This window comes from Nyctereutes procyonoides, unplaced genomic scaffold, assembly GCF_905146905.1.
Source record: "Nyctereutes procyonoides isolate TBG_1078 unplaced genomic scaffold, NYPRO_anot_genome, whole genome shotgun sequence".
NCBI classification, from domain to species: domain Eukaryota; kingdom Metazoa; phylum Chordata; class Mammalia; order Carnivora; family Canidae; genus Nyctereutes; species Nyctereutes procyonoides.
The window spans coordinates 74732776-74800683 of record NW_026575146.1 but is presented as its reverse complement, the minus strand read 5'-3'; the positions used below and the strand labels follow the sequence as shown (position 1 = coordinate 74800683).

The 67908-nt window shown below is 54.5% G+C and overlaps 3 protein-coding genes across 17 annotated transcripts; 2 read left to right on the top strand and 1 right to left on the bottom strand.

The window, feature by feature from the left end:
* Positions 1-697: 697 nt before the first annotated feature.
* On the top strand, positions 698-10808 carry C5AR2 (complement C5a receptor 2). Of its 2 annotated transcripts, none has more exons than XM_055309564.1 (2): positions 698-1283; positions 6937-10808. In XM_055309564.1, the coding sequence occupies exons 1-2, from the start codon at positions 1260-1262 to the stop codon at positions 7963-7965; spliced, it is 1053 nt and encodes a 350-aa protein (XP_055165539.1). In that variant the 5' UTR covers positions 698-1259; the 3' UTR covers positions 7966-10808. The 2 variants fall into 2 exon arrangements, with proteins under 2 accessions (XP_055165539.1, XP_055165541.1); XM_055309566.1 differs by lacking the exon at positions 698-1283 and adding an exon at positions 4207-4366.
* Positions 10809-15369: 4561 nt separating this feature from the next.
* On the top strand, positions 15370-43591 carry DHX34 (DExH-box helicase 34). 7 transcript variants are annotated; one of them, XM_055311270.1, is made up of 17 exons: positions 15370-15439; positions 20206-21153; positions 23258-23569; positions 25405-25659; positions 28543-28645; positions 29751-29968; positions 32456-32630; positions 34552-34745; positions 35388-35489; positions 36524-36748; positions 36967-37140; positions 37459-37576; positions 38594-38700; positions 40927-41211; positions 42194-42370; positions 42613-42751; positions 43347-43591. In XM_055311270.1, exons 2-17 carry the CDS (start codon positions 20452-20454, stop codon positions 43478-43480), a joined length of 3420 nt encoding a protein of 1139 aa, XP_055167245.1. In that variant the 5' UTR covers positions 15370-15439; positions 20206-20451; the 3' UTR covers positions 43481-43591. The 7 variants fall into 7 exon arrangements, 6 of the variants coding, with proteins under 6 accessions (XP_055167245.1, XP_055167247.1, XP_055167248.1 ...); XM_055311272.1 differs by lacking the exon at positions 15370-15439 and adding an exon at positions 15504-16212; XR_008662578.1 differs by lacking the exon at positions 15370-15439 and adding an exon at positions 16241-17822 and having other exon boundaries at positions 42599-42751; positions 43347-43481.
* An 8119-nt stretch (positions 43592-51710) lies between these two features.
* On the bottom strand, positions 51711-63602 carry MEIS3 (Meis homeobox 3). Of its 8 annotated transcripts, none has more exons than XM_055311940.1 (13): positions 63274-63602; positions 61179-61732; positions 60835-60994; positions 60683-60733; positions 59609-59659; positions 59278-59427; positions 56303-56414; positions 55968-56116; positions 55154-55230; positions 54872-54930; positions 54681-54759; positions 54001-54063; positions 51711-52129 (listed from the first exon to the last, which is right to left on the bottom strand). In XM_055311940.1, the coding sequence occupies exons 2-13, from the start codon at positions 61397-61399 to the stop codon at positions 52045-52047; spliced, it is 1257 nt and encodes a 418-aa protein (XP_055167915.1). In that variant the 5' UTR covers positions 61400-61732; positions 63274-63602; the 3' UTR covers positions 51711-52044. The 8 variants fall into 8 exon arrangements, with proteins under 8 accessions (XP_055167915.1, XP_055167916.1, XP_055167919.1 ...); XM_055311941.1 differs by having other exon boundaries at positions 61179-61360; XM_055311944.1 differs by having other exon boundaries at positions 54681-54764; positions 61179-61360; positions 63274-63600.
* Positions 63603-67908: the final 4306 nt, after the last annotated feature.

Sequence of the window (67908 nt, the reverse complement as noted above, 5' to 3'; positions counted from 1 at the left end):
CCCAGGCCCCCAGGGTGGGGCTGGGAGACGTCACAGATCACGCAGTTCCAGTCTGTTGACTCAGAACAACTTCCTCTAACAACACGATTTGATTCCCTAAACAACATCAAAAGAAATGTATAACTACAGCTCCCTCAGCCCCAAAGGCCGCACAGAGAGAGAAGTATACGGGCCAAACAACTGCTGAATAAGAGTTCTGAAAAGGGAGAACCACTTCCTCTTGCTCAGCCTGTGTTCTGAAAATGTAAATTTTGACACCTTTCATTAGATTCTTTCCATTGTCTTCAATCTACCGTGTAGGTGGCCACTTCCAGTGGGCCCAGGTAGCGGCCGCTGCTGTTGGAGGTGCTTTCAATCTCTTCACCCGCGTCCAGTTCATGGCAAAAAAAAAAAAAAAAAGTCCCCTGCACAGATGAGGAAGGAGAGGCCCAGAGAGGCGAGGCCCCGGATCTCATCAACGGTGGGCTTGGCCCGGGCCCCTCGTCATTCTGGCCTCGAGACCACTTTCTCAGCCTCCGTGCCTCTGCTCAGAGGGAGGTTAGGGACACAAGCCATCAACATCTTCCCGTGATGATCAACATCTTCCTGTTTCAGAGACGAGTAAAGCCGGGGAAAGGGCAGGACAGGATTGGTTTCTGTTTTGTCTGGCTCGTGTTGTTTGGTGGCTTTGGCCTTTTTGCAGGGCATGTGGCATTGAGCCGTCTGCTGCAGTCCCTGGCAGGTGGGAGGACTGTTTATCTGCCTTCAAGGCTCTGCGAGGCCAGAGAGAGGAGCTGGCGCACAGCCGGAGGCTGGCAGGAGGGTAGCAGACAGTGGGTGCTCCCTGAGGGTGACCTCGCAGGGCCCCCCCAGGAGAGTGAGTCCCGGCCAAGAGCCTCAGGGTCAAACCGCATGCAGGTCTAGCTTCCAGGAACTGATGGCCTTGAGCAGGGGGTTGGCGACACTGGGTCAACTCTCCACCCCCCTGGAGCGCTCTCCAGCTTCTGCTGCCCAGTAATTTTGGGATGTGTGAGTCATGGGAAGAATACAGGATAAACACACCCTGGAAGGAGGCAGAGGCCACTCCTGTGTTCCCCTGGTTATGAACATTTGCTGGGACCTGTGAGGTGGGCAGTGCTCAGCTGTGTCCCCCGGGAGCCCTGGTAAGGGGGCAGATTTCCAGGAATTCACCTGCTGCCAGGCACGGAGAGGGGAGAGCCTGGGCCTCCTGGGTCCTGGTTCTGAGCCCGGATCGTGTTCCCGCGTGGCATTTGGGCAAGATGAGGATCCTCTTACAAGAGACGGTAAGGATGGAGGGACGGAGGGAGGGAAGGATGGACAGGAGGGGGTCATTTGACCAGCTCGACTAATTATTTTCAGAATCTGGGAATCAGAACTAGAATGTGAGAGGTGGAATCTTATCCTCATGACACTGGAATTCCAGACTCTTGGAATTTACTTGGGAGGCCAAAGGGAAGAGCTTTTTGTCAAAGGATCTGCATATTTGGTGTGCTCAGGTGTAGAGCAAATGACCTCTCTCTCTCTCTCTCTCTCTCTCTTTTAAACATTTTATGTATTTATTCACGAGAGACATACAGAAAGAGGCAGAGACTTAGGCAGAGGGAGAAGCAGGCTCCCTCCAGGGAGCCCCATGCGGGATTTGATCCCAGGACCCTGGGATCACGACCTGAGCCAAAGGCAGATGCCCAACCGCTGAGCCACCCAGGTGCCCCACCAACTCTACTTCTTCTTCTTTTAAAGGTTTTATTTATTTATTCATGAGAGACACAGAGAGAGAGAGAGAGGCAGAAACACAGGCAGAGGGAGAAGCAGGCTCCACGCAGGGAGCCCGACGTGGGACTCGATCCTGGGTCTCCAGGATCAGGCCCTGGGCTGAAGGCGGCGCTAAACCCTGAGCCACCCGTGCTGCCTACCAACTCTGCTTCCGAAGAGAAATCTTTATTTCCATGTATAACACGCACACGTGTCAGAACTGTGTGCACAGGTAATGAGCGCCCGGGTCAAGCAACAGCATGAGCCGGGATGCCTGGGTGGTTTAGTTGGTTAAGCATCAGCCTCCGGTTCAGGTTGTGATCCGGATCCCAGGGTCCTGGGATCGCATCCTGAGTCGGGCTCTCTGCTCAGTGGGGAGCCTGCTTCTCCCTCTCCCCCTGCTTATGCTCTCTCTCTGTCAAACAAAAAAAAAAAAGGATCTTAAAAAAAGGAAACAGCACAAGCCGATGCACCCTCCTGTTCCCCCGCTCACTACCCACCCCCCATAGACTGCTTCTGCTCGGTTTTGAACTTGAGTGAATGATATCACTCAGTCACCTCCCCTGTGTGTCTGCCTCTCTCCCCCCAGTTCTGTGTGTATGAAATCCACCCACATTCATGTGTGTGGTTTGTTCATCTGCTATAGAATATTCCATTGCATGAACATACCACAGTGTGTTTATTCATCCCATCCCCCCGGGGGCGACTATCAGGGTGGTTTCCCATCAAGGGCTGCTATGAACACGTCTTTCCTGGCGCATGTTTTTTGATGAGCATGTGTGTGCTTCTCTGCAAGGAGGGGCGAGGTATCCTATGTCAGGGTTAAGTCGAGTCTGCCCTGTGGTTCCCCAGAGCAGAAGTTCCAAGGAGACTGGCTGATTTGCAAGCACACACATACCAAGAGCCCACACACTGGCGCTTGCGAGCTTAAGGAACCGAAAGAAACCTAAGTGACCCCTTTGCTTCCCTGTGCCTCACTTTCACTCTTTATTCTTTGACTCACCGAATACCAACGAAGCACCTGCTGCGCGCCAGGTGCCGTTCTAGATGCCGGGGACACGGTGATGCCCAAGTAGCCGGCGGTTTGGGAAATGGAGCATAACAATAACACGTCATACGGTTGTCGTAAGGGTTGTGCTTGGTACATGAGAGGTGTTTGATCAATGTCACCCGCTGTCTTAATTGTTATATATAAAATAATAAGAGACACCTGGGTGGCTCAGCGGTTGAGCGCCTGCCTGCCTTTGACTCAGGTCATGATCCCGCAGTCCTCGGACTGAGTCCCACGTCGGGCTCCCTGCAGGGCACCTGCTCCTCCCTCTGCCTGTGTCTCTGCCTCTCTCATGCATAAATAAATAAAATATTTTATAAAATAATGTAATAATAATAATCATGGCAATTATGTTTTATGTGTAGATGTAACTATATGAATGTCATTTTTTGTTTTTTTATGAATATAATCTATTGTACAAGATGATGATAAAATAATAAGGCTATTCGTGATTATCATTAAATGTCTTTTATTTATAGCCCAAGGCTGGTTCGTAAGCACGGCCCATCCAGCCAGCGGGCTGATTCTGAAGCTGTTGTAGGAGAGGGTTGATGCGTGTGCAGATAGGGAAACAGATCGAAAACACATTTGTTACTTGGAAGAGATAAGGGGATGACACAGCGGGTGTTGGATGTTGCATTTCTGTTTGAGATATTAAAAGGGAAATACCACAGACTGGCTGAGCTGCCAACATGCAGAAAATTTCCCGGATTTCGACCAGCAAAAACTGGGCAGTGTGGGGTCTGAGGGCGGGGAGAGAGGGCGCGCACACCAGCAGCTAGCAGGTGGCTGAGGCTCGCTGCGGACCAGGCACCGCGTTGGGCTCTTCACGCCGAGTCACTTACTGAATGTTCGTCACACCCCAAGGTGGGAATATTATCATTCTCATTTTACAGACGAGGAAGCTGAAGAGGTTAAGTGACCTGCCCAAGGCCACACAGCTGATGAAGCTTTGAATTTTTATTTATTTATTTATTTTAAAATTATTTATTTATTTATTCATGAGAGACACAGAGAGAGAGAGAGAGAGAGAGAGGCAGAGGCAGAGGCAGAGGCAGAGGGAGAAGCAGGCTCCGTGCAGGGAGCCCGATGTGGGACTCAATCCCGAGACTCCAGGATCACACCCTGGGCCGAAGGCAGCACCAAACCACTGAGCCACCCGGGCTGCCCAGTCTTTGAATATTTAAAGCCTGCACCCTTTTGATTCTAATGATGAAATAATACAAAAGCAGCATGCCAAACTCCAAACACATGCGCACAGATACACAGACACACACATGCACAGAGTGGCTGGACACACACACATGCATGCACGCACGCACCACAAAGTGGCTGGGCCTCTTAGCAGCTCCTTGGCAGGGCGGAAGGGGCAGAGAGCAGCACGCCGACTTCCCCTCTGCTTTTCCTGTTGCATCAATGCCAGCTAGAGCTCTGGGTAGTGCCAGCCAGCCCAGGAGAGCCAGCAGAGAGCCGCAGCAGAGAGCCTGCCATGACCTGAGCCCTTAATCTCTGCCACGTGCTTTACACCTGTCAACTGCTTGAGGCCTCCCACAAACTGGTGAGGTAGGTTCCTCTCGGTGACTCATTCTTCAGACGAGGAAACCGAGAGCCAACTGAAACTGTGTTACGGAGCCCGGGTCTGCTGAGGGCCACGGGCCGCATGACCTTCTGTCTCTCGAATCTAAGGTTTTGGGGTGAGTATACTCGAGGGCCCGGAGTTCCAGAGTGGGGCTAGCATGGTTCAAAACTCAGCTTGGAAAAAAAACAAAAAAACAAAAAAACAAAACTCAGCTTGGGTACTTGCTTAGCTGAATGATCGTAGGTAAGTACTTCTCATCTGCGGAGTGAGTATGATAATGGTATTAGAACCAGAGGGTTGTTGTAAGGATCAAATGATATGATTTAAAGGTGTTTGGAGCAATGCCAGACACATGACACAAAGTGCTCAATGCATGGTGGCTTCTAATAATAATAATACTATTAATAATATATAATAATAGTAATGTCATTATCATCACTACTGCTATGATAGATCATATCGCTTCGTTGCTCACCACCCTCCTGTGGCCCCGATCTCACATGGAATAAAAGAAAATGTCCTCAAAATGCTCCCTGCGGTCCATGATGTCTTTCTGTTCTTACCTTCCCCTTCTCTGCCTCGCCTACTCCACTCCAGCCACACTGGTGTCCTTGCTGTTCCTTGAACATGATCATCATGTCCCCACCTCAGGGCCTTTGCACTGGCTGTCTCCTCTGCCTGGAGCTCTCTTCTCTCGGGTCCCCACATGGCTCGTCCCTCACCTCCTTTATGACTTTGCTTCAGTGTCACCTCCGCAGAGAGGCCTTCCTTGACCACTCATTTAAAATCCCGTGTGATCCTTTTTTTTTCTGTAGCATTTTTCACCTTCTAAGACACTGTATTTTGCTTATTTATTTCTAATTTGTCTTTTTCCTTATCTGACTCCTCCCGCTAGAGTGTCAGCTCTGAGACAAAAGAGGTTTTGGTTTGTCACGTGCCCTGCTAGGCATGCAGTGCCTGGAAGAGAGAAGGGACTCAGGACCTTTCTTGAATGAATGAATGGATCTCCTGGCCGGGGAATTCAACATTTTATTTTTCCTGTTTTCCAAACACCATAGAGACTTTAAAAAATTGCTCTATTAGGATTCTAGGTATGTTCTGTTTCTCCATCTGGGTGCCTCTTAAACGGCTGCGTTCAGGTTGTGAAACCCAGTGAGCTGGACCTATGTGATGTGCGTACCCTGCTGTCTGTGTGTGTGCTCTAGTTTATGCAAAAAACAAAATAACACAATTTCTCCCGGGGTACATTTTCATTGTACCGAGATACAAAAATACCAGTGAAGAAGAACCAAGACAAGTACTTTTACTTTTGCTGTGAATGCGTATTAACCTTTCCCCCTCTTAATGGATATTTGGATTCCAATGTTTTAAATTCTAGAATTCCAAAAAAATAAAAAAAATAAAATAAATTCTAGAATTCCAGTTTGCTAACGGGCTAGTGTTACATTTCAGTGCTCTAGAATCTCCCTGTCCAATGAAGTAGCCATTAGCCATGTGTAGCTATTTATATTTAAGTAAAATCAGAAGATTTTTAGTCTCAAAAATTAGTCTAAAAATTTAGTCCCACTTCAAATGCTCAGTAGCACCTTTTGGCCTGCAGGTAGTTACAGATTGGATGGTTCAGATCTAGAACATTCCCACCAGGGGCACCTGGGTGGCTCAGTTGGTTGGGTATCTGCCTTTGGCTCAGGTCATGATCTCAGGGTCCTGGAATCGAGCCTTGCCTCGGGCTCCCTGCTTAGTGGGGAGCCTGCTTCTCCCTCTCCTTCTGCAGCTTTCCTCTGCTTGTGCGCGCGCTCTCTCTCTCTCTCCTCTCATAAATAAATAAATAAATAAATAAATAAATAAATAATCTTTTTTTTTTTTTTAAAGAATGTTTCCATCAACACTGAATATTGGATCCCACAGTGCTGCCCTAGAATTCCAAATAATAATTGGCTGAAGTTCGGGGATCCCTGGGTGGCTCAGCGGTTTAGCACCTGCCTTTGGCCCAGGGCGTGATCCTGGAGTCCCAGGATCGAGTCCCACTTCGGGCTCCCTAAATGGAGCCTGCTTCTCCCTCTGCCTGTGTCTCTGCCTCTCTCTCTCTCTCTGTGTCTCTCATGAATAAATAAATAAAATCTTTAAAAATAAATAAATAATTGGCTGCAGTTCTAATGGTATGCTATTTGGAGATTCCAAAAACAAACAAACAAACAAACAAACAAACAAAACGATCACATTCTAACATTGTAATGTTCCAGAATCCCAAGATGCTTTCTAACACTGTCATATTCTAGAATTCCTGGATGCTCACCTAGGGCTACTGTTCTAACCCCCTGGCATCCTAGAATTCCAGTATAGTAGTCTGCTCGGGTTCCAACATCGTGCTATTGGCTAATCCCAAGATGCTACCGAGCTAGTTCTAAGGTTCTAGAATTCCAGTATTAGAATGCACCGGAGCTCTGACACTGTCACAGTCGTTTCCAAGCTGCCGGTGGGGTCCCCACCCCTGAGGATTGCAGGGGCCTGAGGGCTTCCTCGACCAGCTTCCACTGCTTTCTCTCCTGTTCAGGAGCCTGGGGCCTGGATGGAGAACACATCTGTCAGCTACGACTATGGGCACTACGACGAGATCCCGGATCTCCCCGTGGACTGCGTGGACGGCTCCTGCGTCTCCACGGACCCGCTGAGCGCCGCCCCGTTCCTGCTGTATGCTGTGGTCTTCCTGGTGGGCGTGCCCGGCAATGCCACGGTGGCCTGGGTGACCTGGAAAGAGGCCCGCCGGAGGGTGGGTGCCACCTGGTTCCTCCACCTGGCCGTGGCGGATCTGCTGTGCTGTTTGTCTCTGCCGGTGCTGGCGGTGCCCATGGCGCGCGGGGGCCACTGGCCGTACGGGGCACTGGGCTGTCGCACCCTGTCCTCGCTCATCCTGCTGTCCATGTACGCCAGCGTGCTCCTCCTGGCGGCTCTCAGCGCCGACCTCTGCCTGCTGGCGCTCAGGCCGGGCTGGGGCGCTGCGGGGGGCCGGGCGCGCAGGGTGCAGGTCGCCTGCGCCGTGGCCTGGGCCGTGGCTTTGCTGCTCACTGTACCCTCGGTCATGTACCACCGGCTGCACCAGGAGCACTTCCCCCAACTGCTGGAGTGCGTGGTGGACTACGGGGGCTCGGCCGTGGTTGAGAGCACCGTGGCGGCCTCCCGCTTTGTGTGCGGCTTCCTGGGGCCACTGGTGGTCGTGGCCAGCTGCCACGGTGCCCTGCTGTGCCGGGCCGCCCCGCACCGCTGGCCCCTGGGCGTGGCGGTCGTGCTGGGCTTTTTTGTCTGCTGGGCCCCCTACCACCTGCTGGGGCTGGTGATCACTGTGGCGGCCCCGCACTCCAGGCTCCTGGCCCGGGCTCTGCGGGCTGAACCCCTGGTCATCGGCCTTGCTCTGGCTCACAGCTGTCTCAATCCCGTGCTCTTCCTGTATTTCGGGAGGACTCACCTGTGCAAGTCACTGCCAGCCGCCTGCCGCCGGGCCCTGAAAGAGTCACAGAGCAAGGATGAAAGTGTGGTTGGCAAGAAATCCACCAGCCATGACCTAGTCTCAGAGGTGGAGGTGTAGGCCCGAAGGAAACTGGTTTGGGTGCTTCCGCCCTATTTTGTCAAGCTGGCTTCAGGAAAAGCTGGATCCAGGGGGCTGGATGATCTTTCTTTCTTTGTCCATTCAACAGACATTCATTATGCACCTGCTACGTGTGAGGCCTTACTGGGTGAGTAGCAGTGGGGGAGTAGCAGTGACCAAAAGGACACAAATCCTTGTCTCCCGGGGCAGCTGGCATTCTAGTGGAGGAAGACAGAAAAAGAGCAAAGGAAAAGGGAATATGGAGTATGTCAAGTGGTGGTAACCTAAAGGGGACAGAGAGGACTGATTAGGGCAGGGGTATGTGTAAGCTAGGCAAGGCCCATTGGGTAAGGTGATAATTGAGCCAAGGCCTGAAGAAAGGAGGGAGGAATCATTCATAAATCTGGCGGAAAAGCATATACAGGGAGCCGCAAGTACAAAGGTCCTGAGGCACAATATGCTGGGCATATTTCAGGAAGAATGGAGAGGCCAGTGTGGAAGAAGCTGCGGGAGCAGGGGAGAGGGACAGTGGGTGAGACAAAGGGAGAGAGGTAGTGAGGGCCGGATTTGAAAGCCCACCAGGTCAGAGCAAGGGTTTGGAGATCCACGGCAGGGTTCTGAACTGTTAGCAGATAAAATATACAATATCCAATTAAATTTAGTTTCAGATAAACAATGGGAAAAAGGTATTTTTGTTTTGTTTTGTTTTTTAGCGGGAGTATGTCCCATGCAATATTTGAAACTGTAAAAAATTTATTTGTTTGGGGCACCTGACTGGCTCAGTCTGTAGAGCTTGTGACTCTTGATCTCAGGGTTGTGAGTTCGAGCCCCATGCTGGGTATGGAAATTACTTAAAATCTTTGGGGCTCCTGGGTGGCTCAGTTGGTTAAGTGTCTGACTTTGGCTCAGGTTGTGATCTCAGGGTCATGGGATCAGCCCTGCATCAGGCTCTGTGCTCAGCATGGAGTTTGCTTAAGACTCTCTCTGCACCTCCCCAGCACTCACTCTCTCTCTCAAAGTAATAATAAAAATCTTTTAAAAAGTAAAATCCTTAAAAATTTTTTAAAAATAAAAATCATTCATCGTTTATCAAAAATTCAAATTTAAGGGAACAGTCTGTACATTTTTTTTCTAAATTGGGCAACCCTATTTATGTGCACAGAAGTGTCTTGATCTGACTTAGATTTTAATAGGATCCCTCTAGTCACTGGGAGACTAGACCAGGGGGGAGAGAGGAGGGACATGAGGAGCAAGTGCTTTAGCAAAGAGACTACTGCCATGATCCCAGCAAGAAGTGACGGTGACTTGGGTCAGGGTGATAGCAGAGGTGGTGAGAAGGTGACAGGTTATGGATCTATTTCGACAGAAAGGCTATATCCTAGCTCCTTGGCTTGGTATTCGAGGCTTCTCTCTGCCACTGGACACGTTTATGCTCTAGCTGCTCAGACTGATGTAGCAGACAGAGTAATGGCCCCTAATGAGGCCCACATCCTAATCCCCTGGACCTGGGAATATGTGATTTATGTGGCAAAGGGAACTTTGCCATTGTGATTGAGGATCTTGAGGTGGGAAGAGGATCCTAGATTATCCGGGTGGGCCCAAGGCAATTGCGAGGGTCCTTATAAGAGGGAGACGGGAGGATCAGGGTCAGTAGCAGAGATGTGACAGCAGAAGCAGATGTCAGAGTGATGGAAGAAAGGGGTCACTGACTAAGGAATGCAGCCCCAGCAGGGGCTTGCCGACACTTTGATTTTAGGCTTCTGACCTCCAAAACTTGTACAGAATAAATCTGTACTATTTTAAGTCACTGAGTGTGTGATAACTTGTTACAGCAGTCACAGGAGACTAATACAGGAGACTACAGGGACTACTACTCCCATACAGGAGACTAATCCTCTGGGTTGTATTATTTTCATGCCCCTGGGCCTTTGCTCAAGCTGGTCCCACTGCCTGGAATGCCCTCCGGATCTATGCTGTCCATTCTGATAATCACTAGGTGTCTGTGCCTATTCAGATTCAAATGAATGCAAATTAAAAATCGAGTACCTGGAACACCTGGGTGGCTCAATGGTTGAGCAACTGCCTTTAGCTCAGGGCATGATCCCAGGATCCTGGGATCAAGTTCTGCATCAGGGTCCCCGCAGGGAGCCTGCTTCTCTCTCTGCCTGTGTCTCTGTCTCAGTCTCTCTCATGAAAAATAAATAAAATCTAAAACTGAGTTCCCCAGTTGCACCAGTTGCTAGTTGGAAGCTCATTAGCCCCGTGTTAGTTCCTGCCGGGCAGTGCAGATATGGGGCCTTTCCATCACCGCAGAGAGTTTTACTAGACAGGACTGCTCGAGAATCCCACCCGCTCACATCTCTGAAGTCACAGAATCATTACTCCAGCACAGCATCCTACACATAGTTTCTCCTTTAAGTAATTCCTATAGCAACACAGGGAAGGAAGGGGAGATGTCTTATTTTATAAGACGAGGCCCAGGGAAGGGAGGTCATTTTTCCAAGATCACACAGCAAGGAAGTTGTAGAACTGGGATTTGATCTCATGTTCCCTGACTCCAGTGTCCATCCTCTCATCTCTGAAATTTTCCTCCAATGCCTTGCTCAAATGACACTTTCTCCAGGGAATCTTCTCTGATTCATCCCCCTCCGAGGGAGGGAGTAGTCTTCTCCTCTCTGGGTAGAGTTTCTGGAATACAAGTTCCCAGGTAAGCTGTAAATTCCTCAAGGGCAACAGCTGAGTTATTTTTATTTCTTCTCCCATCATCCCAGGCCTTAGAAACACCAAAACTGTCTTTATTTGTCTACACCCTGTTTTCCAGCTACACTGTGAGCTCCCCAGTGATGAGGATCTCTTTCTTGCTATCTTTTTTTCCCCTCTTTTCTAGTATAGGGACACATAGTAGTTCCTCAACAATACATATTTCAGTCCTGTTATTTTATTCAGCATTGACATGCATGAGTTATTAAGACCAATACTCCCTTGTAGAATGAATTATGTCCTGGGACAATTTACAGGGCTTCATGAGCAGTTGGGGAAAATCCTGTCGTTAATCCATTGGGGCCAGGTGCCATTTAGGAGAGCTCTTTTTAAAATATGTTTGTAGGGATCCCTGGGTGGCCCAGCGGTTTGGCGCCTGCCTTTGGCCCAGGGCGCGATCCTGGAGATCAGGGATCGAGTCCCACGTCAGGCTCCCGGTACATGGAGCCTGCTTCTCCCTCTGCCTGTGTCTCTGCCTCTCTCTCTCTCTGTGTGACTATCATTAAAAAAAAAATTAAAATATGTTTGTAAAAGTCTTTTATTTTTTTAAATTTATTTTCACTTATTACTGCAACTACTGTACTTATTTAAAAAAAGAATCACTTTCACATAAGCTTTCAAATGTATTTCTTTTTTTTTTTTTTAAGATTTATTTATTTGGGGGTTCCTGGGTGGCTCAGTTGGTTAAACATCTGCCTTTGGCTCCGGTCATGATCTCAGGGTCCTGGGATCAAGCCCCATGTTGGGATCCCAGCTCACAGGGAAACTGTTTCTTCCTCTCCTCCCTGCTTGTGCTCTTGCTCGCTCTCTCAAAATAAATAAATAAATAAATAAATAAAATCTTAAAAAAAATTTATTTAAGAGAGAGAGTGATGTGAGTGGGGGGAAGGGGCAGAGGGAGAAACCTCAAGCAGACTCCCCCCTGAGCCTGGAGCCCAATGTGGGGCTGGATCCCAGGAACCTCAGATCATGACCTGAGCCAAAATCAAGAGTCAGTTGCTCAACCATTTGAGCCACCCAGGTACCCCTTGAATGTATTTCTGTGCAACTTGGTCATGAAAAATAATCTTGCCTTTTTTTGTTGTTGTTGCCACTTCCCCTTTTCTGTTCTTAATTTTGTTTGTTTTTTGAATGCATTGATTCCCTTGTTTCCAAAGCACCAGGTCTTAATCTTTTTCCAAGAACAAATTTCAAGTTTGCGATTCAATCCTAGTGTTGGCAGTTTGCAACTTACATCCTGACATGGTATTTGTCGTTTACGTCCTTCCATTTTTCGTTAAAAAATAAATTACAGTTCTCTTCTGGAAATTTCAAGCATTGCTTAATCAATTTCTTCCCCTTCTTTTTTTTTTTAAGATTTTATTTATTTATTCATTAGAGACAGACAGACAGAGAGAGGCAGAGACATAGGCAGAGGGAGAAGCGCGCTCCATGCAGGGAGCTCGATGTGGGACTGGATCCCAGGACTCCATGCTCTGGGCCGAAGGCAGACACTCAACTGCTGAGCCACCCAGGCGTCCATCCCCTTCTTCTTCTTTTTTTTTTTTTAAAGCTTTATTTTTTTTTAATTTTTATTTATTTATTTATGATAGTCACAGAGAGAGAGAGAGAGAGAGAGAGAGAGAGGCAGAGACACAGGCAGAGGGAGAAGTAGCCTCCATGCACCGGGAGCCCAACGTGGGATTGGATCCTGGGTCTCCAGGATCGCACCCTGGGCCAAAGGCAGGCACTAAACCGCTGTGCCACCCAGGGATCCCCCTCCCCTTCTTCTTTTGATGACAAAATGCGAATTGGCTTCTCCGTGTTCAGATTGTTTTCTAAAGGCTTGGTAATTGCCTCCAACTTCCCTCTTGACATCCCAACTCAGTGTGCAACACCTCACTCAAACTCGAATATGGTAAAAATGGAACTCTGGATTTTCTCTCAGCCCTTCCACCCTACTTTTCGATCTCAGTTGATGACAACTCCACATTTGAAGGCACGCAGGTCACAAACTCTGAGGTCATCCTTGACGCTTCTCTTTCTCCCACATTCAATGGCCAATCTGTCAGCTGATCCCTCCAGGCTCTACCTTAAAGTATCCACAGAATCTGACCACTTCTCACCATTTTCTCTGCCATCGTCCTGGTCCACAATCTCTCACTTAGGCATCAGCTGTCTCCCTGGTCTGCTTTCCTCATCTTGGTTCCCTACAATCTTGGTTTCCCTGCCCACGAGCCAAAATCTAAGCCAGATCAAGTCTCAGGTCCCTCCTCTGTTCAAACTCCTCCCATGGATGAGAAGCCAACCTCACTCAGATGAGAAGCCAAGCCAAAAATCCTCCCCTAAGTGTGCTTGATCTACGCTCCTTTCCCCACCTCATTTCCAGCTATTTCCCCCTCCCTCCTTCCCTCCACACACACACACACCCTCTTGCTGACCTCACTTGTGAACCTACCGACTTTGTTGCCATGGCACTGTGCACTTGCTATTTCCTCCACCTCCCAGGATTTCCATGGCTTGTTGCTTCACTTATTTCTGCTCAAATACTACTTCCTTGGAGCTATGCTCTCTGACCACGCTACTTAAAATAACATCACTCCTTGCCCCTTTGCTGGTTTTTCTTCATAGAGCATGACACTACTGCTTGACATTCTTTTTATTTTTTATTTCAGCGGAAAAAATATATTTATAAATAAATATATTTAATAATAATAAATCCTTAAAATATATTTTAAGGATTTACTTATTTATTCATGGGAGGCCCAGAGAGAGAGAGAGAGAGAGAGAGAGAGAGAGAGGCAGAGACACACACCGAGGGAGAAGCAGGCTCCCCTTGAGGATCCCGATTCGGGATTCAATTCCAGATCCTGGGATCGTGCCCTGAGCCCAAGGCAGATGCTCAACTGCTGGGCCACCCAGGCGTCCCTCAGTAAAAATATTTAAATGTCTGTTTCTCCTGTTAAAACCCAAGCTCCATGGGAGCAGGGACTTTATCTGTTATGTTTACCGCTGTATTCTCAGTTCCTAGAACTGGCTCTGGAATCAAAAGCTGTAACCTGGGATCCCTGGGTGGCGCAGCGGCTTGGCGCCTGCCTTTGACCCAGGGCGTGATCCTGGAGACCCTGGATCGAATCCCACGTCGGGCTCCCGGTGCATGGAGCCTGCTTCTCCCTCTGCCTGTGTCTCTGCCTCTCTCTCTCTCTCTCTGTGTGACTATCATAAATAAATAAATAAAAATTTAAAAAAAAAAAAAAGTTTAAAAAAAAAAAAAAAGCTGTAACCTTCTCAAAAACAACATTATCTTAAGGATAATGGAGATATTTTAAGGAAAAAGGAGAATGATGGCACGATATACTAAAAATGAAAGCTCTAGGGATCCCTGGGTAGCTCAGTGGTTTGGTGCCTGCCTTTGGCCCAGGGCGCGATCCTGGAGACCTCGGATCGAGTCCCACATTGGGCTCCCGGCATGGAGCCAGCTTCTCCCTCTGCCTGTGTCTCTGTCTCTCTCTCTTTGTGTCTATTGTAAATAAATAAATTTTAAAAAAAAGGATTTAAAAAAAAATAAAAATGAAAGCTCTCACATTTCTTGAGGGTCTACTATGTACACTCGTGAAAAAGCAATTTGTGTATGTACCTTGTGTAATATATTTTTGCTTACTTTCCCCAGTGATCTTGAAACGGGGATATTATCCTGGTGTTATTCTCAGACCCACAATGACTGGGGCACCTGGGACCAGAGGGGACTCTGTTTTCTCATTCATTTAGTCATTCATTCAACAAACATTTACGGACTCTCTGATCCTTGTGGTGGCCGCTGGACAACACAGGGCCTCCAAGAGGAGAATGGCCCCTGCCTTCAAGGGGCTGGGGAGTTGAGTTGAATTATTAGTGAATTGCTAGGGTGAATTATACAATAGAATTATGCATTAGTAATTATGATTATATTGTTTTTTTTTAATTTTTATTTTTTACTTATGATAGTCACAGAGAGAGAGAGGCAGAGACACAGGCAGAGGGAGAAGCAGGCTCCATGCACCGGGAGCCCGACGTGGGATTCGATCCCAGGTCTCCAGGATCGCGCCCTGGGCCAAAGGCAGGCGCCAAACCGCTGCGCCACCCAGGGATCCCGCATTAGTAATTATGAATTAGGGGCACCTGAGTGTCTCAGTGGTTGAGCGTCTGCCTTCGGCTCAGGTCATGATCCCAGGGTCCTGCGATCCAGTACCGTATGGGGCTCCCAGGAGGGAGCCTGCTTCTCCCTTTCCTGTGTCTCTGCCACTCTCTCTCTGTGTCTCTCATGAATAAATCAAATCTTTAAGAAAAAGAATTATGAATTATAGTGAATAAACCATGGGAGCAGTTTAATAGTGTCTGGGCTCCGGTCAGCTTTGTCCTTGGCGTGGGGTGATCTGGGTGCAAGAGAAGATTCATGGGGAGCGCAGAGCTTGCGCGCACCTGGGCGGAGGCGCCTGCAAGTCTCCACTGCAGCGCTACCACCGACCCCTAGAGGGCGCAGCGTCACTCGCGGCTCGGTTCAGAAACAGGCGGAGCCGGAGCGTGCTGTGCGCAGGCGCAGAGTGGGTTGTGGCCGCTCCCAGTTCCGCACTGGCTCCTCTGCCGGCGGCGGGGTGGAGCCTGGCCCTGAGGGTGGCGTGCGCACGCGCAGAACCGGCTTCGGGCGCGTGAGGGACGCTGGGGACCGGAAGTTGGAGCGATCCGGGCGATTTGTGAGGTGAGGGGGGCGGGGCGGCTGCGCGGGGCCGGGGTGGCGGCAGCGGCGGGTGTGTGGTGTCCGACCGGGCTGGGTGGCTGGGGAGCGAGCCGAGGGGTGAGGAGGGAAGTCCCAAGAGGAGGACATGCGTTGGAGGAGACAGGGGGTCCGGGAGAAGCGGACGGAGGTGGAGCCTGAGCGCCCCGAGAGTCCCTGGGCGACACGGAGGCCCCGAGACTGGAAGAAACGGGAGGCACGAAAAGAAGCCTGGGGAGGCTGAGGCAGGACGGAAGCCGCAGACCGGGGAGATGCGGGCGGAGAGCTGATGGGGACCTCCAGGGCGCCTCCCGGGGGCTGCCGGGAAATGTGGTGGCCCCGGGCACCTGGAGGGTTGGGAAGCTAGCGAACGGAAATAGACTGAGGAAGCGGGCGGTTCAGACGCACCAGCGAGACCCACGAGGACCTTCGCGGTTACCAGCCCGAGGGGATGACAGGGTTGCTACCTGGGACACGCCGGCTACTGCAAAAGCCATAGGCTAGCCCAACAGAGAAGATAAATTTATGGAGAAGAAGGAAGTTCGGAAGGAGTGGTTTTGAATGGGAAGTCGACTGGAGAAGAGCAAGAATCCAGGGGGGTGACGGTTTCTCATTGGCTGAGTTGCTGGGATGGTCACTTTCCTGTAGGAGATGCAGCTGCACCTCCTTTCCTGTTGGCACCTGTGATCCATGATTCTCTCCTGTCGGCAGTTCTGTGGGAGCCTGTAATTGACAATTCTTGCAGGGATTGAGCTCAGGTGGTACCGCAGGAGAGCCCCCCCCCCCCCCGCCCCATCCTTCCGGCCTCCCAACTCCGGCTTTGTGAAATTTCTCTTGGTTCATAGAGCCTGATAGATCCAGAGAGACAGAGGCAGTGGAGGAAAGGAGAACCTGGCAAAAGCTGACGGAGGGACTGAGAGAAGGGAAGAGCCCACCGAGGGAAAGAGACTTGGAGAGAAAGCCGGAGGTGGGAAGTGAGTGAGGCGCATGGGAGCCAGGGGATTAGGGCAGACCAATGAAGAGAGCCATCCAGAGTGTGGGGAAATGGGGTGCGATGAAGAGATGGTGCAGCTGGAAAACAGCAAAGAGAACCGAAAAGACCGTGTCGAGTTGAAAAACGGAGAGATAAAGCCAGACCACGGAGAAAAACAGGAATAGGAGCCTGACTCCCTAGATTTGAATTCATTGTCTCACTATGTACTTAACATGTCGTTGGCCCAGTACAATAGGGAGTATAATAGCACCTTTTAAAAAAGATTTATTTATTCATGATAGAGAGAGGCAGAGACACAGGCAGAGGGAGAAGCAGGCTCCATGCAGAGAGCCTGACATGGGACTTGATCCTGGGTCTCCAGGATCACGCCCTGGGCCAAAGGCAGGCACTAAACCACTGAGCCACCCAGGGATCCCAGGTTTATTTGTTTTAGAGGGGGAGGGGCAGAGGGCGAGGGAAAGAGAGCATTTCAAGCGGTGCAGAGCTTGATGACCCTAAGATCATGACCTGAGCTGAAACCTAGAGTCAGATGCTCAACTGGCTGGGCCACTCAGGCTCCCTGGATAGTAGCACCTTCTTAACATGAGGAAAGTGTAGATGTGTGTATGTATGTAGTTGTGCATGTAAATAGACCTGTGATTTAGAATAGTACCTGACACGTGAGGAGCGCTGTTAGCTATTAAAGCATCAGACAACTGGGAGACAAGATATTAGGTGGAGAAATGGAGATGAATAGTCATGATGGAGGGAGAGGCAGTGATGGAGACTGGGAACTGGAGAGACAAAAGTAGAGCGTCAGAAAAAAAACGACTGAACGAGCAAATGAGAGGGCTGACAAGGAATAGAGACGGAGGGTTGGAGAGAATCTCAGACCTGAAGATAAGAGAAACAGGAGAGACGGGACCAGAGTATGAAAGGGAAGAGGGCTGAGCATGGTTAGCTGAAAGACACAGGCTGAGGCATAAAGATGACAGCCAGAGAGGGGAGAGCTCAGGGAGCAGGGACAACCTCTGCAAGCTGCCACCAAGAGACCCAGAAATGGTCAGAGATGCTGTTACAGAGAAATGAGGGGACCCAGGAAGTCTACAAGGTAGCCCAAGAGAAGAGGCCCCCTTGAGAGCCATGATGTGTGGTCAGTTGGGCCGACATGGGTACCTAAGCCGCTGGGAGGTATGCTCTTCATTTCATTCCCAATCCTTTTCTCAGGATCCTGGGCTCAGTATCAACAGTCTTCTAGGGCCTCTTCCTCTTAACTGCCTCCCCTGCAACAGGAGTTCCCTGGGAAGCCACTCTAGCATCACCCAGCCTGTGTTTACCAGAAAGTGATGTGCATAGGCCACTGCTCCCATGAGAAACCGCTCCACCAGCTCACAGGTGCTTCATCAGTGGAAACCCCTTCCTGGCTCTAATAATTCCCAGGGATGGCCTGAGTTCCTCGGAGAGTGCAGAGATCGAATCTCTGAACTCTGTTCCGTGATAGTCCCAAGGGACTGAAGGCAGAGTAGGTGAAAGCATTGCTAATTGTAGATGAAGGTGAATTGTGGCCTTTTTTTTTTTTTTTTTAATCTTTTTTTTTTTTTTTTTTTAATTTAGTTACAATAGTCATACAGAGAGAGAGAGAGAGGCAGAGACACAGGCAGAGGGAGAGAAGCAGGCTCCATGCACCGGGAGCCTGACGTGGGATTCGATCCCGGGTCTCCAGGATCGCGCCCTGGGCCAAAGGCAGGCGCCAAACCGCTGCGCCACCCAGGGATCCCCTTTTTTTTTTTTTTTTAAGATTTATTTATGGGGCACGTGGGTGGCTCAGTCGGTTAAACCCGATTCTTGATTTTGGCTCAGGTTAGATCTCAGGGTCGTGGTATCGAGTGCTGAACCAGCTTCGTGCTCAGCAGGAAGTCTGCTTGAGATTCCCTCTCTGACCTCCTCCACCTCTAGAATGAGAGTGGAGGGGGCAGAGGGAGAGAGAATCCTCAAGCAGACACCCACTGAATGCAGATCCCAACGTGGGGTGTGGCCCTGAGGTCATGAACTGAAACCAAGAGCTGATCACTTAACTGAGCCACCCAGCTGCCCCAAATTGTGGCCTTTTGAGTGTAATTTTCTCCTGGTTCCTTTCACTGATTTCCCCATTTAGCCATCACTAGAAGAAAGGGTGGACTTCTAGTTACTCTTTAGCTCCTCTGTGTCAGGCTAGGCAATAAGCATTGCAATGTTTGAAAGTAGGCATTGTCCCCATTTTATAGACAAAACAACCTCGATGTAGTTAATTTGCAAGTGGCCATGCACCTAATAAATGATGAAGCTGAGGTTTAAAAAAGCCTATTTATCAAGGAGGGCTCTAAATCCTCTTAAGGTCATAAGCTTTAAAAATCTGAATGATGGGCTTCACTCCAAAAAATTGTACGTAGGTGGATAATATTAGTTAGGACTTATGCAGTGGAGAGAAAACCAACTTTGACCAAAAAGACATGATGTGTACCTGAGAAGTGAGGGGTGGAGGGGACAAGCCAAACTTCTTCCTCTCTCTTCCACTTTCCTCCTTTGCAGTTGGTCAGTGACTTCATTGTCCCCGTGCAGGCTCTTCTCTAGGATGAATTTCTAAGAAAGACCATCATGGGGATCCCTGGGTGGCGCAGCGGTTTGGCGCCTGCCTTTGGCCCAGGGGCGCGATCCTGGAGATCCGGGATCGAATCCCACGTCGGGCTCCCGGTGCATGGAGCCTGCTTCTCCCTCTGCCTGTGTCTCTGTTCTCTCTCTCTCTCTCTGTGTGACTATCATAAATAAATAAAAATTAAAAAAAAAAAAAGACCATCATGTTCAAGAGCTACAACAGGCAGCCCCGGGCTTACGTCATCCTTGTGTGACCACAATAGATTAAGAGGGCTTGTGTCTCCTGGCAACCTAGTGTAAATTCCAGACAAAGGCCGTGATTGGATCTCCACAGGTCACGTGTCCACTGCTCGCACCAATCAAAGGTTGCAGGAGGAGTTGGGTACCATGATTGGCCAAGCCTTTGTCGCCTGTCCAATCAGTAGGGGTTCTCTGACTTAGAAGCCCATGGGAACCCTGAAGGACTGCCCTTCAAAGGGAGTGGGTGAAGTTATCAGGAAAGGAAGGAAGGGAGTGCTAGGCAGGAGAAGACCGTGTGTAACCTAACACTTGCAAAATTGTGCAGTTGATTTCTAAGAGTTCCTAGGTGTTTAGTAGGTCAGTGGACCCTGATTAAGAACCCTTGCCTTGGGGATCCCTGGGTGGCGCAGCGGTTTGGCGCCTGCCTTTGGCCCAGGGCGCGATCCTGGAGACCCGGGATCGAGTCCCCACGTCGGGCTCCCGGTGCGTGGAGCCTGCTTGTCCCTCTGCCTGTGTCTCTGCCTCTCTCTGTGTGTGTGACTATCATTAAAAAAAAAAAAAAAAAAAAAAAACAACCCTTGCCTTGCTCATTTCTTTATACCACACCCCTCTTGTGTTCTTGTCTCTCGTGACAAGGTTCTGCTGTTGATTGGCCCTGGTCACAGGGCCCTGCACTCCAGGTTTTTTGGTCAAACATCCCGGGGGATCCTTCCCTGATTCCCCAGCGTGGTCAGGCTGCTCCTACAGGCAGTCACTGGATTGTCTGTGTCTCACCTGTGACCATGACCACACGTGAGGGGTCAGGGTGGCCTTATCATTACTGCTGGTCCTCCTAGTCCAGTACTTATGAAACTGCAGGCTTTTGGGAAACATTACTTAAAATGAATGTGTGTCTTCTCTCCTCCAGGCATTCAGGGCCTGAAAGGCCAGGATGGACTGATGTTTGCCCCAGAGATCATTCCAGGAGTCATGAGGTGCCTTGTGTGTTGCCAGCTTTGAGCTGGGCCCCTGAGCACTTGCTCTGTCATTGCCTGTGGTTGTCCTGTACCATTGATGAAGAGAAAGATTGTATCTTTGCGGAGAAGAGTGGTTCCTTATTGCAGGCACTGACCTCTCACTGTGACTCTGAGACAGCACTGTGACCACCCCCAGCATGCCTCCTCCCAGAACAAAGGAGGGCAGGGATCGCCGAGGCCGACACTGGGACCCCAGTGAGGAGGAGGCCCCTGAGAAATGGGACTGGAATTGTCCAGAGACACGTCACCTTTTCGAGGATGCCTTTTTCCGTGAAGAGGATTATATCCGCCAGGGTTCTGAGGAGTGCCAGAAGTTCTGGAGCTTCTTTGAACGTTTGCAGAGATTCCAGAATCTCAAGACCGCCAGGAAGGGGGAGAAAGACCCTGTGCCACCCAAGCACAGTGTCCCAGCACTGGCTGACCTACCTCGCACTTACGATGCCCGCTACCGCATCAACCTCTCTGTCCTGGGCCCCGACACTCGGGGCTCTCGGGGGCTGGGCAGGCAGCCCCCAGAGAGAGTGACTGAGTTCCGCCGAGCACTGCTGCACTACCTGGACTTTAGCCAGAAGCAGGCATTTGGGCGGTTGGCCAAACTGCAGCATGAGCGCGCAGCGCTTCCCATCGCCCAGTATGGGAACCGCATCTTGCAGACGCTGAAGGAGCACCAGGTGGTGGTGGTGGCAGGTGACACGGGCTGTGGCAAGTCCACCCAGGTGCCCCAGTACCTACTGGCTGCTGGCTTCAGTCACGTGGCGTGCACCCAGCCCCGGCGGATTGCCTGCATCTCCCTGGCCAAGCGTGTCAGCTTCGAGAGCCTCAGTCAGTATGGCTCACAGGTGAGTGGGCCAGGCCGGATTTTCAGTTTTTCCAGTGTGACCTTGGGGTGTAGGTTGTTGCCCATATGATAGTATAGTATTGATGAGAGTTGCCAGAGCACTTACCCTTTCACTTCTCAACGATTCTTCTAGCAGTTGATCTACAGATTGACCTGAATATGGTTCAGATGAGAATGTCACTAGCATTACTTACCCAGTGTAATGCTTTTTAAAATTTTATTCTATTTTATTTTTGAGAGAGAGAGCACATATGTGTGGAGAGAGAAAGAGAATCTGAAGCAGGCTCCACGCCCAGCACAGAGCCCAATGTGGGGCTTGATCTCAGGACCTTGAGATCATGACCTGAACCAGCACCCTAGAAACCCCCTTGTCTTCCACCTCCAGGTGGCCCCAAGAGTCGTCACTATCCCGAATGATAGATTATCATCTTAGATTATGACTGTTGAGTTAAAGAGGAAATACCACAGATTAATTTTGCCTCTTTTGTTCACTTTTTATAAATGGAATCAAAAAGTGTGTCCTCTCTGGTGCCTGTGCTGTCGCTCGGTGTTAGTTTTGTGAGATTTGTCTGTGGTAGAGCGTGTGGGTGCACACTGTTCTTTCTCACTGCTATTTGGTATCCCCTGGCAAAGACACCACAGAGTATTCGTCCCTTCTCCTGTTGACGGGAATCTGGGACATTTCCAGTTTCAGGCTCTTGTGTGAAGGCGCCGCTATCAACATTCTAGAATATGCCTTTTGGTGTCTGTCGGTGCAGATTTTCTGTTGGGGGTATTGCTAGGAGGGTGACTGCTGGCTCATCAGATCTGCAAGCATGTCTAGCTTTAGTAGATTAAAGCTTTGCAAAGTGATCCTACCCATCCACACTCCCAACTGGTGCTGTGTTCCACGCCATCACCTACGCTTGTTACAGTGAATCTTTTTCGCTTTAGCTTTTCTGGGTGGGTGGTTAGTAGTAGCACATTGTAATATGCATTTCTCTGACAACTAAGGGCTGCAAGTATTTATTGGCCATTTGGAGATCCTCTTCTCTCAAGTGTCTGTTTGGGTCTTTTTCTCTGTTTGTCTTCTGTGTTGTCTTTTCTCAATTTTTAGGGTTTTATAGATGTGGGAAATGAGTCCTTTTTGTAGGATCTGTGTATTGCAGATTTTGTCTCCTATTCTGAGTTGTCTTTCATTTTCTGGATGCTGTCTTTTGATGACAGTGTCTTTTCATGTAAATACGGGCCAGTCTGTCATTTTCTTTTTATGGTTGTCACTTTTTATGGTTCTGTTTAAGGAATACCCCTCTACCTTAAGGATACAAACACATTCCTAGGCTTTTTCCTAAAAATTTTTGCCTTTAAAACTGTATCAGAAATTGACGTGTGTGTGTGTGTGTGTGTGTGTGTGTGTTCACACTGTGTGTGGTGGAAGGTAGGGATTAAAATCATTTCCTCACAGGGTCCCTGGGTGGCATAGTTGGATGAGCAGCTGAGCCTTGGTTCAGGTCATGATCTTAGGGTCTTGGGATCGAGCCCCACGTATGGCTCCATGCTCAGCATTGAGTCTGCCTGGGATTCTCTCCCTCTCCCTCTGCCCCTCCCCACTGTGCTTTCTCTCTCTCAAATAAATTAATAAAAAATTTTAAAAAGGTCATTTTCTCTCAATACCGCTTTTTAACTGTGTTTGTCTTGGATGAGTGACCTCAGTTTCCCCATTTGTGAAGTGAGAATAGTGGTTCTTGCTTCTCATGGTGACTGTGAGGATGAAATGAGCTGGTGGTGCACATTCAGTGTTTGGTTCCCAGCAGGGTAGGGACTCAAACAAATTAATTAATTAGCATATACACCAGGCCCTGTACCAAATACTTTCTGTGCATAATCACGTACCCATTCTTCCAATGTCTAGGGGGGAACGTGTCTTTGAGGGATGGAGCTGCCTGCCCAGAGTCAGTGGCACAAAGTGGCAGAGGGGTATCCAAACCCAAGTGCGCTGGCCTCCAGAGTCCGATTGGAGTGGTGTTGGGTGGAAATAGGGGCATTTGCTCAGATTTTCGGTTTAGGCAACTGAGGGCTGGTGCTCAGGTCCGGGCTCCTCTCCTGACCATTGCCCCTGCCCTCAGGTTGGTTACCAGATCCGCTTTGAGAGCACGCGTACGGCAGCCACCAAGATCGTGTTCCTGACGGTGGGGCTGCTCCTGAGGCAGATCCAGCGGGAGCCCAGCCTGCCCCAGTACCAGGTCCTGATAGTGGACGAGGTCCACGAGCGGCACCTCCACAATGACTTCCTTCTGGGAGTCCTCCGGCGCCTGCTGCCCAAGCGGCCTGACCTCAAGGTCATCCTCATGTCGGCCACCATCAACATCTCGCTCTTCTCCAGCTACTTTGGCACGGCGCCCGTGGTGCAGGTGCCCGGGAGGCTGTTCCCCATCACGGTCAGTGTCGCTCCCGTGCCCCCCCCCCATCCTCCCACCTGGACTCTGGCTGACCTGGACACGTCCCTTCCCTCCTTCTCAGATTCCCATCTTTCGGTGAAGGATGTGCTTGCTCGTGCACGCTCTCGCTTTTAAAGCTGCCGTTTTCTGAGCATTGACAGTGTGCTGGGCAGGTGCCAAGTGCTTGTTGGAGGAGACCCAGAAATATAAAGATAAGAGTTGATTCCTCCTATGTAACAGTCCTGCTGGTCGGGGCTGCTGGGCAGCTCTTTGCATGTGGTCATTCAGGGACCCGGGCACCTCTTTTCTCCTTTGCCATCTCATGAGGTGGGGCTTCTCGGTCTCTGCACTGTTGACATTTTGGGCTGGAGAATTCTGGGCCATGGGGGCCACTGTGCACATTGTAGGATATTGAGCAGCTTCCCTGGCCTCTTCCCACTAGCTGCCAGCACTATCATCCTCCCTCAGTGGTGAAGACTAAAAATGCCTCCAGATGTTACCAAATGTCCCCTGGGGGTGGACTCCCCCCTTCTCCGCCACCCCCATGCCATGCACCACTGTCCTAGGGAACTCTCCAGCTCTGTATAGTTGAAGATTGCAGGAAGAGGGAGGGAGCCCCATGCCAGGGAAGGGCCAGTTTGTCTTCAAGGTGGAAGGGACCCTGCAGTTGTCTCCTCCCTGTGCCCCACCTGACTGCAAGGTGGGGAGGTGGCTGGAAAGTGTTCTGTCTCTTGCTAAGTGACATTGTGCCCGGGAAGAAAAGAGCAGAGTCTCTGGGCCACTGTGGGTCTCCTACACCACTCGACACACCCAGCCTCACCCTGTCCCCATGGTGGTCTTGGACACACACGTCATTAACTTCCCACCCCAGGTCTTTGATTTCTCTGGCAGCTTCTGCCCTGAATTTTGCCCCCTTTGCTCGGCCTATTTGCTGTGGCTGGCACATTGGTCCTGTTGGTAATCCTAGCGAAGATGATCACAGCTGACATCTACGGGGTGTGTGCTGCATGCTCTGCAGCGAACGTGGATGAGCTCACGTGGGCCAGGCCCTCAGACAGCCTGGGGTCCAGTGCCGGCGATTTCTGCCCATGGGGGTAAAATGGAAGCTTAGAGACGTGGAGCCACAGAGCTGGGACTGGAATCCTGCTCACAGATGTGGCCCCGGGCCAGGCTGCTTCCCTTTGCTCTTCCACATCCCCATTCCCTCCCCACCTTTCTGTCTTTCCTGGAGGGGACCCGTGTGAGTGGCACTCATGGGGTCCTCCCCTACTTGGTTTCCTGTTGGCCCTCCCAGGCAGTCTGTGCCCTGAACCTGCTCTCTTTTGTGTTTTGAAAATCCTTTCTCTTGCACTGAGAATTGGTAAGAGCCTTGGAGGGTGAGCTCCAGGAAACTGCACTGTTCCTTGTGGTTTGGGGTTCTAAATGCCCCCCACTGTCTTCTGGGCAAGGCAGCTGTAAAAGAGTGAAGATGCTCTCTGAGAAGGGTTATTTCTAGGGTTTTGATCCTGGCTCCATCCTGTAAAATTCTGTTGTTGTTGAAGTTACCCTCCGAACACAACAGAGTGCGCATATCTTGTGTAGAGCTCAGTTAATCCCCACACATCAAACACGGTATGCAGCCAGCACCCCCCACTAAAAAGCATCAGATGTTACCAGCACCCCAGGAGCCTTCCATTTCCCTGATACTTTGTCTTTTTATGACATCCTCCTCTAACTAATCCGTTTGAGGGTGCAGTCTGCTCCCTGATGGGTGAGTGACAGCCTGTGGTCTTCCTGCCCTGTTGCCCTGCGTTAGGGTGACAGGCTTGCCCCTGCCTGGGGCCATCTCCCCACAGGTCGTGTACCAGCCACAGGAGGCAGAGCCAGTGGCGTCCAAGTCGGAGAAGCTGGACCCTGGGCCTTTCCTGAGGGTGCTGGAGGCCATCGACAATAAGTACCCACCCGAGGAACGGGGCGACCTCCTCGTCTTCCTCAGTGGCATGGCGGAGATCAGCTCAGTACTCGAGGCTGCCCAGACCTATGCCAGCCGCACCCAGCGCTGGGTGGTGCTGCCGCTGCACAGTGCCCTTTCTGTGGCCGACCAGGACAAGGTACCACGTGTGGCCAGGCCAGGTGGGGCACTGGAGTCTGGCCGTGTAGGCCAGGGGAGGAGGGGTTGGGGGTTGGGGACATGATCCCACAATCGCAGGGCCCTGGGCCGTGGACAGGCCTCCTCACATCTTTTGGGTGGGGGCAGTATGTGCCAGGGTTAGCTTCTTGATGAGATGGGAGTGGAGCTTTGGAGGGCAAGGAGGATTTTGAGTAGCCCAGTGTGGGAGGTAGTCCAGGGTGGTGGAGGAGGACCAACTCCCCGGGTGTGGAGGTGGGATTCTGCGAGTTGGGTGTGGGGAACAGTTGAGAGACTGCCCTGCTGGCACAGAAGGGGGTGGGCAGAGAGGCCTTCAGGTCATGTGGTAGTTGTTTGTTGCTGTGTAGCAGATTCCCCCCAAGCTTAGCAGTTCAGAACAGTAAGCGTTCACTATCTCCCATCACTTCCACAGGTCAGGAATTCGGGAGAGGTTTAAGTGGGTGCCTGTGGCCCAGGGTCTCTCTAGAGGGTGCAGTTGAGGTGTCAGCTGGGGCTGCTGCCATCTGAAGGCTTCCCCAGGGTGGGAGGGCCCTCCTGTAAGATGGCTTACTCACATGGCAGGTTGTTGGCTGGGGGCCTCAGTTTCCCTCCATGTGGGCTGTTTGAGTGTTCTCCCAACATAGTGGCTGGCTCTCCCCAAGAGACCCAAGCAGAAGCCACAGTGTCTTTTATGGCCTAACCTTGGTCATCACAGCCCCTCATGTCTGCAGTGTCCCATTAGTTGACCTGGGCTGCTCTGTTCAGGGGGAAAGTACTAGATGATGGTGTGGATCCCGGGAGGTGAGACACACCAGGCCTTTGTGGAGGCTGTCACAGTCCCCTAGGGAGGAGGCCCTTCAGGTCACACCCAGCTGTCTATTGATGGAAGAAACAACCTTTGAGCACCTCCTTAGTGCTTCCCCTTGTGCTGAGGAGACTCTTTGGGACATCCTGGGAGCTAAGATAGGGCCCTTCCCCTAATGCAGCTGCCAGTCTGTTGAAGGAGATGGCAAGCAGCCAATACTTTACAAATGGTAGAGGAAAGCTCTGGAAATGTGAGTGCACAGTCCTGGCAGATTCAGGGAAGGCTTATTGGAGAAAGAAACTTTTAAAACTGAGACCCTAGAAAGCCCCAGCCTAGGAAGGGGTCTGGGAGAAGAGTGTCCCAGCTAACTTGTGGAGCCCTGCTGCGGGCCGGCTGGAGTTGGGAGGCCTGTGTGTGCCTTGCCTCATTTAGACCTCCCAGCAGCCCTGTCTCCCGGGTGCCACTGTTACCCAGAACAGATGCAGACACTATGGCCAAGGCACTTGTGCCAAGTCACATAAGTGGCAGGGCCAGGCTTTGGAACTTGATAGTTTGGCACCAGAGCCCATGCTCTTAACCAGAGGTTGCCAACTTCCTGTAAAAGCTCAGGAAGTACAGTTATAGTTTATTTGTTTATTCATTCATCCATTCAAAGACAGAGACAGAACATGAACAGGGGCCGAGGGAGAGGGACAAGCAGGCTCCTCACTGAGCGAGGAGCCCGAGGTGGGGCTCAATCTTAGGACCCTGAGATCATTGGGATCCCTGGGTGGCGCAGCGGTTTAGCGCCTGCCTTTGGCCCAGGGCGCGATCCTGGAGACCCAGGATCGAATCCCACGTCGGGCTCCCGGTGCATGGAGCCTGCTTCTCCCTCTGCCTGTGTCTCTGCCTCTCTCTCTCTCACTGTGTGCCTATCATAAATAAATAAAAAAAATTAAAAAAAAAAAAAAAAGGACCCTGAGATCATGACTAGAGCTGAAGTCAGATGCTTAACTGACAAAGCCCTCCAGGGACACCCCAAAATTGAAGGTTTTTTTTTTTGTTTTTTAAAGCTTTTATTTATCTATTCATTAACAGAGACAGACAGACAGACAGACAGACAAACAGAGGGAGAAGCAGGCTCCTTGTGGGGAGCCCAATGTGGAACTCAATCTCAGGCCCCCAGGATCGTGACCTGAGCCAAAGGCAGACACTCAACTGCTGAGCCACCCAGGTGTCCCCAAAGTTGTAGGTTTTATGAGCCATTGCATCTCTGGCACAATTACTCAACTTTTCCATTACATTAAGAAAGAGCCACAGACACAGGTGAGGCTGTGCTATGTTAAAATATGATTTACAGAAACGGCCAAAAGGCTAAATCTGACACCCAGCCTAGTTGCTGATCCCCACTCTTGACCACTGTACTTGACTGTCTCTTGGGTCCAGGAGAAGGGCTCATGCAAAGGGCCTGTGGTGAGAGAAAGGCGGGGCCCCTGGGAGACCACTCAGGGTGTCTGGGGTCTGGACTGTGATGGGGAAGACAGTACAGGTGGGACTGAGAGGTGGGCAGGCCTAGGCCGCAGGGCCTTGAAGACCCAGTGTGGTGCTTGGGCTTTGTCCTGAGTGCTTCTGAGCCATGGGAGGGTTCTAAGCAGGGTTGGGAGTAGTGCTGGTTTGTGCTTTAGCAGATCCCTCTGCTGTGTGCGATCATGGACGGGAGGCCAGAGACCGGGGAGGAGGCAGGGGCAGGACGTGGATGGGAAGGGAGGGCCTGGACCAGGGCAGGGCTGGGGGCTTGCGGGGAGGGGAATGAATTTCAAAAATGTTTATGATGTGTAGGTGTGGCTGGGGGGTGGGGAGGGGAGCCAGGCCAGCCCAGGTTTCTGGCCCCTTTGGTGTGGTTGGTGATGAGCTGTCTCTGAGATGGGGACTCAGGGAGGAGGCAAGTGTTCAGTGGGAGGCACTGAGGCTATCTGAGATACTGTAGGTGGGTGGGAAGTGCCCGTGGGACACCAGGCATGGGTCAGCAAGGGCTGAGTTCATCTCGGATGTCACCTCCTCACCTATCCCCCCCCCCCCCAGGTATTCGATGTGGCCCCCCCTGGAGTTCGGAAATGCATCCTCTCCACCAACATTGCTGAGACCTCTGTCACCATTGATGGGATCCGCTTTGTAGTTGATTCTGGTAAGGGCTGCTCCCCGCCACCCCCAGGCCCTAGGGAGAAATGTGGGGTCTGGAGATGTGCATGTGTAGTGAGGAACTCCAGACCAAAGCAGGCAGTAGGTGGCCTTTAGGGCCATGGAACAGAGGCAACATCTTAATCTTCGCAGACATTCCAAGCTTGCTCCTGCCTCAGGGCCTTTGCACCGACTGTTGTCCCTGCCAAGAACTGTCTTTCTCTAGAGATCCAGAAGGCTCACTCCCTCATCTCATTTCAGGGCCTGTATACATGTGTCCCCATCAGAGAGGCTTACCTTGTCCACTTTTGTGATCTCCTTGTTCTTCCCCCCACTCCTTATAAGGCCTATTGTTCCTCAGAGTATGGGCTTTATATTTTATATCTGTTGATGTATTTCTTTTTTGTCTTCCCGAGACTGTTCTCTGGGAAGTCAGCATTGCATAGCGGTTGGGAGACACTGGAGCCAGCCTGGCTGTGTGACCAAGGTCCTGTCATGGACACTGTGTGTGTCAGTTTGCTCATTTGTGAAATGGCAATAATAGAGCCTCCCCCGAGGTGTAAGGGTGACATGAGCGACTTCCCCTGGGTACTTAGTATCATTGTGGGCACAGAGTGAGCACCCCATAAATGTCAGCAGTAACCTTGCCGGATTGAATCTGGATTGCCATCCATGATAAAGCATTCTGTAATTTTATGTACCATCAAAATTTAAAACTGCTGGCCATTGAACATTGACGTATCATTGCTTTCAAGGGCTGTCCCATTTTCAGAGACAATGAAAGTGGACAAAGTTGGTCTTAGGGTCGAGGAACTCTGTTTCCCCTCTGTTCTGGGGCCAGGGTCATTGTTCACAGCTGCACCTAGTACAGTGCCTGGCACGCAGCAGGTGCCTACTAATAACAGCTGGATGACTGGGCTTCTGAATACACAAATAAGAGATGTGTGAATGAGGAAATAAGGATGGATCAATGAAATGTCAAGGTCAAGGGCGGAATAAGCTCTCAGTCAGCATCAGTGGAATAAAGGAGGAAGTGAGGGCGTTGGGGACTGAGCGGCGAGGTGGGGGGCTCCTCGCCGCTGTGGCACCCAGTCTCCTGTGTTTCCACGCAGGGAAGGTGAAGGAGATGGGTTATGACCCGCAGGCCAAGCTGCATCGGCTCCAGGAGTTCTGGATCAGCCAGGCTAGTGCCGAGCAGCGCAAGGGCCGGGCAGGCCGCACGGGCCCTGGCGTCTGCTTCCGCCTCTATGCTGAATCGGACTATGATGCCTTCGCCCCTTACCCTGTTCCGGAGATTCGGAGGGTAGCCCTGGACACACTGGTGCTGCAGGTGAGGCGCGGCTGGGGATGGGCCTGATCCCGGGGTTTCAGGGCCCAGCCATGGAGGGGAGCTCATTGCTTCCAACCGTCAGATCCCATTTTGAGCGGCGGATGGTTCCCCAGATCCATAGGCTCATGAGAAAAACCTCATGACTCCAGGATGCTTTCAGCTGTAACAGAAAGTCCACCAGGGTGTGGCTTTTAAAACTGGGGTTTCTCCATCCATATGTCTTATGTCACGGTTCTTACCTCATTAGTTAGCTTTGCTTAGCTTAGGCTGCTGTACCAAATAGGCCCACTCACAGAGTGGCCAACACACAGAAACAGTCCTCAGGGGGGGTAGGAAGCTTCTTGTATTTGGGGACCCAGGCCCCTTCCTTGTGTGGCTCTGTGCTCACCTTGCTGGCAGGGAACAGGGGAGGGTTTGGGGGCCAGGTCCATCCTCTCAGCTTGCCCTGGTTAGCACTCAGTCCCGGGGTGCACCTCACTGAGGGGGAGCCTGGCCAGTGCGAGTGAGGCAGGACAGGCGGCTTCCATAGCAGGTTCCCCTGGGGCGGGAGCGGCCAGTGGCACAAACCAGCCCCCCTCCTACGGGTGATAAACTCTGATAGTTTGTTTGTTTGATTTCATTTTTCAAAACTGCTGCTTGTGATCCACTCTGCAAGTTCCTGACCCCTGTAAGCTGCTTTGACAAACGCTGGTCTGACCGGTAGGGACAATGTACCGTTTCAGATGAGCGATCCCTAGATGGGGAAGCGGTAGGCTCGGTTATTTAAATGGGTCAGTGATGTCCTGTAGGGCTCGGGCTTGTTCTAGCCTTTTCCATCTTCCATCAGTTGGCAGCTCTTTTAAGAACAGTGATAGAGATGGTGACAGCGGATAGAGAACACGTGCCTCGTGCCCATTGTGGGCCTGGCACCATTCTGTATTGTGTGTTGTAAGTGCTTGGAACCCTGCAAAAAACTAGGGGTAAGTAGTCTCATCATTCCAATTTCTGGATGAGGAACCCATCACACAGAGAGATGAGTTAACCTGACCCAGGTGGCACAGCTGGCCAGTGGCAGAGCCAGGATTCCATCTGAGGCTGTCAGGCCCATGCATGGGAGCCGTGGGTGGCACTGCTGCCTCCTTTATCATCCAGAAGTGACACCTGCCCCTCCTTGTGGGTCTCATTTTTTTAAATTTTTTATTTATTTATGATAGTCACAGAGAGAGAGAGAGAGAGAGGCAGAGACACAGGCAGAGGGAGAAGCAGGCTCCATGAACCGGGAGCCTGACGTGGGACTCGATCCCGGGTCTCCAGGATCGCGCCCTGGGCCAAAGGCAGGCGCCAAACCGCTGCGCCACCCAGGGATCCCTATGGGTCTCATTTTTAAGGCTGCGGGAACTTCACCTATCCGGTCTCATGGGCAGCACCTGGTCAGTCCTGTTTGAGCTGGAGCTGTCCAGGGCCATGGCCTTGGCTGAGTATATCAGAGCGGGGCTTGCCAGCTCTAGCTACATGTTCACCTAGAGAGCTTAAATTAAAAATCTAGCCTTAACGCTCACCCAGAGCTTCTGATGTAAAGGATTTTTTTTTTTTTTTTTTTTTTTTTTTTTTAATGAGCACTGGGTGTTCTTCCGGGCAGCAGGGGGGAAGGTGGACCAGCTGCTTGCTGGGTGGACACCCCGAGCTTGTGGTGCCCTCTGGATGAGGCCTAGGCCAGCAGGTCAGCTTGCGGTGAGGCTGGTTAGAGCCCTGGGCCCCCCCGAGCTTTCTTCCTGCTACCTCATGGCCCTGTGAACCACCATGCCTGCCTTTCCTCCATCCGTTCCATAGAGGGGCTGCTGGCTTCCATCTCACCAAGTCTGGTGATGGGTGCGTGTTTTGCTCCATTTCCTCCCACAACCTGCAGCCACTCGGGGCCTCTGAATTAGTCAGGATTCACTTCAGTCCAAAGTGAGAGAAACCTGACTCAAACTACCGTAAGCAGAAAGGAGGATTTCATGAGGTTGTGCATCCATTGTGAGGGTGTGGTTTGGCTTAGGGACGATTAAGGACAATATCTGCTATGCTTGGGCTTGAGCTAATCTCCAGGCGAGGGAAAAATAATCCCAGCAGCTCTGGGCTTCCATGCCAGCCCCTCACAACCAGGGAGGATGCTGGGACTTCTCTTTCCCGGCGTCAGTTTGCAAAAGTATCAGGGAGGATCCTGATTGGCCCAGCTCAGGTCATGTACTCATTCCTTGGTAATTTGCTGTTTGGAGGGGCTGAGAAACCAAGATTGGTCCAGCTTAAGTCCTGTGGCTTGCTCCATGGGCCTTCTCCCAAGGCCTGGGAGAAGAGAGGCTGGACAGATAGGCAGACAGTGGCCCTCCTCCCCTGCCTCTCTAAGATGGGCCTTGACATCGGGAGTTTTAAGGTATCATGAGTTTGTGTGATTGTGAGCCCCCTGCCACTGCTCCACAGTAGCTCCTGTGTTATCCAATCCTGGACGGGGCTCAATTGTCTTTCCAGATGAAGAGCATGAGCGTGGGGGACCCTCGAACCTTTCCTTTCATCGAGCCCCCGCCACCAGCCAGCCTGGAAACGGCCATCCTCTACCTCCAGGACCAGGGGGCTCTGGACAGCTCCGAGGCCCTCACCCCTATCGGGTCCCTGCTGTCCCAGCTGCCAGTGGACGTCGTGATTGGTGAGGACTTCCAGTGGGGTGATCACACCGGAAGGGGCTGCAGGGACCGTTCACCCTCTGAGTGACTCGTAGGCAAGCCTGTTCTTTCTCTGGGCCCCGTCCACTCAGTCACAAGTTCCCTGTGGCAGGGACTGTTCTGGGCACTGGGGTACAGCAGTAAACAAACAGGCACCTCGCTTCCTCTGCACACCCTGTTCCCAGCTCCACCCGGTGCCCACCCTCTCGGTGTCGTAAGGATGTCAACACTGCCTGCCTCTTCCTCTTGCTCATCCCTGAGTCATCCCTGCCCCTTCTGAGAAGCTGGTTGACCGAGGTGTGTTCTGGTCTGATTTGCCTGACTCAGGACATTCTAGATGATCTGATCTGTGGCCCACAGAATATTCCCAGCTGAGCAGGACTCCTTGTGGCAGTATTTTCTGGGTGTGATGCTTGGCAGAACCTTTTGCCGGTGTTAATATCATTAAAGTCCCCATCAGTGCAACACCCTGGAGTTTCCGTGGGAACAGGAGGCTGGGTACCGCTGACCCTGAGGGCCTCTCATGGTTATGAAGATGGTTCTATTTATTTTAGAAGGACACCGGGCTAGAGCAAGGGAAATCCGATCTGAGAAGAAAAAGAATGTTCTGTTCACAGCATTGGCTGTGTGTCTGTGAAAGGCTTAATGGGTCTTATATCCTCTCACCGGCACCTGGTGAAGGTTGGGCCTCTGGTCACCCTTTCTGTGCCGATGAGGAAGTTGAAGCTTGGCCCGGGGCAGAGGTCCACACCCAAGGGCCCAGAGCAAGCAGGTGAGCCTGGGTTTGATCAGGTGTCATGTGAGAGTGACACGCTTTCCGGTGAAGCTCAGAGAAAGGCCGTCACTCAGTCACCGAGGGTCCTGCAGTGGGCAGAGCCAGGAGGCGCTCCGCATCCAGGCTGACGCTGTGGGTCCCCAGGCCCAGATGGCTCCGTCGGCGTGCTTACTCTGTGCCACCCGGTGGAGCTCCAGGGGCTTCTGGGGTGAGGCCTGGTCATCTTCACAGCAGGGCGGGTGCAGCTTCTAGCCCGGTTCACAGACAGGGAAACGGAGGACGGAGAAATGGAGGGACTTGCCCACGGGTCAGAGCTACAGGGTTCTGGGACAGCCTCGTTTTATCGCCGAACTTTATTTTCTGAGGCTGGATGTGTAACAGGAACTTTCCAACAAAGTGGCTAAGGGGACTGGTGAGGATGAGTCAGACACGTGTGACAGGCCACCGAGCACAGGGCAGGCGGGCGATGGCCTGGTGGTGCAGACCAGGGGTCAGCCCGATTCCTGCTGGGGAGCGTAGGCAGAGAAACGGCTTTTCGCTGTGTTGGGATACCATTCCTACTGCTTCCCTGCCACACCCCCGCCCCCCGCTTCTCCCATCCTCTCCATCCCCCCCTGCTCCCCCGGCCTCCACCTAGAATCAAGCAAGGACAGCAGAAGAGGATTCCTCCCGAAACAGGCACATAAGTCAGTACCTGCTGTGTGCCGGGCAGGCCATCAGGGCTCCCATGGAGTCATGTTCTAGAGGCAGGAGGCAGAGACCACCGCAGACCTCAGGACAGTGCCTGGCAGGAGAATAAAGCGGGGGGGGGGGGGGAGCATGGGTTGTAGAGAGGAGGCCCAGCTGAGCGGTGGCACTGCTGACCATGGCAGCCAGCCTTCAGACGGTGTCCACCTGGTGCCCGCGGAGGCAAGATCAAGGTCACCTCCGGCCTGCAGATGGGGAAACTGAGGCCCTGCCCGAGCTCACATGACCAGGAAACAGAGTGTGGGCTTGATTCTGTCCACAAGAGAATGGCTCCCAAGGCCCTTTGTGGGGAAGCTGGAGGGAGGTGGGGGCAGGCTGGGGGTGGCCGTCCTGGAGTCCAGGAGGCTCAGCTTGGCCCCTGTCCTCTCCCCGCCACCCGCCAGGGAAGATGCTGATCCTGGGCTCCATGTTCCACCTGGCGGAGCCCGTGCTCACCATAGCGGCCGCCCTCAGTGTCCAGTCACCCTTCACCCGCAGTGCCCAGAGCAACCCCGAGTGTGCCGCAGCGCGGCGGCCCCTGGAGAGTGACCAGGGGGACCCCTTCACGCTCTTCAACGTCTTCAACGCCTGGGTGCAGGTGAGCCCAGCAGAGGGACCACCCCTGTCAGTTACATCCTGCGTGGGGCATGAGGAGGCCCACTACCCCTGCCAGGACCCCTGAGCCCTCTGCGGACTGGAAGGGCCCTGTCTCCACCATTCATCCCTGTGGCCATAGGGCTAGCATGCACTTGAGGGGCCCAGCCTTGAGGGGAGACTGGGGTTTTTAAAGCACTGAATAAAACCACTGCCACCCAGAGAAAGTTCACACACTCCTAGGGTGGCATCTGTCTATCCAGCACATGCTCTGGCCCTGGCTCTGCACTGGGCAGTGCTGGGGACCCAGTGGTGACTAAAAACCCTTGGCTATGCCCTCTTGGATCTCATGGTCCCATGCTGGGAGGCAGGCCTGTCCCTAGACAGTGACCACTGAGAATGGGCTGTGATAGTCCCAGGGGCTGAGGGAGCCCAGAGGGGATGTCTGACCCAGGGAGGGCTTCCTGTAGGAGGGCACAGTGGGGCTGAGACCTGGAAGGAGAAGGAGAACTTGTCCCTGCCTCTTACTCTTCCGGGGGCTGGCGTCTGGGCCCGTGCTGGGGGTGTCTGGGCACTGGGTTAGCCCCCAGCACTCTTCCCCAGCTGGCTAGGCCCTGACACCCTGGAGTCTGGTTTTTCCACCCAGGTAAAATCTGAACGGAGCAGAAACTCACGCAAGTGGTGCCGCCACCGGGGCATAGAGGAGCACCGGCTGTACGAGATGGCCAACCTGCGGCGCCAGTTCAAGGTGAGACTCAGGACGAGGAGAGGGGGCCAGGAACAAACCTGGGGAAGTGGGGGGATGGTGATGGGGTGTGAGGAGATGGAGTGAGTGCAGATGCACCACCTCTTTCCTTCCCTGATGGAGCAATCAGAGTGCCACCATACATTCTCCTCCCCAACCATCAGACACTCAGATGTGGGGTGGCCTGAGTGAGTCAGAGGAGTGGAAATTCAGGAGGGCTTCCTAGAGAAGTGGACAGGGTCAACGGTCACACGCTATATTCTCATGAAGAACCTGGCCATCTGGAGCAGGGGTGCTGAGCTGGCCATGCAGACAGAGCTCTGGGAGGCAGCAGGGGGTGGTGATGGTAGGTACACCCAATCTGGAGAGAGTGGACATCCCAATTTGCAATCAGTATGATGCTGGGCAAGTAACTGCATGGCTGGCCTCAGCCTTCCAGCCGTCCTGGCAGGATTACAGGAGTTAATACGCGTAGAGCCTTTAGAACAGGGCGAGTCCCTGTGTAGTCCACTGCCTGTGGTTGCGGATGGCCACACTGAGGCCCAGGGGAGTGGCCACCCGACCGCGGCCTACTGTGCACCTTTAGGAGCCATCCCCACTCCCTTGGGGCCTGCTGATGTTCTGACCGTTGTCAGCATCTCTGGCTTTTCAGAGCAGCGGTTCAGCTTTTGTTGGCCTGCCGACGCTGAGAAAGGTGGTGAAAGGCGGGGACCCTTTCCTCTGTGTCACACTCGCACATGACATCCCGTATCTGCTGAAACAGAGGAGCCCAGGTGGCTCAGCGGTTTAGTGCCGCCTTCAGCCCGGGGCCTGATCCTGAAGACCTGGGATCGAGTCCCATGTCAGGCTCCCTGCTTCTCTCTCTGCCTGTGTCTCTGCCTCTGTCTCCCTCTGTGTGTCTCTCATGAATAAATAAAATCTTAAAAAAAAAAATGAAACAGAGGGTCCAGTGAGTGGCAGGCCCCAGACTGGAGCCCCAGACTCAGCCTGCCTGTGTCCCTCACCTGAGCCCCACCCACCTTCCCACCCGCCCCCAGGAGCTGCTGGAGGACCATGGCCTGCTGGCCCGGGCGCAGGCCCCGACACCAGGGGACAGCTACCATAGGTTGCAGCAGCGCCGCGAGCGCCGGGCGCTGTACCGCCTGAAGCGCCAGCACGAGGAGGGAGGGGGGCGCCGGCGCAAGGTCCTGCGGCTGCAGGAGGACTTGGATGGCTGCTCCAGCGATGAGGACCGGGGGGCCGGCGACAGCGTGGACATCCAGGTGGGCGCTTGGGGCCAGGCAGGGTGGACTCCAGCAGAGTGGGAACAAGCCCTGCCCTTAGCTCCAGAGACCGGGCTCTGTGGACAGGACCTGGCCCCCGCAGTCTGCGGCACCCTCGGTCTATATGTCCCAGTGGACACGGCCCTTGGGCACAGGCTTGGCTCTTGGGCACCGGGCTGGGCCCCCCAGGAACCTGCCTTCTCCCGCGTTCCCCCCAGGACGTGAAGTTCCAGCTGCGGCACAGCCTGGACCAGCTGCAGGCAGCCACCAGCTCCGCCCAGGACCTGACACGGGACCAAATGGCCCTGCTCAAGCTGGTGCTGGGTCGGGGCCTCTACCCGCAGCTCGCTGTCCCGGACCCGTTCAACAGCAGCCGCAAGGACTCGGACCAGGTGGGCCACCTCCTTGGGCCCTGGCCTCACGTGTCTTCTCACTCAGCGCTCCTTCCTTGCACTGTTTGGTGCTGAGGACACGGTGCTTATTAGAGGTTATCAGAACAGTCCTGGCCCTGCCCTCCAGGGCTCCTGGAGGAGGGGACTTCTTTTTTTTTGTTTTGTTTTGTTTTGTTTTGTTTTGTTTTGAGGAGGGGACTTCTGAGTGGAGATGTAGTTGGGGGAATCTGGCTGAGAAAGGGGAGGATAAGGATTCTGGGCAGCGGAAGGGTAGGTCCCAGGGCCTGTGTCACCTGGTGTCTGCCTTTGCCCCTCCAGATTTTCCACACACAGTCCAAGCAGGGCACTGTGCTGCACCCCACCTGCATCTTTGCCAACAGCCCTGAGGTGCTGCATGCACAGGAGCAAGAAGCCAGGGGCAGCGAAGGGAGTCGAGGTACTGTGAGTGGAGGCAGGGAGAGAAAAACCCTTTGGGATGTGAGGGGGTGACTTCAGGGTGCCCCTCGCTGCCTGGGATTACCCCTGGCTCTCCCCACACTCGGCCTTTGCTGGGGCTGCTGACGTGGGATCTGCAGGCTTGGTGGTCCCAAGAGCCAGACCTCTTTGCGTGGCCTTGTGAGTCACCCCCACGCTGATCCCCACCCTCCCTGCTGTGGTGGCATAGTGGCTGATGGGGCACCGCGGCCACAACCCAGGCCTGAGCTTTTAGCGAGTAGAGTCGACCAGTTCCATGGGCTCCGTGAGCTCTTTGGCCTGGTTCTTCCCAGGGGTGCCCCCAGCCGAGGCCCCCTCCCTGGGGTGCAGGCCACCATGCTCTGTGTGAGCTCTGATTCGCAACTCCACGCTCTCCTTGTCTATTAAGGAACTAACGCACTGTGGGAAAATGTCAACGTTAACCCCAAAAAGCAATGTTTATAATCTTAAATACCTAAGGTAGAATTTTAAACTTTTCTCTCAAATCTTCAATTGCTGTAATTTCCTAGTCAGTTTGCTCTCTTCCTGTTAACATTGTTTTTCTCTTTTTTAATTTTGAAAAATTCCGGACACCATCCAAGTAGAGAATGGGATGAGCCCTTGGTCCCCTCGCCCAGCTTCTGTCATCACCTCACGTTTTTCTCCTTTCTGCGGGGACACGATCCCAGCCATTATATCGTTTAGAGGCGTAAAAATCAGGACTGGTTTTTTGCACTACGACAGCGTGGCTATCCTGCCTAACAAAATTAGCAGTATTTCCTAATAGTGAATAGCAAAAGTCATATTCATTATGACAAAGTATTTAAAAATAAGTCACAGCCACTTTACCATTATTCACACAGACATATTTTTTATACAGCTGCATAAATAGCCCTGGTGGTACCGGCCGCCCCTGGGGGACAGACCAGTGCAGGGGGGGCGCTGTGGGTAGGAGATCAGGCCGCAGGGGTGCCCTGAGCTGCCCTCCGGACTATTTCAGATGACAAGGACAAGATGAGCAGCAAGCACCAGCTCCTCACCTTCGTCTCCCTGCTGGAGACCAACAAACCATACCTGGTGAACTGCGTCCGCATCCCCGCTCTCCAGGTGAGTCCCAGCCCCATACACCCCAACTCCCAGGTCTGGTGACCATGTCCTGGGGCAGGAGGCCGGGGTGGGCTCCAAGAGTCTCCTTCCCCCCAGCTGGCTGCTGTTTTTGCATTCCTGACTCAGTAAGTACTTGCTGAGCACCTGCCGTGTGCCAAGAACTGTTGTAGATGCTGACAACTGAGCAGTGAACAAGACAACACCCAGGCCTTGCTCTCCCAGAGCTCACATGTGGGGGAGGATGGCCATAAGGACAGAAAAGTAGTACTACATGATATGTTAATAGTGCAAAGTATTTAGGAAAAATGAAAAGAATAGGATAAGGGGGTTGGGGAGGGATTGGGGTGAGGGTAAGGGACAGGCTGTAGTAGGAAAGGTGATCAGTATGGGCCTCATTGAGAAGGTGTGGTGGAACAAAGACCTGGAGGAAGGGAGGGAAGGAACCATAGGATACCTAGGGAGAAGAATATTTAGAGGGAATAGCAAGTGCAAAGGCCCTGAGGCATATGCATGCCCCCTATACCCAGGGAACAGCTGGACCAGAGGTAGTGAAGGAGAGTGGCTGAAGATGGGGTCAGAGAGGTAGGAGAGGCTGGAACGCCCTATCCCCAGGAGGGTTTGAGCAGAGCTGGAACAGGGTCTGATGTGGGGCAGTAGTGGGGAGCCCAGCAAGGAGGTGACTGGGGTCATTGGGGCAGGAGAGGGTGGTGGCTGAATCCAGGTGGAGGCCGAGGACACACCTAGGTTGTAGATAGATTCATGTATGTGTCTGCAGCCAGGAAGTGAGCTGCTCATCTCATGAGTTCTGCACACCACCCTGCCCTCCTGGGCCTGGCCTTCATTCTCGCTTTATAGAGGAGGAGGTGAGGCTTGGGGGGCCAGGTCGCTTTCAAGTGGCCGAGCTGGAGCTCCAGGGCCACACACCATACATCATGCCTCCCCTGTGCATCAGATGGGTGTCCCCATTACCAGGGCCCCTCGCTTCAACCCTGGGGAATGTAAAGGGAAGAGAGAAACCCTGTGGGCTCCCTGGGCCTCTGCAGATTGCGCTGGTGCTGTGACTTCCACCCACACCATGAAAGCTGGCTCCAACCTGCTCGGTTATGTCGTCTCTGCAGCACGTATGGAGCAGCTGCCTGGCACCGGGTGCCGGTTCCTGTTCTAGGCGCTGGGGATGCAGTCGTGATGAGAATCACAATACTCCCCACACCTGTGGGGCTCCTGGAGCGGGGGAGGCAGGCAGTAAACAGTGACGGAAATAGGAACGCTAATGCCAGATTCTCCCAGCAGCCCTAGAAGGAACAGAGCGGGGTCAGGGGCCAGTGTGGTGGCCCTGGGCAGGACTCCAGGGACAAAGCACAGAATCCCTGGCTGAGATGCCCCCAGCCCTTCTTCCTCCTCCTCCTGGTCGCCTGGTTTCTGATGGAGACTGAAACACAAAAGAAGAGCATGTGGAGCTTTCCTGCTCCGGCGCCCAGCCCCCGAACTGGCGACCCTCGGCCAGGCCTGCCTCGGCCACCCAGCCGCCCATCCCACACGCCGTCCCACGTTACCGTGATAACCTGCAAACAGATAGTTGAAAGAAATGCATGGTGTTTGTCCCCACTCCCAGGAGCTACAACCAGCATCCGGCCTTTCTGCTTTATCCCAGATCCTTCCCTCTGTTGTCCGTGTCCCACTTCCGTCCACCCACTACCTCCAGGCTTTCTTTTCCTTTTCCGATGCATTTTATATAAGTTTCTGGCAGCAGTGCCCTCGGCCTGAAACGCTTTGGCATCCACACCACTGACCGGTGCTCAGTACTTGTTTACGTATTTTGAGGGTAAAGCGTATGTAAGGGTGACATGTACAAACAGGAGGGACACCATCTGATGCGGTCTCAAGAGGTGTCCGAGTGCGTGTGCGTCAGCTCAGCCCTGTGGGGACACAGGCTCCTCCCTCTGGCACCTGCCTCCCATCAGGAGGGCGACCTAGTATGGTTTGCCTTTAATCTCCATCCGTCTGTCCCAGTCGAATGTCCATTGTGTGGCGGCAGGGCGCCTCCTGCGCAGCAAACACGGCCGGGCACACAGTGGGCGTGCAGCATGTTTGCTGCGGGGCTAGACACGTTGGGTCGGCGGGTGGGAGAACCACACATAGAGCGATGGGTGGGGGCTGGGAGGGCTGGCGGGGCTGCTGAGATGGCACCCTGCCCCGCACACCCACTGCCTGTCCCCTCTCCTCCAGTCCCTCCTGCTCTTCAGCCGGTCCCTGGACACCAATGGTGACTGCTCGCGCCTGGTGGCCGATGGCTGGTTGGAGCTCCAGCTTGCGGATAGTGAGAGTGCCGTCCGGCTTCTGGCAGCTTCTGTGCGGCTCCGGGCCCACTGGGAAAGCACCCTGGACCAGCAGCTGGCCCGGCAGGCCCGGCGGCGGGGGCCGGGGGTGGACCAAGAGGAGGAGGAGGCTCCAGTGGACCCCAAGGAGGTGGCACACCTGAGCAGGGACCTGCTGCAGTTCGTGGCGTCCAAGGTACGTGCAGCCTCTGGCTATTCCCATCTCAGCCGGAGGGGCTGCCTGCCCCAGGGATTAGGGGTTCACAAGGCCTGGCTTCCAGCTCATTAGGTAGGTTTGCAACCCAGCTGGGCTGAGGACAAGCCCAAGGTCACACAGAGGGTAAGGGGTGGAGGCAGGATCTGATCCCCAGGGGCACAGCTCCAGAGGCCATGGGGGTAGGCGCTGCGGGCCCCTCCCCCAGGTCAGCACACGTTTATGGGTTTATGCGGGCACCCACACACCACGCCATACCCTGGTACCCTCGTTAACAGTTAAAGGCGTGCAGGCCAGAGAGGGAAGCTGTAAGTAGCAGCTTGTTCTTGGAAGATGGAGGGGAGGGCAGCCCCAGTGGCACCGCCTGCAGCCTGGGGTGTGATCCTGGAGACCTGGGATCGAGTCCCACGTCGGGCTCCCTGCATGGAGCCTGCTTCTCCCTCTGCCTGTGTCTCTGACTCTCTCTCTCTCTCCCTTGTGTCTCTCATGAATAAATAAATAAAATCTTAAAAAAAAAAAAAAAAGGAAGATGGAGGGGAAGAATTGGGTGGAGCAGAGTTGAGATCCGTTCCCCACCTCTTACGTGGGGCATTGGAATCTCCCTGATTCTGCTGTGTGTGGATGGGGTGCAGAGAAGGGCATGCGCCAGGGTAACTTCCTGGAGCGGTGCCCTGGGGAGCTGGGGCATGGGGACCGGACCGACGCGCCAGGTGAGGCTGGGCATGGTGGCCAGATGGGAGGTGTGGTGTGGGCCCACAGGTGACAGGGAGCAGAGAAGGGGCTGGGGCATCGGGGTGTATTCCAGACAAGCCTCTGGTAGCCACAGTCTGAGACCCTGTGATTGGTTTAAGCAGTTGGCCCTGTAACCGAACTGTCTGGGTTCGATTTCAGGTACAGCTGGATCCAGGTGCTCTACTGAGTCTCCCTGAGTCTCTCTCCTTTTTTCCTGCCCTTCCTTCCCCAGGTTCCCTACAGCCTCCGGCGGCTCACAGGGCTGGAAGTCCAGAACCTCTATGTGGGACCCCAGACCATCACAGCTGCACCCAGTCTCCCCGGCCTCTTCGGCAGCTCTGCCCTGTCCCCCCACCCCACCAAAGGGGGCTATGCGGTCACGGACTTTCTCACCTACAACTGCCTCACAGTAAGTGTGGACCCCACCTCGGCCCTTCATTCCCCACTGCCTGCCCCCCACCCCCCCAGGCCCCTGCCCCTGAAGATGGGATCTGAGGGAGCTCCACCTCCCCACCAACCATGTCCCAACTTAGTGCAGGGATGTGGTTTCACAATGGGGCCTGTCAACCCCGAGGGCTTCTGGGACGGGTCCCAGGTGGGTAGTGGCAAGCTGGGCAGGGGGCCAAGTCTGGTGCAGCCTTCCTGCCTCAGAGCGACACAGACCTGTACAGCGACTGTCTCCGCACCTTCTGGACCTGCCCCCACTGCGGCCTGCACATGCCCCTGACGCCCTTGGAGCGCATCGCCCACGAGAACACGTGCCCAGAGGCCCCACAGGACGCCCCCCCAGGTAAGGATGTTGGGGGGGGCACTGTGACCGCCCACCCCACAGTTGTGTCCTGGGAGTCTGGGCATTTACTCTCTGGACATCTGGGGATTGAGGACCTCGGCCCTCTGGCTCTGGTTGGTGCCGGCCACATAAGCTTTGTCACGGAGCCCGGGATGGGAGGGTTGGAGCGTCGTGTGTGTGTCTCTCTCTGGTCTCCATGTGGTGCTGAGTCTGGTCTGCCTGTTTCTATTTCTCTGTCTTGGCCACACCCCCATTGTCACCCAGGGGATGCCACAGCAGGCAGACCCTGACACAGCACTCGGGGTATGCACCCCACACCCACACCAGGGCTGGTCAGGAAGGCGACGGGGGGGCCACACTGTCCCACCCCAGGACACTCTCTTTCCCAGTCCCTGTGTCCCAGGGAGTGACAGAGACAGACACAGCGAGAGCGAGACACACAGTAAAGACTTGCCTGTGTGTGTGTAATAACCAAGGAGGCAGTACCAGAGGCTGGGAGAAGGCCTGAGCCCCCTGGGTGCCTGGGATTTGGGTGGGGGTGGGAGCACGGAGCAGAGGGACCTCCCCCCACAGCCTCCCTTCCCCTCTCTCACAGAGGCTGAGGATACTGCCCCCGAGCCCCTCCCCAAGGCGTCTGCCTTGCAGAGGCCCTACCACTGTGAGGCCTGCCAGAAGGACTTTCTGTTCACGCCCACGGAGGTGCTGCGGCACCGCAGACAGCACATGTGAGCCCGGAGCCCCGCCTGCCCCCCCTGAACCCGCACCCTGGGCTCAGAGCTCTGGTCTGGCCCACCTGTCAAGGAGGGAGTGTGGAAATGTGAATAAAGTCTCATCGGCTGACCCTGACCTTTGAGCCTACTCCGGCCCCTCCAGGAAGCACCAGCGGCCCCTTGTTGTCCTCCCCACGGTCCAGCTCTCATCCTGCTCTCTGCCGCGTGCCATCCCAGGCTCCCAGGGCCCGATCTGGGCAGGTGAGGCCAAGCAGGGACTTCAGAGGACGTGGGCCCCGCTGGCCACTGCTCTCTCCCGACTCTGTCCTCATGGGTCCTGCTCGTCCCCAGACTAGGGAGACCTGCACTGTCCGTCCATGAGAGTCACTTCAAGAACTGGGTGGGGAGTGGTGGGGCTGGCGGTGTCCATGTCAAGTGGGCCCACATCCAGCACAGTCACTGGGGCCATTCCTGCTGCGGGGTCCTTGGCAGTCCACAGTTGTCCCCTCTGACCCCCGGCCTGGCCCCGCCACACTCCTATCGTGAGGACGATACGGAAGTGCCTTGATCCCTGCATGCTGGTAAATTCCATGGCTCCGGTGAAAGACACAGATGACCAACGCTCCCTCCAGAAGAAAGAAATAACTTTCTGATCAGCATCACACTCAGGCCAAACCAGACTGAGAGCCTCAGAAAAGCAAACTAGAGGCTCCTGTATGAACACACACGCAAAGCCCTTAGTGAAAGTTTAGCCGCTCCTATTCAGTGACGTAGACAAAGGCCAGTAAGTACAGGTGGCCAAGCGGGGTTCTAGGAGGACAGTTGGTTTAACATTTGGAGACTAGTCAGTGGGATTCACCATATTAAAAACAAAGCACAGGGATCCCTGGGTGGCGCAGCGGTTTGGCGCCTGCCTTTGGCCCAGGGTGCGATCCTGGAGACTCCGGATCGAATCCCACGTTGGGCTCCCGGTGCATGGAGCCTGCTTCTCCCTCTGCCTGTGTCTCTGCCTCTCTCTCTCCTCTCTCTCTCTCTCTCTCTCTCTCTCTCTCTGTGACTATCATAAAATAAAAAAATAAAAATAAAAAATAAAAAACAAAGCACATCAGACAAATTTCAACACCTTGTGGCCTTGGGTAAACCCCCCCGACCTCTCTGCTCTACTGTTTTTCTCCCAAAAAAGCATAGCCCAACTGTCCACTTATCCCAGAGGCTTCATTTTCATACAGAAATCTTGCCCTCGTATTTTCTTCTCCCTGAGTGCGGGAGCAGAGCATGGCTTTGGGGCTGTGGGGCAGGGGTCAGAGCCCGGATAGAAGCCACGCCAGGTGTTTGAAACAGGAAGGGGTTTTGTAGGGGGATGAGGGGGGTGCTGACAACACCCGGGGAGGTGGAGCGGCGGGCTTGGGGCCGGTCTTTGGGAGTGACCCCAGGACCGCAGCACGGAAGATCTACAGCACGGAGGCCGCCCCTGGACGGTGCAGACACGGGACGGGAGGAGGACGACAGGAATCCACCAGATTCACCTTCGGGGCGCAGCTCCGCACACCTTCCTCTGCGCATGCGCTTCCAGATATTTACAAACTGGTCAAGGTCCTGCGGTGCCCTTGGCCGTGTAACAGCTCCCCGAGAACGACCTAAGTGTTTCCCAGGATCATTGAGCACTCGGCCGAAGGCTGACTCTACAAATGGCGGTGAACCGCCCCAAGTGTAGACCTCTCACCTGTGAAAACCCGGGGCCTCCTGTTGGCTATGTGGACGGGTTCTCTGTTTTTAATTTTCCAAATAGCGTGACAGCAGACGCCTTCGATGCACCAAGGAATCTCTGTCCACTTCTGAAATCCCATTTTTAAAAAGATTTCCCCTGTTCTAGAAGGTTCAGAGAAGCTGGAAATAGTAAGAAGAAAAGAATCCCTTGGAATCCCCCACACGCACCCAAGACTCGGGCACCGGCTGGTTGATGAGCGCCGCGTGGTCGGCGGCAGATCCTGTTTGCTTCTTTCCACAAAGCATCTGAGCATAAACACGTCCCGGTTATTACCGCGCGTCTGTCCCCTCGGTGAGTGGCCGGGCCTGCTCGGGGCCATGACCGGTTTCCTTCCATTCTGCTCGGCGCTCTGGGGGACCGGCCTCTGCATTATGCCTCTCCCCAAACTTCCGGCCCTTTCCTCAGGGCGCGTTCCCAAGAGGGCAATTAGTGGGTCAGAAGGTAAGAGCATCTGTGAGGAGTCCTTGGCACAGACCGCGAGCTTCCACTCCTTTCTAACCACCTGCATTTCTGGCCAACTGACAAGAGGAACTGCATGCCTCCTGGTATAGTGGCCAACACTCCATGCTGACGGTGTGCCAGGCACTGTTCTGGGAGACCTTTTTGTATTGCTACAGACCTGGCTCCTTGTTTTCCCTGGCTGTATAGCGGCCGGGTACATGGAAGGGCCAAACTTATTTAGCCAGGCCCATCTGGAGAGACATCTAAGCTGTTTCCAATCTTTTGCTCCTACAAAGAAAGCTGGCATGAATATCCTGCCACGTGGGTCACAGATATGTGTGTATCTGCAGGATAGATCCCTGGAGGTAGAATCACTGGCCCAAAGAAAGGTACATTTTAATAAGTTATTTGATAGACTCTCCTGTCTTCCATCCAGGCTGTAGGGGCTTATATTTTTATTTCCCCTGATTGCCAGTAAACCTAAGCATCTTTGCATATTCCGGGCTATTTATATTTCCTCTTCTGGTGGCTCAAGTCCTAGACTCTTTGTCATTTTGTTATTAGTTTGTAGTAGCTCTTTATATATTCTGGATCTTCAGAGTCATAGACGTGACGAACATCTGTCTCTCTTTGCTGCTTATCTTTTGGCTTTATGTATGGTGACCTTTACTCAATATTTTAAAATTTTTTGGTGGTCAAGTCTCTCTTTTGTTATGACCCCAGAAAATGCCTTCCCTGATGCATAGTATTAAAAATAGAGAAATAAGTGGTTTATGAGAGAAACTAACCTCAGAGCTTCTCCCACCCAGTGTCCAGCCAAATCTCCTAAGAACATTACAGCTTGTTGGAACTGTTCCTTCTTTTCCTTCTTTTTCGTGTTAACACATAAATTAATGTCCCACTGGCAAGAAACAGTTCTTTTGATTTATGTGTGTGCGTGTGCTTGCATACACACACACTGGTAGGGATGTGCTGAAGATGGAAGCTCGCCAGTACCTGCCAAAAAAAACCTTAAGCATCTCCTGGGCTCTGACCCAAAAAAACCATTCTAGGGGGGTCTGAAGGGACCTTCTAGAAGAAGGGAGAAAACTCTTAATACCCACATATGGCCACCAGGGCATTTGCCCAAACAGAGGAGCCAGGGGTCACAGTCCCACCCACCCACCCAGGGGGAATTTTATGGCCCTGAACAGCACCAGAAGTTCTTATTATCCATCAGTCACCCCGGGGGGAAAGAGGTCTGTTCTGAAACCCGCCCCAAAACTCTGGGTAGGTCTGGGGCCTGGACATTCTCGCAGCTGCATGAAGTAAAGCTCCTGGAGACCTCACTTCTCACCCATCAGATTGGCTCAAATTCAAGAGCTCCCTGCGGGGAGGATGTGGAGAAAGGGGTACTTCGAGCTACCCTGAGGGGACTTTGGTACAACTTCAATTTCGCAGCATCTCTCAAAATGCAAAGTGTATGTGCACTCACTCAACAACCCTTTAAAAACTTTCTCTCGAAGCATAACACAGAGGAAAGTGCACAAATCATCAATGAACAGCCTGGTGAATTTTCCCAGAACACGAAACATGCCTGTGCCACCAGCATCCACACAAACCATGACCAGCACCCCCCCTGCAGCCTGGCTCCTGCTCCCCAGCACCGCCCAGTGTGGGGGGGCTCCCAGGGCCACCAGCGCTCTGACCTCTAACGCCATCACCTAGCATTGCCCGTTCTAGAACCTCATAAAAATGGTCTCTCTCGTGTCTGGCATATCCTGCTAACATGTTGCGTGGAGCTGTGGTTTATTCATTCTGTTGCACGAATTCATCACACTTTATTTAATTTGCTCCTTTGCTGATGGGCATTTGGCCGGGAGCCAGCTACAGTGATGATGCCCCTAGGAACACACGGTCCATGTGGCCTTTGGTGAACACATCCGCGTTTCGGTGGAGTCGTTGGGTCACTGGACACATACGGGTTCAGTTTTAGTAGCTTCTTGGCAGTCATCTTCCAAAGTCATTTTAGCCACGTGTGCTCCTACCAGCCACGCATGAGAGCTTCGATTAGCCATGCTAATGTTATTTATTGTGATTGTGCTTGCATTTCCATGATGGCTGATGAGGCCGAGTATCTTTTCATGGGCTTATTAGCCATTTGTTTATCTACTTTTCATAATTTATATTCAGTATTTTGACTCATAAAGGAGTTGTATTGACTTGAAAGAGTTCTTTTTATTATGTATAGGGAGCCTCTGGCTTAGTTGGTAGAGCGTGAAGCTCTTGATCTTGGGGTCAAGGGTTCGAGCCCCAGGTTGGGTGTAGAGTTTACCTAATAAAGTTTTTATATATGGCTTATGTATTTATATAATATATATAGTCCTTTATATATAAAATATATGTCATGTGTGTAGTGAAATTTCCCCCCAAAATTGAAAAACCAAGTATTTTTCAATACTTGATTTCAAAAATAATTGATTTTTCAATTTCTTCCACCCAATGACCCCATCTTAACTGGGTCATCTGCCAAGATCCAATCTCCAGATAAGGTCACAGTCGCAGGTCCTGGAGTTAGGACTTGAGTATATCTTTCTGGCAGACACAACCCAACTCACATCACCCCTGGTAACCCGCCCTTTGCGTGGCTGCTCAGCGCAAAGCACAAACCGGACTCTCTTTGCTCAAAATCCAAGACAATGGGATCATATTCAGCCACAAAAAGGAACAAAGCACTAGACAGGCTACAACATGGATGAAGCTTGAACACTTCGCTGAGTGAAAGAAGCCAGACGCAAGAGCGGGGGCACCTGGGTGGCATAGTTGGTGAAGGTAGGACTCCTGGTGTGGGCTCAGGCTCTGACTCCAGGGTTGAGATGGGATCCGCATGGGGTCTGCGCTCAGCGTGGGGTCTGCTGGAGGCTCTCTCCCCGCCCCTCTCCCGTCTCTAACATAAATAAGTGTTAAAAAAATAAAAAAATAAAAACATATAGTGTATGATTTCATTCCTGTGAAACGCCCACAGCAGGCAAATCCACAGAGCCAGGAGGTGGATCGGTAGCCGCCCGGGTTGGGAGTCGGGGTGGCGGGAGCGTGGCTGTCGGGGGGGGGGGGTAGAAGGTTTCCTTTTGGGGTGTGGAAACGTCCTACAGCTGATGTGGTGACGGCCGCACAGCTCTGAACCCCCAAGCCACCGAACTGCACGCTTTAAAGGCGAGGGTGTAGGGAGTGAATTAACATCTCAAAACAGCGGTTCCGAACAATCAACCGCCTGCGCGGCTCCCCAGCGCCCCCTGGAGGGAGCCCGGGCTCACTGCCGGCCCCCCGTTCACGGGCCTCCGAGCCGCGAGGCCCCCGGGTCGTGCTGCCCTGGAAAGGAGCTCACAGGAGCTTCGGACTCACGCCGGGCGGCCCTGGGTACAGAGACCCGCTTTGCCACGGCCCCAGCCCGACGGCGACCCGTACGGAGGCGGGGGGCGGGGGGGACAGCCGCAGCCGGGACCCGGCCGGCCGCCCGCGACACGCGCGCGGTGCAGACACAGGCCCCGCCGCCCGGCCCCGCCCGCTCCCCGGGCCGAACCCCGGCCGGCCGCTGCTTCCTCACCCCAGGAAACGGGGGAGGTATTTTTAGTTACAATTAACCCCCGCCCAAGCTCCCTCCTCCCCGGTGGCACAGCCAATTGGTTTAATTAGGGAGGATGCAGCGAGAGGCATTTCCAGTCGCCGAGCAGGTGGAGGAGGGGGAGGGGAGCTGCCCCTCCCCCACTCGCGGGCGTCCAGGGTCCCCCCTCCCCCAACAGGTAGCGCCCGCTGGCCTCCCCCGGCGGCCGACCTGGCCTCCCCCCGCCCCCGCCCCGGGCCCTCCCCCCACCTGCCCTCAAGGAGGTGTCTGAACCGAGATCCGCGGCCTCCAGCTGTGTGACCCTGGCGGGGGGGGGGGGGGGGGGGGGGGCGGGGGGGCCGCGGGCGGGGCATTTCACCTCTAGGCCTCAGTTTCCTAATCTGGGAAATGGGGACAGTGATCGTACTTTCTCAGTGGTGAAGGCTACCAGGTTGGCAGGTGTGCAGCTCCTAGCACAGAGCCTGGCAGGCAGCCCGCAGCAGGTGACCGCCTCCCCCACCTCCGCCCTGCTCTACTATCCTGTCACTTCGCAGTCTAAACCGCACGCTCTGGGGCCCCTGGTGGCTCCGTGGGCTAAGCGTCTGCCTTTGGCTCAGGGCACGATTCTGGAGTCCTGGGATCGAGTCCCACATCGGGCTTCGCGCAGGGAGCCTGCTTCTCCCTCTGCCTGGGTCTCTGCCTCTCTCTGTGTATCTCTCATGAATAAATAAAATCTTTAAAATAAAGTAAAGCATGCGCTCATTTGCTGGGCCACTTGCGGGGAGGACCTGGAGATACCTGTGGCCGGAGTGAATGCGACTCAACTGCACTCTTTCTCTGCCCTCCACCTGTGGTTCCCTGGGCACCTGCTGCACACCGGGTGCTGGCGGCGCTGAGGTTCAACCCGATAATGAAACAGGCAAATGATTGGCCAAGAGAATTGGGGGAGTGAGGGGAGATGTTAAAATGGGGCGATCCCAGGCAGCAGCTGGAAGGGGGGTGCTTTGGTTTGGCTGCTCCTGCATCCTTGCGCAGCTGGGACGGAGACCAGAGAGGGGGACTGTGGTATTTTACACAAGCAAGGGTCCAAATCCAACTCAGTTTGCACCAAGCTCCACGGCGTCTTGGGAACAAAACAGCAAAATTGTCAGTTCTTGAAGTTGGCAGCAGCTGAGGTTCCTGTGAGGGCAGTTTGATCTCCGTGCACCTTTTTGGCGAGGGTGAAGGCCTCTGTGGTTCACAGGCCTAACTGGGCCTCAGTTTCCCTGTTTGCATTATGAGGGTCCAGAGGCTGCTGTATCTTAGGAGGTGAGCATGTGAGGGGTGCCTGCGTGGCCCAGTGGGTGGAGCCTAGACTTTTTTTTTTTGGAGCCTAGACTCTTAATTTGGCTCAGGTCAGGGTCTCAGTGTCCTCAGGTGGAGCCCCACGCAGGCTCACTGCAGGTGTCTGTTCCTTCTTCCCCCTCTCCCTCTGCCCTGCTGGTTCCCCCACCACTCAGACACATGCTCTTAAAATCTTAACAGAAAAAAAAAGATGAGTATGTGAGTGAGTGGTGTTTGGAGGTGGGCTCTGCGGGTCTCACGTTTCTAGGCTCAGATTTGCTCAGTCCAAGGGAGTATCACGGAGCTGGATGGGAGCAAAGCAAGAATTTGAACCCAGGCAGCTTGGGCTGGAGTCTAGGTTCATGACTTCCCTGCAGTCCAGCCTGTTGGCCACGCATGAGTGTTTCCAAGGACAGCCCTGGGTAACTGTGTTTATGCCCCATGGGACGGATGAAGAAAGTCATCTGTGAGCCACAGTGTGGGAGACTGATGCAAAAGTGACCCCAGCTCTTGTGCTGTGAGTTTGCAGCCCCCCTCCCCGCCCTGTAAGGGGTGGAGTCTATGTCTCCTCCCTTGAATCTGGGCTGGCCTTGAAATCTGTGGCCAAGTGAAAGCAGCAGAGATAACTGGTGTCAGACCTGAGCTGGGGGCCTCAGGAGGCCTGTGCTTTCTTGTGGTCCAACCGAGCCTCTGTGTGAATAAACTGGACAGTCTGCTTGTCAAGGTCACCCCTGCTGCCCCTGGGGCTGGCCTGGGGCTGCCCCTGGGGCCGGCCAGCAAGGTCACCCCCGGGCTGACCCATCTCTGGCCACAGATACACAAGCAGAGCCCTGTTGAAATCACAGGAACCGCCCAGCAGAGCCTCGTATACCAACCGGGTAAAATAATGAGCTAAAAAGTAGGTGGCATTTTGAACCACAAAGCTTTGCGGTGGTTTGTTACACAGCCATAGCCAATTGATACTGTGTGTCAGAAGAGCGTGGGGGTAAAGAGTATCTAATTATTATTATAATTGGTAATTCATGAGCTTCAAATTGATGAGAATTGGAATCTCCAAAGAGAAAGAACTCAGGTCGGTGGCTTTTTTGTTTTTAAGACTTTATCATTAAAAAAAAAAAAAAAAAAAACGTAGAAGACATCAGTGAAGGGAGGTAGGGGGAGAGAAGGGCAGGGAGTGGGCTAGGAGGACCAGGGGACCTCTCCCAAATGTCGGATCCGGCTGACCCTCCTTCCCTGACCTCCCCAGCCCACCGCCAGTCTCTTCTGCAGCCTGGAGGTGGGGGACCCCCAGCCACCATCTTCTGAAGACCCAGGCCCAGGAGCTCAGGTTGGGTTCCAGGCAGAGGTGAGGGCAGAAGCAGGGTGCAGGGCCTGAAGGCCTTGTCTTTGTCCTTGAGAGACCCTCAAGTGGGCGCTCAGGCCCCCGTGTCCCGGCAGGGCCCCAGGGAGGTAGGCATTGCATTGGGGGGCCTTAGGAGGTGGGGTCCTGAAGTCGGGAACCAGGTGGGGACTGGAACAAGGTGTGAGCCTGGTGGTCACAGTCCGGACGCTGGGGTCTGTGGAGAGGGGACGAGAGGTCAAGTCAGGAAGTGTGGAGGGACCTGGCCCCACGGCACAGTTAAGACCAAGGAAGAGAAAAGAAGACAAGGAGAGAGACTGAGAACCCCCTCCACCTCTTCTGATCTCTGAGGTCCCCTGGCACTCAGACCAGGCCACACCTGTCCTGGATTGACCAGGGCAGAGCTGAGACCCCCACTGACCTGCCGGGCCCTGAACAAACATGTCCATCTCTCCTTCCCAGGCTCCTGCCCTCGTGCCCCTGGGTGCCCAAGCCCTCCTAGGTCTCTGCTCCCATCTCCCAGACTTTCTGTTGGCCCTGAGTTCATTATTCACCCACCCAGCCTGCTGGCGCCAGCTCAGCTTGGTCCTCCTTCCCCCTCATGCAGTGGTGACAGGGGCAGGGGGGCCGTCTCATAGCTGTGAGGTTGCTAAGCGCACTGGCCTTTGCATATACAATTCCCTCCTTTCCCGCCTCCTTCCATTCTCCTGGTCTTGGCTCCAAAGTCCCCTCTTCCAGGACATTTTCCCTAAACCTTCCATCCTGGGTCTGATGACCACTCTGGGCTCCTCCAGTCCCTGAGTTCCTTCATCCCAGCCCTGCCTACATTGGGTCATCACTGTCCAAAGACAGGTCTGTCTCCCCCACTGGACAGTGAACCCCGTGAGGGCAGGGCTGGTCTGTCATGGTCACTGCTATGTTCCCAGCACAGGGCAGGCACAGAAGTGCTCAGGGAATGTGTATTAAATGAATGAAAGAATGAAGAGGTGCTAAACTAAAGACTCTGGACTTCATCTAGAGGGCATAAGGGAGCCACAGAAGAGCTTTAATCCAAAGGGGCTCAAGATCTGATTTGCGTTTTAGAAATTCCAGGCAGCCTCTCAACCCTGGGCCTTTGCACAGGCTATTCCCTTGGCTTTTCTGAACCGAGTGAACCTGTACAAGTGACCTCTTCTTTCTATGCATCAATTTTCTCATCTGTAACGTGAAAATAATAATTTCTCCCTCTTGGGGTTTTTATGAAGACTGAGAAGATGCTCTAAAGTTTTAAGACCTGGGGGAGTAAATGAATGTACCCTACTTCCTTGCCCCTCACTTCTACCCAGTGGACTCATATTTATCCTTCAAGGCCCAAAACAGAAGTCACTTCCTCTATGAAGTCTTTCCTGATATCTCAGAGATAGATGATGTCTCCCTCCTCTGAACAAGCTGTGTTTTATTGTTTCAGCTGTTGCTCTGGACTGTCATTCCTTTCTGATGTCCATTTCCTCAAAAGCCCAAATCTTCTCAAGACCAGGACCCTCCCTGGCTATGGTCAGGATATCGAATGAGGGTTTAATATATGTTGGAGATGTATGAATGGATAGATGTGGGGATGATTGGGTGGGTAGGTAGATGGGTGACAGTATGGTAGGTGGACATATTAGTGGGTGGACGTAAGTGGATGAATGGGTTGATGCATTTTCTGATGGATGACAACTGGCTGATGGATGCATGGATGGCTCATGGGTAGGTGGGTAGTAAGTGAATGTGTGGTTAAGTGGGTGGATGTGTGGGTGGGCAGATCAGTATAGAGGTGGATGGATGAATGGGTAGGTGGGTAGATAGATTAATGGACAGTGAGTGGATGTATGTTTGGATGGATAGTGGGTAGATGGATGATTGATGGGTGGATAAATATATAGACAAATGGATGAGCTGATTGATGGATGGATGGATCATCTTCCCATGAAGCCTTGGAGAACCCTCAGTTCAGGGACCCATGCTGATCCTGCTCTGGAGGGGCCCAATATTGGAATCTGGAGGTCTTACCAAAGTTTGAGAGCTGCACAACCCCTAACCCAGAATCCCTAGACATTGGACACTCACACTTGTCCTGAATCTATAGATAATGCCACTCTCCTTCTAGGTTCAAACTCATCCCCATCGACCCTGGAAGACAAGAAGAGGAGGGTTGTGGTTCTTCACCAGACATCCCCATATGCCCTTCCCACCTGCTCCTTCCCCAGGGAATCCCTCTATCAGGACACACTGAGTCATCATTTAAGAAAGTACTAGTCCTGGGGTGCCTGGGTGCTCAGTCGATTGAGCGATTGAGCTACAGATTCTTGATTTCAGTTCAGGTCATGATCTCAGCGTCGTGAGATCAAGCTCTCCATCTGGCTCTGCACTCAATGCAGGGTCTGTTTTTTTCCTACCCCCTGCTGCTCCCTTCCCCTACTCCTCCCACTCATGTGCACAGGGGTGCCCTTGCTTGCCCTCGTGTGCGTGCACTCCCTAAAATAAAATAAACAAAGTATTTTTTAAAAAAGGTACTAGTCCTTTAAGGAAAAGTAGAGCCTTCCAATGGATGGGCAGACCTGGAAGGAGCAAACTCAGCTCGGAAAAAGTGGGAATCAGGAAATCTACGATCACCTCTCCAGCTCCACAGTTATGCAAGTGAATTACTGTATTACTCATGCACTTAATCCCAGGAGGTGGGGGAACCTTCATTTGGAGGCGGGGCCTGGCGTGTTGGGGCGTGGCTTAGCTAAGGGGCAGGGCCTTACCTGGAGGCCTGACAGTCATGTGTGGCTGAGCTTCCGTGTAGCCCCCCATGGGTTGGCCCTCTGGGCTGAAGGCTGCACTCTGCCCTGGCAGGGAGGTGGAGGGTGCAGGCTGAGACCCTGGATAGGCGGGTCCCAGCGTTGATACGTCCCCGGAGAGCATTAGGCCCTCTCTCCCCAGCTTCTCCCTGTACCTGTGCGGTTGGATTGATCGATCATTGGTTGCACGATGCGTCTCCGGGCGTTAATGAACCTGGGAGAGGGTTATGGAAATAAAAGGAAGGTGTCAGAGGAAGTAGGGGAGAGGCAGAAATGAACACACGTAGACAGAGCTGGAAGGAGAGGACCGGGATGGGGCGGGGGGTCGGAGAGGCTCCCAGGGCCTCGGGAGCCTCCTTCAGCACCGCGGACAGCGCCCGGCCTCCCGCCCGGGACTGGGGGCTCGGCGACCCGCGCAAGCCTCCCGCGCTGCTCACCAGTTGTTGACCTGCAGGATGGTGAGCCCCGTGTCCTGCGCCAGCTGTTTCTTCTGCTCCTCCGAGGGGTATGGGTGCTGTGGCCACCAGCAAGAATCACCCTGCCTGCCCAGCCTGCCACCTGAGCCCCAAGGCCTGGCCCCGTGGGGATGGTGAGCCTAGGCTGGAGCAGGGCCTGGAGAGCCAGCTCGTCTGAGGTCTGAGCCGCTCCAGGCTCCCCCAGGGCCCAGTGGAGGGAAGTGGAGCCAAGCTTCGGGCAATTATGCCTGTGGGCGCCCCCGCCTCTTCCAACAATTAGATGCTAATTGACCGGCTTCATTAGGGAGACCGAAGCTCAGGGTTCTCTGAGTCTCCGTCAGGGTCAGGGTCCCGGTCTGTGCGTGTCTCTCGTTGTCCCTGTCCCCGTCCCTCTGACTCCACGACTCTCTTCTTGTCTGTATCTTCCCGGCTCTCCCCGCGAGGCAGCGTGGTGCACTGGTTAGGGCTAAACTGCCTGCATCTTCACCCACTTCTGGCTAGGAGACCACTAGGCTCCCCACCTACTCCTCACAGCCCCATCCATCATAGGCTCTATTTGGTGATGACTGATGGGGGGCGGGTGGGTTGGGGGCAGGACTGGGTGAGTTTCGAGCCTTTAGAAGCACCACAGGTTGCACTCACAGAAGCTCTCCCCGCTTGAGATTCACCCTCAATACCCCGCCCCCGTGCCTCAGTCTCCCATCTCTGGGTCTCTCTCAGGGCCTCGGCCTCTGTGCAGCCATCCTTTTCCTTCTCACCCTATGCCCACCCTGCATCTGGGCCCCAGGGCTCTCACCGAGAGGTGCTGAAACAACCAGGCTCTCATGATATTGGTAGCCACCTTGGGGAAGATCCCCCTCTTCTTATTCCGCCGCCGCTCCTGGTCCAGCTCCTCGTCCTCTCCCCCAGAACTTGGAGAGGCCACACTTGTGTCTAGTCCGTCTCCTGAGGGGGGATAGGCATGCTGTGCTTGTGGGCAGTGAGGGAAGAGGCCAGGGGGACCCAGAACCCTCCTCCAAGAGAGCACTCCACACTCCAGTCGTCCTCGCGCCTCTGGAAATACTACTTGCTGTCTAACTTCAATCCTCAGACCGACCTCCACATTTCCCCTTCACCTCCCAGGCTTCTTACCTTGGTCGCTGGAGTTGTCCCCACTCTGGGAGGCGAGGCCCCCACTGGATGGACCCGGGGTCCCCAAATGTACAGATCCGCTGTCCTCATGGTCTCTAATCCATGCATTATTCTGGAAAACAAGAGCTGGAGGTCAGTGCCAAGGCTTGGGGGCACTAGATAGCACAGTGGCTGAGGCCGTGGGCTCCGGAGCTGGGACCCCTGAGGGTAACGCCTGTCCCTGCCTCTTTCTTGGCTGTGACCTTGGGCAATGTGCTTCGCTTCTCTGTGCCTGTTTCCTCAACTGGAAAACAGAGGACAACACCTGTCCCCACCTCACAGAGCGTGGTAAGGGCTCAGTGAGCTGGTTTACATCAAAGGCACAAAGCTTTGGGGGACCTGGGTGGCTCAGTAGTGTAGCGTCTGCTTTTGGCTCAGGTCGCAATCCCGGGGTCCTGGGATCGAGTACTGCATTGGGCTCTCTCCAGGGAACCTGCTTCTCCCTCTGCCTGTGTCTGTGTCTCTCATGAATAAATAAGTAAAATCTTAAAAACAAAACAAAACAAAACAAAACAAAAAAAACAACCAAAAAGCGCAAAGTTTTGATCCTGGGTTTCAGCACAAAAAAAAAAAAAAAAAAAAAAAAAAAAAAAAGGCGCATTGTAATTGTCCAGTAAAGATGTGCTTATACGGGTCCACGGCATCTTATCTGAAATCCTGGGCCTGCAGTGTTGCAGAATTCAGAACTTTTCACATATTTATTTATTTTTAAAAGTAATCTCAGATTCATGACCCTGAAGATCAAGAGTCACCTGGTCTATGGATGGAGCCAGCGGGGCGCCCCTGGAACCCTTGCCAGCTATAGACAGTAAATCCCTGCTTCCGAAGAAGTTCATAACACCCCCAGCGGGGGCCGGGGCTTAACCTCGTCATCGAACTCATTAACATTTCTGCAGCAAAATGGATGAATATTTAACTGAGTGGAATAAATAAAGGCTATAAATAGCCTCTCATTAGTTCGGGTCAGACTTTGCTGCCAAATGAGTTTGCACTAAACTTCTAGGGGATAAAACACAACTTTCACTTTTCAGAGATGGGGGGTGGGTCTCTGAATTGCAGATGGATGAAGGGGGGCAGTTCGGGTTGCACTTTCTTTAGTCCAAACTCTGATACATTTTGAGGAACTTGACAATGCATTGGATCCGCCCGCCCAGGGCCCAGCTCTGTGTCCTAGGGAGGCTGCCCCGCCCCCCCAGAGACTGCATCAACACCTCTTTGTCATTTGGTTAAAGGATCAATTCCTTTATCAATTCCAACAGTTCAATTGTTGAGAGGCAGACCCAGTACCCCACCTGCCCTGCTGACTGCCCTCCACCCTGCCAGCCCTGCCCGAAATGGCCCACTGCCGGGTGCTGCATCATCTGTGTCCTGCAGGGGCAGAGCTAGAGATGCCAAAGCTCAGAGAAGGCTTCTCCAGGTGTGGTATGTCTGTGTGGAATTGTGTGTGTCAGTGCATGGTGGACGGATGTGCAAACTGAAGGCTCCTGAGCTTGGCTGCCACCGTCACCTCCGGCTGTTCCCCATCAGTGTGCCTGATGCTGTCTTGAGACTGCTGTGTGGTGCATGTCAGTGTGCTTGTGCCTGTGTCCGAGATGGCATGGTTGTCCCAGAGAAGAGGTGGCTGTGGCATGGTTGAGAGTTACATGCGTGGAGCTGAGACACACAATGGGACTGATACGTAGTTGTGTCCCCTTTGAGATGGCCAAGTGGCTGTGTGGGCCATGTTTTTCTAAGTTCGTGGCTGTTGTTTGAGGGGTTGGCTGTCCTCTTTTTTTTTTTTTTTTATGGCTGTCTTCTTTGTGAGACAGTGTGTGTGGTTATCGCACAGGAGGCTTTGTGACTCCATCGGGCTGGACCATTGCCATGGGTGTGTATGGGAGGCCGGGTGAAGATACGGAGTATGGCTATGTCTCTGAGTGGGGGCTCTAGTGGAGCATGTGCAGATTACGGGGCACATGTGGGCCAGAGGGTCCCTGTGGCTGCTGTGTCCAGCATGCCTGAGTCTATGTGCAGTACAACTGCGTGCCTGTGTCTGGGTGCAGGTGTCATGTTGTATCATTGCTGTGTGTGCTGGTAGCATGACCACCATGTGGGGGTGGCCCTGTTTAGGATCTGTGCTGCTGGGACGCCTGGATGGCTCAGTGGTTGAGCATCTGCCTTCGGCTCAGGTCATGATCCTGGGGTGCCGGGATTGAGTCCTGCATCGAGCTCCCCGCAGGGAGCCTGCTTCTCCCTCTGCCTGTGTCTCTGCCTCTCTGTGTGTCTCTCATGAATAAATACATACAATCTTAAAAAAAATACAGGATCTGCGCTGCTGTTTATGGGATTGTCAACAAAACTCATCCATCTGCCTCTGGGGCTTGGGCTGCTGGGTGGCATGGTGCGTGTGCCCGGGGCCGCAGTCCAGCTGTGATGTGGGGAGGGTGCCACGTGTATGAGCACGTGGAGGCCTGGGTCTGAGTGTGGCCATGTCTGAGTTTGCATGTCAGGATCTGGGGCCGCTTGGCTCCATTTCCCTCCATGTGGTTGTTGTGTGGCTGGATGTGCTCTACACACAGGATGTGCTCAGTCAGGTGATGTGCTGTGTGACGCTGTTACGCGCCTGGGATGTGTGTGTTTGAGTGTGTGGTACGTGCTGTTGTCTAGCTGTGAGTGAGAATGGCCGTCAGTGAGTTGTGTAGCTGTGTCTGACGCTGTGTGGGTGTAGCTGAGTCTATGGGAGTGTGTGTGTGTGTGTGTGTGCGTGCGTGCGCGCACTGCCATCCAGCTGTGTTCAGGTCTGTGTAGCTGTGCCATCGCTGGCGTGTGCCCCGTGCTCACACATGTCTGGCTGTGGCTGCCTGAGGCTGGGGGCGCGTACGCTCCTTCACGCAGTAGCCCGGCTGTGTCTGCTCAGGGCTTTGGTCATGGGGTGATGCCCGGCACCCCATCCACACCTGATCTGGGAGGCTGGGGCAGGAGGGCGGGTAGTCTTCGAGGTCCTCCCTGCAGCCGCCATCCCGATCCTCGATGACCAGGTCGATGGGCATCTTTCCCTTGAGGCAGGTGATGTAGCGGTGACAGAAGTTGTCGCACAGGTCGTGGACCTGAGGGGGCACCGGGGTACTGGGGGGGCCACCCGGGGGCCAGGGCTGGGGTGTACAGGGGTGGGGGCAGCATTCTGCTCCAGCTCCAGTGGGCAGAGAGCCTGAAGGAGGGGTGGAAGGGGTGAGAAGGGGAGGGATGGGGGGGAAGGCGAGGGTGGGAGGGGAAGTGAGAAGCACTCACCTTCTCCAGCTCCAGCAGGTGGAAGCGGAGCACCTGAATGGCCTGTATCATCTGAAAACAGAGATGGAGATGGGAAGAGACAGAGGAGGGGAGGAGGGAGGGGCAGAGGGAAGGAGAGAGAGGGAGAAGGACAAGAGGAGGAGGAGGGAGGGGAGGAGGGAGAGGAGGAGGTTGGGGAGGAGGGAAGGAAAGAAAGAAAGAGGGTGAAGGACAAGGGGAAGAGGAAGGTGAGAGGAGAGGGAGGAAGGGAAAGAGTGAGTTAGAATGACAAAGACAGAGGACAGAGAGGCAGAGAGGGACAGAAGGGGGGGCGCAGAGAGCAACAGAGAACAGAGACCCAGAATTAAGGGAAGATGGAACGTGAGAGAGTCAGAGACAAAGAAAGAGAAGCAAGAGGTGGAAGAGACAGGAAAGGATCCGTTGCGAGGAGTGAATGAAGTCCCGCTATAATACCCCATCTTAGCCCCCTGCCCCCTGCTCCACTTCCCACTTTGACTGTAAACTACATTTCCCAGAGTCCTTTGCCAAATGGCTCAGCCAATAGGAAGCCCTGGCGGGAGCCAGAAAGCAAAAGAAAGGGAGAAGTGGGGGTATTTCTCCTTCCCTGTCCCTCTCCTCTGTCCTCTCCCCTCTGCAGCCCTGTTCCTGCACTCGTCCCGCACCCATCCCGGCGTGGGCTCGGTTGTCCCGGGTGAAGCACAGCTAAATGCCTACTGAGTCCTTGGTCTGTGCCAGGCGCTGTTCTAAGTGCCAGACTCCTGTTAGCTCATTTTATCCTCACACCAGCCCTACAAGACAGGAATCTCTCCTAGCTACAGAGGAGGAAACTGAGGCACGGGGAGATGCAGCTCCATGTCCTGGGTCACAGAACTAGTGAGTGGCAGAGCTCGGATTGGAAGCCAGGCCATCCATCCCCGTTCTCAAGCTCTTGGCTAGACTCACTGCAAATGGGCAACAATGATAGCTGTTTGAAAAAGCGTGTTAGGTGACCTCTCTACAGGTGACCACAACCAACCCCAGGGCCTTGGAGGGGGGAACAGGAGGAAGGGGCATCAGGGAGGGTGCAGGTCTTACCAGATTGTCCAGCTCCGGATTGGAAGAGAAGAGAGGCCTCTCAGAGCGGACCTGGGAGGAAGAGAGAATCCCGGGAGGGTGCGTCCCGTCTCCTGCCCACCCCTGCTCACTGCACGCCCCCTCCAGCACACACAGCAGAGGGGGGTGCCCACCTGCTTGGCAAAGGCAGCGATGTCCTCGTTGAAGGAATCAGAGGAGCACACGTCACCGCCTGGAGGTGCGCCCACCCCAGCCCCGGCCCCGTCGCGGGGCGAGCACGTGGCCAGTTCGCATTTCTCAAAGACCAGGGCCAGCAGTGGGAAGAGCGGGTGTCTGGGGGAAGCAGGAGAGAAGGTTCATGAGGGGAGGGAGGGGATGTGCGGAGTGTGGGGCACCTGGGGGGAGGGACAGAAGACCCAGAGGAAGACAGGGAGAGACCAAGACAGAGCAAGAAAAGTCAGAGAAAGGAGCCCGCATCCCAAGACCCCACGGAGCCTTCAGTCCTGCCCCGACTCACCCGTAGATCTCATCCTTCTCTCTCCTCAGGCCATCACTGTCCAAGCCCGGGGGCTGGGGTTGGGGAGGCCGGTGGGGGCCATAGGGCCCCGGGGCTCTCGGTGCCGAGGCCACTGCCTCTGAGAAGCCAGCCAGGGCTGCGGTGCTGTCCACGATGCCTGGGTAGTGGGGCAGCTCATCATACTGGGGGGAGGCGAGAGGGGGAGATCCCCAAGGAGGCATCAGGAAAGCTCCCTACCCTGGCACCCAGGAGAGGCCCCTCCCTGCCCCCAGAGCCAGCCCTTCCATTCTCCGTGTCTGAGCCCTGCCAGCTTTGGACCTCGGACGTCCCATGGGGCTGGGGTGGAGCTGAAGGCCCTGTCCCAGGGTCTTCTCTTATATGCCTGGCCTGTGAAAAATGTCCCCTCCCAGATTCTCGATGTGTGGGCAGAAGGGTCCAGAGGAGAGAGATGACCCAGATCTCAGGTCTAAGGGTCAGGGGTCAGCTGATGTAACTCCCAGCTCCTCCCGGAGCCAGGAGGGGAGGCAGGAGGTGAGAGAGCATGGGGAGAGAGACTAGGAGCAAGATGCAAGAGAGAGACACAGGGGAGGACAGAGAGGATGGAGGAGAGAAGATACGGGGGGGGGGGGAGAGAGAGAGAGAGAGAGAGAGAGAGAGAGAGAGAGAGAGAGGCTCACTCATGGACACTTACCACAACAGCAGCACATCATTTATGCATAAATGTATGTCTCGTGCTCGCTTCGGCAGCACATATACATAAATGTATGTCTACACTGTCCACCCCAACTTCAATTTCATCTCATAGTTATCACATATGCACATCTGAGTGTGCCTTAACAACCTGTCACACGCCCCTTGCCATGTGAATGCACCCCCCCACACACACACAGAGCCAAACACCAGACACAGCAATGAAGGAATGAGTGGGTGAATGAATGAATGAATGAATGACGCCTTTAGCGCATGCGTGAAGGAAGGAAGGAAGGAAGGAAGGAAGGAAGGAAGGAAGGAAGGAAGGAGGCATTCCGCACAGCGCCTGGCACATATTCCACAAACACTTGTTGAACCAAAGCGTAAACCCGCACGACCGCAGAAACCCACTTGTGCAATCGGCCCAGAGCGAAGCGCTGTCATCACACAAGCACGCAGGCTGGGGAGGCCGGGGGGACCTTAAGGCACCCAGGCCAAGCCCTGTCCCTGCGCTTCCAAACGGCTCAGAGAAGCAGAGACTCCAACAGAAGGACGCAGGCATCCCCGCCCTGGGGCACCCTGGCACCCAAGGCTCCGTGTGTGTGTGTGTGTGTGTGTGTGTGTGTGTGTGTGTGTGTGTCCCTCTCTCCGTGTCTTTCTCTTCCTCCTCTCCTAACTTCTCCTGAGCCCCAAAGTTGAATCCAACATTTCCGCGCCATGCCTCGCACCTCCTAAGACGGGCAATGGGGTCCTGACATCCTGCCACGTCCCCATCCCCTGCACCCCCCAAGGTGCATACTCACCTCCTCGCCTCATCTCCTCTGCTCTCCCCATCCTCAGAACCAAAGAAGACAGAACCTCTGGCCCCGCCTGTGAGACACCCCCTCCCCCAGCACTGTCCCCACCCCTAACCCTCAAGAGGACTTGGAACAAAAGTAGACCGGAGGGGAGGACTGGGGAGGGCAGAAGGGGAAAGTGGGTGGTAGAAAGGACCCGGCAAGAAGCAGGACACCCAGGGGCAGGGGAGACCCAGGGTGGGGGGGCCCAGAGAGAGGAGACCCAGGGGTGGAGAGAGGAGGAGACCCTGGCTGGAGAGAGGGGGGACCGGAGCAGAGCCGGGGAGAGCCAGAGCAGAGAGAGGAGGAGACATCAGGGTGGAGAGAGGGGGAGACCCGGAGCAAAAACAGGGGAGACCCGGGGACAGAGAGGGGAGACTCCGGCCGGAGAGAGGGAGAGACCCCAGCCCGAAAGAGGGGGAGACCCGGAGCAGAGACACGGGAGACCCAGGGGTGGAGAGAAGGGGAGACCCGGAGCAGAGACAGGGGAGAGCCGGGGGCAGAGAGGGGAGGGAGGCGGAGAAAGAGACGGAGGAGGGGGCGGGACGGGTGCGCGGCCCCAGACCTACCCTCCGGGCCATGGGCTGATGCCGGCGGCAGCTCCCGGGTCCCTCCAGGGCCTGGCCGGCGGGGCGGGCGCAGCCCGGGGCAGCGGCCCCCGACGGGCCGCGGTGCGGACGCCAGGGGGTGGGGCGGGAGACCGGGGGCCCGGCCCCCCCACCCCCGCCGCCGTCAGTGGCCGGCGCCGGGCAGCGCGGAGGCTGCGCGCATGGACCCCCGGCGCCCTCCCCCCCGCGGGGGTCACGGCGAGGGGCTCATGCCGGCGGGGGCAGGGGTGAGCGGGGGCGCGGGCCCCCGGTCCCTCCCCGCCCCCACCCCCGCCCCGGGTCCCGGGAGGATCGGAGCGGCCCGAGGCCGAGGACCGGGAGACGGGGAGGGGGGCGGCGGGGCGCGGGGCGGGGGCGCGGGCGGGGGCGCGGGCGGCGGGGGCTCCCCGCGCGGGGTCCCGGCGGCGGCGGGCCGGAGGGCTGCGGGCGGCTGGGCGGCTCGGTGTCTCCCCGCCTCCCGGTCTCTCCCGGTCTCTCCCGGTCTCTCCCTCTCTCTGTGGTCACATCCGGAAGTTCCACATCGAGATGCTTAACCCGCTGTCCGCCGGTGGCTGGGCCGCGGGCGGGGCGGGCGGGGCGCGCGGGGCGCGCGGCCCTCCCCTCCCCTCCCTCCCTCCCCCACCTCCCCTCCCTCCTCCCTCCTCCCTCCCCTCCCCTCCGCCTCTCCCTCCCCCCACCCCCAGCGCCGCCGCCCTCGGGGCGGCCTTTGTGTCGGGGTCTCCCCGGGTCCCCACCCCGGCCCCCCGCCCCCCGCCCCCCGCGCGGGCCTCCCCGCCGCCGCCACAGGTCTCCGCCCGCCCGCCCGGCCCCGCTGCCCGGCTCCGCGTCCCCGCTCCCTTCCTCTCCGTGCCCTTCCCTCTTTGTCTCTCTCTCTTGGTCTCTGTCCGTCTGTCTCTAGGAGACGAGCACACAGAGGAGAGAACTGGAGGCTGGGAGTAACCAGACCCCCTATTTTAGTTTCTCTTCTTGCTCTGGGCCCCCTAACTTCTCTCCCCCAGGAGCCGAGGATGCTCTGTGCCTGGCCTGAAGCCATCTGCGTGTGCGCGCATGTGTCTGGCTTGTCTGGTTGTGGGGCGATGCCCGGGGATGTGCTATGCCCTGGGGCCCGGCGTGTGTTTGCAGGGTTGTTGGTGTCTCTGAAGATGGGGAGTTTCTGGGGTGAGTGTCCACCTGACTTTGTACACACACAGTCTGGGCCTCGCATGTCAGAGTGCCAGCCCGTGCCTGGCGTGTGTATGTGCACGTGGGTGGTTGGCCTGGAGGCATCCCTGTGTCCCCCTGCCCGTTTTCCACCCCCCGCCCGCCTCTTACAAGGGTCTCCCAGGCTCTCTGTGCAGTTTGTGGAACCTCCAGAGCTGAGGGTAAATCATGTGCCTGCTCCCGCATCTGTCGGAGGGCAGGTCGGCGGTTGTTATCTGGGTCCTGGAGGATCTGGGACCCACACGGCCTTTGCAGCTAGTGTTCTAGTGAGATAGAAGAGGGTTCTGCAACAAAAATTACTATGGAGCGGCGACTGTGTGCTGGGCGCCGTCCTGGACCGAGCGGGGAAACAAGACAAACTTCCTGGCCTCCTGGCACTTGCATTCAGTTGGGGATGGTCGGGGAGGGAGTAGACCAGTAAGTAAATGTGTAAGTGTAAAACAATGCCTGGAGGTGACAAGTGCTCCGAAGTAGAGCACAACGGGAACAGAGATGATGATATAAGCTGGACAGTGAAGGCCCTCACAGGAGGTGACACCTGAGCAGAGACCTGAAGAAGGTGAGGGAGGGAGCCAGGGGGATGGCCGAAGGAAGACCCTTGTGGGAAGCAGAGGAATAGCAGGTGCAAAGGCCCTGGGGCAGGAATGTGCCTGGAGAGTTGGAGGAACTGAGAGGAGGTCAGGGAGAGCAGAGGGCAGGTGGGAGAAGAGAGACACTGGGATTCATTGTCTCACTGGCTTTTTCCATATTAGGGGTCTTTATCCTCTGGTGTCCTCAAATTCCTGAGGGGATGTGCGAATGTGTGTCAGGAGGCCCGAGAACTCTCTGAAATCGCAATGATGGGCTCTCCCAGGGAAATGACCCCTTGTTTTCATCCTCTGGACCCCCAGGAGTTACCTACCATCACTCCTGAGAGACCTGGCCAAAGAGAAACGACAGAGATTGAGAAGGAAGGGGGCCGGGACGAGATCCAGGAAGAGGGGGACAGAGTTGGGGGCCAGAGATCCAGAGGGGGACAGAGACCCAGAGAGAGGGAGTCAGTGAGACAGGGGCGGAGGCAGCGTGCCCACCCCTGCTGGGCTCGCTAAGGATATTTTTATGACCCTCATAAACAGCTCTGCTCTGCGGCAACCTGCCTCTCCTCCTCTGCTCCCGCGGAAACTAGCCACCAGGGTGAGCCGGGGGAGCTGCAGCAGGAGGGATAGTGTGAGGACGGCAGCAGCACTTCCCGCTGGGACAGGGCCAGCGAGGAGGCCCGCAGCCCTGCTCCCCCCCATCCCAGGAAGGTCTCTGCCTCCCCAACCCGGGGCTCAGCCTCACCCCAAAACACCCCCCCAACCCGCCTCTCTGGCTCTGGCCCTCTGTCCCGTGCCCTCCCTCTCTCTGTCCCTGACTATCCTTGGAACCTCCCAGGCCCACCGACCCCCAGCGCCCCCAGCCTGACTGTCCCTCGGTGTCCCCCACCCAGGCACCCAGGTTCCAGACCCCTCTCAGCACCTCTTCTCTCTCAGCCTGTCTCCCCATCTGCTGGACAATGGGCTTGGGGGGGGCAGGACCTGGGGACCTTGGCCGACTCTGGGGGCCCCTGTGTCAGGGACACTGCCCCTAAAGCCCTCCGGAGCAACTGTCCCTTGGGCGACGCTGGCCCTTTAAGGAAGGCGGAAGGGAAGGGGGCCCAGAGAGCCTTTAATCACTGCCACACACCCCGCCCCCCAGATAGGGGTTTTGGAGCAGAAAATTAATTTAAATCACTTTTTAATTAAAGATGCAAAGCTCTTCTGTCTGCCACCCCCTCCCCGGCCCCCTGCCCACTGCCTTCAGTTGAGGTTCAGGGTGGGAGGGCTGGGGGTCCGGGCCCAGGCTCCCTTTCCATCTTGGGGGTTATGCTGAGGCTCCCCCCTCCCCCCTCTCAATTCTGAAAACAAGAAGTGTGGCCTGATGTGACAGTCCCAGTGGGGAGCGTGTAGACAGAAGGCAAGAGGCCACTGTCTTCACTGGGGTGGGGCGTCCCAGTGAGGCCAGGGGGGCGGGGAGCCAGGCAAAAACAGTGCTGGGAAGAGTCGGGGAGCAGCAGGGGACAGAGACGGCAGTCATCTTTGCCATTGCTCTGAGCTCCGAGGACGCTGCACCCCCGAACAGGGAGGAGGGCCTTGAGTCCTGGGCATAAATCTTTTTCATTAAAGAGAGGAGTGAAATGTTGGCAAGGGGAACATAGGAGTGTCTGGAAAACTGGTGGAAGGAGGGGCGAGGGGGCCTGCAGTTTTCTCCCTGCCACGCCCCCAGCCTGAAGGTCTACACACACACACACACACACACACACACACACACACACACACACCCCAGTGCCATCTCTCTCAGACCTCAGCCCTCCTCTGCGGAGCTGCCTCTCTTAAGTGGTCCTTGGACCCTCGGAGGCTGTGTCCCAGAGGAGGGAGCCAGTGGGGTCCAGGCCTGGAGCCTTGGGGGTGTGGCCCACGCTTGCTGACCCCATATGGCCACATCTCCTGCTGATCCCGTGTGGCCCTGGCTCCCAGGGTGCTGTTTGGACGCCTGGGTCCAAGCATTCGGGAGTGTGCATGTCTGCCTTTCTCACTGGGGGTGTGTGGCTCTGATGGACCCAGACCCCCAGGTGAGCCTGGGAGGGGTGTCACCTTCCAGCCCTACCCCATCGAGCCCTCCAAGAGTAGACCGGGGGACCTCCAGCTTCCCCCCCAACACTGGTCCATCCCCACCCTTGTCTGCCTACCTCTCGGCAGCCTGGGAGGACCCACAGCTCAGCTGTCTCTGGGGCTTCACCCACCAGGCAGCTGTGATCCCCAGGACCCCCAGCCATCCCGGTGATCAGCCCTCAATGGACAGAGTGACCAAGGAGCTGCTCAGGGGTCTCTCCGGTCTTCTGTCATGGTGCCACAAGCTCTCTGCCTCAGTTTCCCCTATGTCCCCAGTTCGGCGTTGGTGTCTCCATCTCTCACTCCGTCTTCACTCCTAGACTCTCTGTCAGGATCTGTATCTTTGCTCAGGGGTGGGGATGAAGGGGCCCCAAAAGAGGGCTCTGTCTTGGGTGTGTGTCCGTCTGTCTGTCTCACACGTCTCTCTTCTTGTCTGTCTCTGTGGGTCCTTTTCTCTGGCGGGTCTCTGGGTCCCTCCCTCCCCCTAGTTCATCTCTCTCTCTGTCTCTGGGGACTGCTGTCTCTCAGCCTCTGTGTCTCTCCCCCCTTCTTTTCCCATCCTCCTGCCTCCCTGTCTCCCCCTCGCCCCCCAGCGCCCTGCCCAGGGCCTTCACAGACACATCGCCCCAATGCTCAGTGCCTCCCCTGCCTGGCTCCGGGAGAGGGAAACATTTATCTTGGCGGGGGACCCCCCCCTCCCCCCGCCTCCCGGGCCCATCCATCACCC

Coding starts and splice junctions, on each gene's coding strand:
- C5AR2 (XM_055309564.1), top strand. CDS start 1,260: ATGAGGATCCTCTTACAAGAGACG. Junction 1,284..6,936: donor GGATCCTCTTACAAGAGACG/GTAAGGATGGAG, acceptor TCTCCTGTTCAG/GAGCCTGGGGCCTGGATGGA.
- DHX34 (XM_055311270.1), top strand. CDS start 20,452: ATGCCTCCTCCCAGAACAAAGGAGGGCAGGGATCGCCGAGGCCGACAC. Junction 35,490..36,523: donor ACCTGCGGCGCCAGTTCAAG/GTGAGACTCAGG, acceptor ACCCGCCCCCAG/GAGCTGCTGGAGGACCATGG. Junction 42,752..43,346: donor CCCACAGGACGCCCCCCCAG/GTAAGGATGTTG, acceptor CCTCTCTCACAG/AGGCTGAGGATACTGCCCCC.
- MEIS3 (XM_055311940.1), bottom strand. CDS start 61,399: ATGCCTCCTTGGGGATCTCCCCCTCTCGCCTCCCCCCAGTATGATGAG. Junction 56,415..59,277: donor GCCCCAGCCTCCCAGATCAG/GTGTGGATGGGG, acceptor CTTGTTTTCCAG/AATAATGCATGGATTAGAGA. Junction 54,064..54,680: donor CATGACTGTCAGGCCTCCAG/GTAAGGCCCTGC, acceptor CTTGTCTTCCAG/GGTCGATGGGGATGAGTTTG.